This window comes from Megachile rotundata, chromosome 7 (genome assembly GCF_050947335.1).
Source record: "Megachile rotundata isolate GNS110a chromosome 7, iyMegRotu1, whole genome shotgun sequence".
In the NCBI taxonomy this organism is placed as follows: domain Eukaryota; kingdom Metazoa; phylum Arthropoda; class Insecta; order Hymenoptera; family Megachilidae; genus Megachile; species Megachile rotundata.
The window spans coordinates 9,293,229-9,352,648 of NC_134989.1; the positions used below are offsets into that span (position 1 = coordinate 9,293,229).

Genomic DNA, 59,420 nt, shown 5'->3' on the forward strand with positions numbered 1-59,420 from the left:
AAATAATTATGATGTAAAGACATTCAATTGAAACTAAATTCACTTTGTATTCAATCAAATCTGATATTATCTTCAATTCTTATTGCATTTCTTACTTTTGTCTATTAAATGAAGCTTCCATGTATTCACTGTTAAATTACAAGGAGTTAACATCCCTTAGTTATAAATACAAAGTGTAATAAAATTGATTTCCATTGAAAATAGAACGAATTAACATCCTGTGGACCAGCAGTTGATTTACCAGGTACTCAAGAAACCGGGCCAAACTCTTAACGAATATTTAAGGAGGCAACCTCAAAATCCACCAAATGAAATTTTCATACATTTCCAATTTACTTGTAAAGTATTAACGTCTCCTTGTTACAAACACAAGAGACTTCTGTTGAAAATTGAGCGAGTCAACATCATGCGGTCCAGCGGCTGATTTGCCAGATTCTCGACAAACCAGGCCAGACTGGTAAAAAATTCTTAAGAAGACAAGCTTAAAAACCATCGAAGAAAGCTTTCATGTATTCACTATTAAATGATAAGAAGTAATATCCTTTTGTTAAAAATACAAAAAGAAATGAAATGTATTTCTTTTGAAAATTGAGCGAGTCAACACCATGCGGTCCAGCGGTTGATTTGCCAGATTCTCGAGAAACCGGGCCAGACTGGTGGGGAACATTTAAGGGATATAAGGTGCTGTAACGAGACAAGGCAGCCGTATATACAGGAGTCGAATAGATAGTGAAAGTCCCCCAGTGCTAACAGACAGGAGTGTAGAGGGCAAGAGGGGGGCAGGATCGGAGGACCCCAGTAAGGTATATGAGGGCCTCAGTTCGAGCAAACGCTGGTACTCTAGCCTCGCTGCCTACTTACATTCACACACACTAACACAACCACCACCTGGAACACAATGTACACCGTCGCGACGGTACGTATTCAGTGCGTCATCATCGTCATCGTTTTAATTATCTAGCCCTTCCGCTTTAATTTTCTCATCGCTGCATTTCGATCCGTCAGCCGTCAGGCTCCCCTCACTGGCGTCATAGTGATCGTCGTTCTCGTCGATCGATAAAGGATCGCTTTTATTTTCAACCTGGACAACGCGAGTGATGTGATCGTTTCTTATCGTGACGGGAATGTGTTTGTGATATGTGCGTTGCTGGTGCACGCGAATGGACCTCGTAAAACCTTGACATGATCTAACCGAGTACAATTCGGCCATTCAGGAATTCGCGTTGCGAGTAATTAACCCTCGAAGTCGGATTAGTTGTGACACCTGCGATGTGGTGCTTCGTTTTGAAATTTGGGGACAGAATGTTTCGTACACTGGAAAATAAAATTTCGATAGTTTAGATAATATTGCAGAAGATAACTTTCGTAATACTGAAAAGTATAGTTTAGATAATATTTAAGGAGGTAGAACATTATATTTGAAAGGGTAGTTCAGATAATATGTGAAGAATTCAATCTACATATAAATTACCCTTGCTTCAGCTTCTAGGTTAATGAACATTAAAATTGAAACAGAAGAAAAATTTTTAATATTAATAAACCTGTAATTGGAACATCGTTCAAAGATAAATTACATGTAGCTAAAAATTAAGTATTTATAACAAGTCAGGTAATTCAGAAAGATATCTTTCAAACGATAGAAATGAATGATTTTTATCCAGAAAGCGAATTAGACAAAATGTAGTGAACAATGATTTAATATTTTTTGTTTCTTATTTTTCAAGTGTGTTATGTACGTATAATTTGATAATTAGGGAAGGTAGAAATAGCAAGAACTTTCTCGGGTAGCTAATATTATCGTATGCCTATTAGACACGGCTGTTTCTACTCGAGACTTGAGGACACGTTCACTGCCACAGTAGAAAAGGTCATATGTGATACGGCACCTTTTAACGGGAATTAACGGTACTATATCACTCAATGATATCAATCAACGATTTCTCCTGCCTTCATTATGCAGTTAATTATTGATGAATTTTAATGGAGTTTTAATTCTTGAAATTTTAATATTTGATTTCTTTTTCTGTATTTGAGTTTTATGTTAAATATCAAGTTTGATATATGAGACTTTAGTTAAAAAGTTATAATTCCGGATTCGAGGGTTAATGATACTTGAAATAATTTGTTTATATTGTAGATAATTAATTTTAATGAAAATATAGTAGGAAGTGGAATTGCAATTATTTAATATATGATCATTTCAATTGCTATTTAAACTCACTGCTATTTTACGAAATATATTATCACGGTAAATATTGTGAGGTCAACAGTGCAATTTTAATAAGAATGGACATTAAAGAAAATTTAAAGTATATTCAATATAATGTTAACATTGTATTAATTTCGTAAAATAGTAATTATAGAGTTGAAAGTAAGAAATGTAGCTGTCATATCATATTTCAAATAATTACAATTACAGCGTGCTATATTGCATACTAAATGAAATTTTATTCGAACCATTGCTAGTGACTTCACAATATTCAACGTGTTAATTAAATTAAATTCGGTAGGAAAAGCATGTTGAAATAATTAAAGACAAGAAATAAAATTCTTGTATTTCAAATAGCATTACTACCTTTCTTCAACAAATGCTGAAGAAAGAAATGATTTCATAAAGAAATGGCAATATAGGAAAAGTGTATCAATATGGTGCACCACATACGTACAAATATTTACGCGGGAAAATTTTACAGCCTGCCAAACGAGAAAATATGTTGAACAAATTAGAAATCATGCAAGATCACAAATATTAACTTTCCCTACTTAACTTTCTATACTAATAATATTAAAAATAATATACTAATAATACAGATAAAATATACTAACAATATAACCAAATTGAAACCCCGTAACCTATAATTCAGAAGATAATTAATTACACTCTCAGTAATTAGAACTTCAATATGTCTTACAATAGAAGCCTATTTCCACCGCGGTATTTAACCTTTTCGCTACAACGGGCGGCCATAATTGTTCACCGCCAAGCGTTCACATTTCAAAATGGGAGCCATGCAATGGAAATGTTCATATAACAATTGAGAACAAATATATTGCGGTAAAAAATTTCTCATTGCAAACAACTTCTTTTTTATTTGCATTCGGAATTGGATAATTTAATATCGAGGCGTTTAAGAACAGGTTTCTACTAAAATAACCGTAGCGAAAGGGTTACAAAACGACGGGCAATTGTTCGCCTTCGGATTCTAATTTATAGTCAATTTTCCAATTTGAATATTTATTTTTATATTTCTAAATTTTTAACCATCAAGTTTCTTTTCATTCTAAATTTTTAACCATCAAGTTTCTTTTCGTTCTAAATTTTTAAATTATTAAATTTCTGTATTAATATTTTTGATATTTTCATATTTTTAATTGTTAAAATTTTTGGTTATCAAGTTTTTGCATTTTTGGGTTCTTAAATTACTAAATTTCTAAGTTTAATAATTTAATATTTTCATATCTCTACATTTTTTAATTTTAATTATCAAGTTTCTACATTTTTAAATTTCTAAATTCAATAATTTAATATTTTCATTTTTCTAAATTTTTTAATTTTTGGTTATCAAGTTTCTACATTTTTAAATTTCTAAATTCAATAATTTAATATTTTCATATTTCTAAATTCTTAAATTTTTAGTTATCAAATTTTATATTTGCAAAATTTCAAATTTTTAATTATATAATAAATTTCCACATTTCTAACTTCATAAATTCTTAAATTTCTTAACTAAAAGATACAATATTTCCATACAATCAAGCATTAAAATTTTTCATTATCAATCTACATTTCTAGATTTTTAAATAACCAACTCTCTAAATTCAACAACTTAACATTTCCATTTTTCCAAATACTTAAATTCCCATTTCCTAAATTCCTACATTACAAAATTCCAAATTTCTGATCTCAAAAATGAAAAACTTCCTTTAACTTGCACATAAACTTATTTAGCACATCAGTAATCGAGAGCATCTCGTTTTCGTTGAAACAGCCTTATCCGAAAACTTACGAAAGCAGTCGAGTCATTTCCTCTGCCGCCTACTCGAAGAAAGAGAATTATATAATGAGTTATGCGAAGTAGGAACACGTTCGAGAATTATGTCGGCCAGAATGCGGCTCGATAGAAACCGTTTCTCGCTCGCGCTCGTTCGGGCGGAACTGCAGAAAGTGTCTTACACAGATGCATAACCGGCCAATTTTCGAGCGCAATTCGACCGGATGGATTTAGCGAACGAATAAATACGCAACGAGGAAGAAACTTATTCATCGAGTTTAAAGCTCGTTTATCATCGGACTTTTACCGTGTATCTCTCGAGAAGAATCCGGTATCCTTCGAGTGCGGTTGTCTTGTTCAATGTGTTGTAATAAAGTCACGTCTGGCGGTTAAGGTTCTGGTAAATCGAGGGGTCATGCGTCACTGCTCTCGGTCCTTTCTACAGGGCAATTACGTTTTATGAAGTCTCGGATTAACAGCTTTATATCGTTTAGCGCGATTATTAAATTTACGACGTTCCACCGAATAGATAATTTACGGTGTTTTCAACGGACGTGATTTTGCGCTCGTAAATCAGCCGATACGCGGATCGAAATAAAATGTGCCGATATAAAGTCCCGCCGTCGGGACTTTCTAAAACAATGACGTTTATTAATTGCACGCTGCGTTGAGAAACGATCGCATCGTAAACGATTTTCGTCCAACTCTTTCCGCGAAGCTCGAGCCACTTCCTGAAGAAACGACGGAAGTCGAGGTCGCGGGTAATTACGGTTATGATCCTTATGGATAATCGATTGGAAATTGCTTTCGAGGAATCTGAATGCGCTCATTGTGCCTGCTGAGCGATTAGGTCATTTTCACCTAATGTTACTGAAGTGGAAATGTTACGGAAGTAACATACGTTAACTACTTATTCTTGCTATAAGAGTAAGCTATTTTAATAGATGTTAACGCTTAACATGTAATTATCAAATTCAAAAAAAATTCAAAATTTGATGTAATTACAAAATTATTATTAGACTGTAAATAATTAAAATCAAATTTTTATAATGAATTTTCATCTCTGATGCATTTAGAACTTTTCAGCATTAAAAATATTGACCTATCAAAATTATTTAACTGTTCAAAATTATTTAGTCTTTCAAAATTATTTAACTATCGAACCATATTAAGTAATCGTGTATTACCATATTTAACCATATAAAGTAACTGTATTTTACATAAAAACCAGACAGTAATTGCATAATAATCATGAATGCATGTCTTCATGACAAACACAAGAAAACATTCTACATATTTAAGAATGTACACAAAAACCTCAAAGAGATATCAGAGTAAATGAATCAATGAATAGTTACATAAACCTGAACATAATAAGAAACATTTCACAAATAAATAATTTTGCGACTTCTATGATGTAATCATGAAATGTACATGCGCTGTTACACTTACGAAAAAGATATGATCCTAGGAATGTGGAGAAAACATGGTCAATTTTCTTGTATGTGCATTTAGGAAAAACAGGTCTTCCAGTTGGACCAACTTGCATAAAATCGTTTTCAGTGATGTATGAAATATCACACAATCGTGTACCATAATCGTAATTATTTAAAATACCATTCTTCAATATAAACTTCCTACTTCTTATTTTACAGAGAAACTTTACAAAATTTTATTTAAAAGTTTACTTAAAATTTTCGTCAACTTTTCCTGTCAGTTATTTAAGGGAATAACTTGTGTTATAAAGGGTATAGCTTATTAAGGTTAAGGTTAAGGAAATGCTCGGTCAGTCACAATCGAGAAAGGATTGATACATAAAAAAATAAATATACGTATTTACAAAATGAAATATATGTATTTTAAAACAATCACAAGTCCGATATTCTCAAAAGCAAACGTTCAATCTTTGTATTTTTCTTCGATGTACCTAGTATTAAATTTATGAGTTAATGAATCACATATTGAACACCACTGTATTTCACAGGTAATATCTTTGGTAGCTGCAATACTCGCAGTATCGGGCCAGCAATACCAGCAACCAGGTGGCAACTATGTGGACGAATACTCGGCATACGAGTCCCCGCGACCGGCTCATCCGACCCCTCGCAGTTACGCGTCCGACGCGGCACCGAACCGGCAATCAGCAGGTCCCACGACTCCGAAGCCAACTCCAGTGGCCATTTTGAAGCAAATAAACAGGCACAACGAGGACGGTTCGTACACGTACGGTTTCGAAGGCGCGGACGGTTCGTTCAAGATCGAAACAAAGCTGCCTACCGGAGAGGTGAAGGGTAAATACGGCTTCGTGGACGACACGGGCAAAGTTCGAGTGGTCGAATACGGAGCGAATCAGTACGGATTCCAACCGGCTGGAGAAGGTATCACGGTGGCACCGCCGACCTTGGTGGACGAAACAACCAGCAAAGAAGCTCTGCAAGCGCAGAACTACCAAGACGAGTACCAGCAACCGGCTGCTAGGCCCGCTCCTCTTCGCTCTGTGGCGCCTGCGCCTCGACCCGCGCCTCTTCCGCAAGTTCAATACGAGCAGCCATCTTTCCAGCAGCCGCAATCCCACACCCAAGCGGTCTACGCTTCCCAAGCGGCACCCAGACAACCCATCCCTAAACCAGCCATCTTCACCCCGGCCGCTCAAGCCATTCCTAAACAGACCACGATTCTTCAACAGAGCGAGGAACCATCGCCTCCTTCGCAATTGTTTAATCAAGGACCTGCTCAATTTGCACCCGCTCCCGTTCAGGAACGCCGCTCCCAGCCACAACCTCGAAGCCAGAGTGGCGGTATCTTGGATCAGCTGGCTAGGGATTACGCTCTTCCTCAGGGCGTTGCACCGCCGCTACACGATATCAGTTTCGGTTATTACTAGGCCCTCTAGTCCCTCCCGTGTTCGTCAGGGTGGTACCCGTGCGTTTTGGTATTTACGTTTATTGTCTGGAGACGCGATTTTGCGAGATGGACGCTGTAATCGCGTGTCATTTACCGGGACAAATATCGAGAAACTGATTGGAAAAACGATTTAATGATTTTTTTTAATTTATTTTGATTGTTCTTGATCTTTGTCTCGGTAACGAGTCATGGTTGCCTACCGAATTTAGTCTCTGCGATAAGAGTTCTTGCCATTGGAACCGAATGTGAGGGTATGGAATGTAAAGTGAAATTGAAGCGTAGCTAAACGATTTACGTATTCGATATCAAGTTGAATGGAGATAATTTGAGATTAAAATGAAGTGTATAAATTAGGAACTCGAATTTTGGAAACGGTTATATTGATACAGAAAACAACCAGCAGATATTGAAGAAAATAATGAGAGATTTATTTGATAATTTCATGTTGGATCATCAACGACTTAGCTCCATCAAATGATGGTTTTATCTCCTTCATATGAGAAGGTTCATTTACGTAAATAATATCAGACTGAAAAAAAAATATGAATAAAATTGCTCAATTTGAGACAGTGAATTAAGACATTATAATAAAATTAATACAAAATACATTATTCTGATGATAATAGTCTTCATAATATGCAAAAATAAAATTTTTATGATTACCATAAATATTTTGCTAGTAATATAAAGTGATGGATTGATTTATTAATTTGAAAAATTAAGCAATATTATCTTTGACAATTTTTTTATATAACATGGTCTTATGAGCATATTGTATCTTTTGTCGAAAATTTTCTATGTATTGCTATACTATAATTTTGCATACTCTTCGATTTTCACTGGATTGAATACGTCAAGATCGTACCATGCTGGGGAAGGCTAAAAAAATAATTGTAAATAAAATTTCACCGCGGTAGGCGTCCGTGCTGATTTTATAATTTCAGAAAATGCAGCTTGCACGTGTCACAAGCATTTTGAATAAGAAATTTCGTTTCAATGGAGAACCTCGCTTCGTCAAGCTGCGTTTTCGAGTTCGCGTCTTGCGAGACTGCACGATCAATTCAGCACGCTTACTATTGTAATTAGATTATTGTAAGATAATAACTATATAGATTGGAATATGAGATCACGACACTTCTCGTAACACGGAATATATTTCTCTCTAAAGATAGTTAACGACGTTCCACTCACGACTCTCATTTATGAATCACGCATATTCTCTCGATGTTTGAATTTGTTAAATTTCAGAACACAAAAGGAGAATCAGAAACTCGTTCTTTATTTTATATCATTCTGCTGTACCACTTAATGTATTGATCCGTTTGTTAATAAAGATTAAATAAACATTATTTCATAGTCCCAATGTATTCCCAATAATTTACAATTTTTTAAATTCTCTAATATGTTCTTTAATGTATTCATATTTCCAAACATCCGAATTTTTATATATATTTTTTTTTTAATATAAAAATGTCCAATCTTTTATATTTCTGCATTTAAAAAATTGTGTAACATTATCTTTTAACATTAAAAATTTACATGTCTACATGTCTACATTTCTATATATTTAAATATCTAAATTTTCATATATTCAAGTACACATATATATTAATATTTGAATATGTAAATATCTAAATTTGTAAGTCACTAAGCAAACAATTTCTTAAATGAATAAATTTTAAAATAAAATAAAATAAATTTTGCATGCATTATCTGTTCAACATCATTCATCACTATACTTCATCATTCATGTCAAAAGTAGCAAATATAAAATAAAATGTGTCATCCTTCACAAAATATTTAAAAAAAAGTACAACTTCAAAACGAATGAAAACTCACAAATATATAATAAAATTAATAGTAATAAATTGTCTACTGAAATCTTACTCCTAATATTTTTTTCTCCACAAAATTAATGAAATATATAACAATCTTCAATGTTCAACCAAGCACCATTCAAGTCGATATTTTTCTCATTTCCACTTAATTTTCCATCTCTCTCCAATAAAATTGCAGCCACTTTTCAAGTCAAATACGTGGATAAATGAGTTCGGTTGTCAACTAAATAGCTCCTTAACTTTCTAACTGTTAACGTTTTTGAACCAGTTTGGGAAACGACCTTTCAAATTATTCCTTGTATGATAAAAGTAAAAAGACATGGCTGACGTGTGTCGAGTTGTTCCGGAACTCTAGTCGTCGGAATTTTAGTTGCGAAATTCCTTTACCGACCTTCACGTTCGTTTAACGTAAAGGACGCAGAATTCACCTGGATAAACAACGATACCGTATGGTTACCTTACTATTTAATATAAAAGCTGATTTAGCGATTGTTGTTCTGTAATTACGTGAGAACTGTGGGAGCGGCTCAAGACAATTTTATTTCGTTTCCGAAGATTAATTGTTAAATTACGGTATAATGGGATAATGGATATCAGGAGTGTTGAGTACTGAAAAATTTGGATAGGCGGAAAAATTTGTGAGCATTTTGAAAATTTAGGAATTTTGGGGGTTGGAGGAGGTTGAAATTTAGGAATTCAAGGAGATGGTAATTTTAGAAATTTAGAGATTTGAGAATTGAAAGAATTAGAAATATGAGAACTTAGAATTTTGGAAATGTGGAGATTTGATTTAGGAAAAATTTTGATGTAGCAGAATTCAGGAATTTTGGGGGTTGGAGGAGGTTGAAATTTAGGAATTCAAAGAGGTGGAAATTTTAGAAATTTAGGGATTTGAAAATTTGGGATTTTAGAAGTATGGGAATCTGAAAATTTCGAAGTGTAGAGATTTTAAATTTTAGAAATTCTGGAGATTTATAAATTTTGGGGGGTTGGAGGAGGTTAAAATTTAGGAATTTAAAGATGTGGAAATTTTAGAAATTTAGTAATTTGAAAACTTGAAACTTCAGAAATATGAGAACCTGGAAATTTGAAAATTTGAAGAATTTCTAAATTAAAAAATTTGAAAATTTAAAAATGTAAAGACTTGAAATTATAAATTTGAAATTAAAAAATTTTTAAATATTTAACTACCCCAAAATAAAAATAGTTCAAAATATTTCCCAAATATTTTCTTATCCAATAAAAATATCCTAACATTGAATAATTCACTATGCACAGAGCCTGCACTGACGGCAACCAGAACTACGTTTCTGCAAAGCAAGTCAACGTCCAAGCAAGACTCCATTTTCTCTATCGTAAAATGATGAAATTATCTCAAACAAAAGAATAGAACTTGCAACCACTTTTTCTCACAGAATAAAGAAGCTCAAAAGTGATGTAGAAATTCTATTGTATACCTTGGATCTTTACTACCGAAATTCTTATATTCTCACACGCATCCTTTTGTTGTTATTTACTACTTTAGTACACTACGACATTTCCTCTGATGTCACAACGGTTATTCTTTGACTTCAAAATGGTGTCCTTTATACTCACTAATTATATTAACTTTTTACGTTAAATACTTACCGTTGTAATAAAAATTATTTGTAAAGGGTATGTTAGGTTAGAAACAATGTGCTGTTTCATTTAAGTTTTCTTAACCTGGCTAGTGATGTGTGTACATGTCATTTCAAAAATATTTTATTAAAATTTCTGCAGTTGACGAACAGTTGAATTAATTTTTTATCAAATAAAAGTGTAATTATTCCTTTGTTCTAGCTTTGTTTTACTTTTTGTATAAAATTTGTTATATAAGCATTTATCCTGTGTTTGACACAAGTAGTTGGTTCATCTTCATTAAGCATCTAGCAAAGAACTTCAAAATTAAAATTATAATAATTCTAACAATTTCTATAGTAATTATTAAACTATAATATATAAATTCTTATAATAGTCATTACAATAATAAATTTTTATAATAGCCATCACAATAATAAATTTTCATAATTGTCATTAAAATAATAAATTTTCATAATAATTACACAATAACAAATTATAATTCCACAGTTAGTCTAATTCAAAGCTAATTTTAGACCAAATAAATTCCACGTAGAACATTTCCAATCATTCGCGTGAAATTCAGTGAACAACAAGTCACGAAAACTTGCGTCAATCAATCGATTTCAACGATGACGATAAATTCCGGCAGAATAGGTTCTGTAACTATGGTCCGCAATGTTGAAACCAGCGCAGCGCGTCGGCCATATTTTGCGTGACTCGCTTAGAAGATAACAAACAAACTATTTCCTGTATCAGCAGTTGATACAATTTCCTTCGAGTTGCAATTCCTTCACGCACACTCCTTTCGCTTGAGATATCGATCTTTGCTGTCAAAATTTCGGCCTCAATGTCGAAGTTAAAGGTCATAAATAGGAATGCGGAACTGGTGAATTTACAGATATGAACAATACAGCACTGAAAGGTAGAGAATGGTTTTTTATAAGGAGTTTATAGAATGATCGTGGAAGTTTGTTGTGGAAGTATTATTTTCTTGTTGGGGAATTTTGTTTGTTCATATTGTAGCAATTTGTGAAGTCTGTTCTAGAAAGTGAGACAAAAAGATCGAAACTGTGAAACTGTTTTCTGATAGAGAAGACTTGATAGATGGATTTGGTGAAAGCTTGTGACAAAATTATTTTTGAGATATTGCATTGAAATTTAAAATTTTGTAAGGCTGCTTGATTATATTTTTTATCCACAAATAATTTAGTAATTTCAAGGTGAATTAAATTAAAAAGTAAATTAAATTTTAAGGTAATTAAGCAGATAGTTTCCTATGTTTCCTATGTTTCCCACGTTTTGAAATAATAATAATTTTGCCAACATTTTGCTATGATTTCAAGTACATATTAACTACATTCTATTACACAAAAATTCTTGTTTCACTTAAAGATGTTTCCCATATTTTTAAAATGGGAATAGGTATAATGGCTAATATTTAGAATGGATTTAATTTACAAGTAAATTAAACAGTCCCGAATAAAAACATGAATCGAAAAACAAGATAGCTTTCAACGAAGTCACTGACTTAGTGCATGCGATTATGCAAGCAGCGAATGAATCTTCATAATGTTACACCTGCACCACGAACAGGCAACCTCGTTGCACATAAGAAGGTCAACGAACATGAAGTAATACTCACCTCGAAGGTGAGGTGCATCATGACACGATCACTTGGCACGCTGCCAACATATTGCTTGTGATTTGTCTTGTAATCCCTAACATCGCATCGTGTTACATACTAATTCGACGCTTTATCGAGCGATGGTAGACGTAGTTCTAGACGTAGGTACGCAAGGTGGAATTATCGGGGGAGAAATCATGAATAAAGAATGTATATTCTTCAGATGAGTATGTTGTACCGTTGTAAGAAGAATGGATGTTATGGTAGTATTAATAAATAATATGGATGCATTCATATATTTGCATGTATGAATAATAATAGAGATGTATCTGCTTTGTGTGGATGAATAATAATAAATAGAGATGCACTTTGTATGTATAAATAGTAGTAAATATTGTGGAGATGTATATGGTTTATAAATATAAATAATGATAAAGTAGAGATGTATCTGCTTTGTAAATATAAATAATGATAAAGTAGAGATGTATCTGCTTTGTCAATATAAATAATGATAAAGTATAGATGTGTTTACTTCATACATAACCTAAATGTAATCTAAATCATTCATCATAAATAACAATAAATAGAGATGAATTTGAACTAAACTATTTATTATTAATAATAATAAATAGAGATGTACATCATACATAACCTAAATGCAACCCAAAATTATTCATCATAAATGATAATAAATAGAGAGGTATTTACTTCAAACATAACCTAAATGTAACCTAAATCATTCATTTCTTATATTAGTCTATACTAAATTATTCATCATAGACAATAATAAATAATGTACAGATGTACCTGCTTTGTAAATATGAATAATAATAAAGTATAATTGTATCTACTTTATGCAACCTATATCTAACCTAACCTAAAGTAAACATAACCTAAATCATTCACCTCCTATATTACTCTACTGACTTATTGCTTCAGCATAAATAATAAATAAAGTAGAGAGAGTGTCTTCAGATGAATTAATAATTCACCCATTAAACCATTAAGATGAATTTACATGAAATTACAATGAAAGTAACAATTGAATCTTGCAAATGGTCAGGTGTTGTATAAAAAAGAAAATTAAAACTATTTTGTAGAAGTATTTAAAAAAGTACACTTATTTTTTGTGGATATAAAATTAACTTGTTTGAAAGCATATTTTGAAATGGTAAAAGTGATTCTTAACTTATGAGTCATGTGAAGACCTGAGGTCAGATTTGGCCTACAGGCCATAATTTACTGGCTCCTAAATTAAACCATTAATTACATGAATATTCCATATCAGACTTTAATAACACTATTTAGCTTAACAATGTGCTAAATCTTTTAGTGGTAATAAGAAGCATAATTATTTTGTAAGAACACGAGGATGAAGAGAGATAAAGGCTTTCAAATATTAATTACTGTTATTGTTTCAAATTTAATAAACATTACGTATCATTTAAAAATTATTAAAATTATTGTCAATTATTTTTCTTTGAATCTTCAATAACACTTCTGTGTTTTATATAAAAAAAAGTCTTACAACAATTCCCTGGAACTAGGGAATTCGGGGACTAGATAATTTGGGAACTAGGGAATTTGGGGACTAGGAATTTGGGGTTTAGAGAATTTGGGGTCTAGGGAATTTGGGAATTAGAGAATTTGGGATCTAGGGAATTTGGGAACTAGAGAATTTGGGATCTAGGTAATTTGGGAACTAGAGAATTTGGGGTCTAGGTAATTTGGGAAGTAGAGAATTTGAGGTCTAGGGAATTTGGGATCTAAGTAATTTGGGAACTAGAGAATTTGGGGTCTAGGTAATTTGGGAACTAGAGAATTTGGGGTCTAGGGAATTTGGGAACTAGAGAGTTTGGGATCTAGGTAATTTGGGAACTAGAGAATTTGGGGTCTAGGGAATTTGGGAACTAGAGAATTTGGGATCTAGGTAATTTGGGAACTAGGGAATTTGGGAATTTAAAAATGTGGAAATTAGGGAATTTGGAAAATCTTACACGCATCAATTTTTTGTTCATGTTCACAAATCATTTTACTAATTTATGAACAAATATTTGTATTATTTCACATTATTTAGTAAATCAATTCTTCAAATCATAATTTAACAAATCAATGAAAATAATGATTATTTATCTCCTTCTCAAACCATAAAATATTTAAAATACGATACCCTCGATACATGAATCAAAAAAGTTCACAACGAAGAACCAGCAAACGAGTCTTACGTGAATTTCGTAACGCAGAGTAAAAATGAATGAAAAAACAAATTATACCTTTTAGCTGGTGCATTTTTAACGTCAATCATTTCAACATTATCGCACATTATCTCTACAGAATGGTATTTTCTATCATGACGTTCAACCGATTCTACGTTCCTTATAGCTGACCGTCTTAGAACTTTCCAAGGGGAAAGTTCTTTTCACAAGACTGTTTTCGCGTTCACAGTTACAACAGTTGATTTATAATTTCATTCGATATCTTTGTTTCTCCGCATCGATATATTCGGTTCCCTTCGTCGTTCGAAAATAATTTTAAACGCCTTTTATACCGTATGCAGAAAAATTCTTCATTCACGACTCGCTTACAAACTGTAATAAAGAATTTCTACTTTCGCTTGCAAGTAAATTTCACACGTGTTTACAACTTCCTTTAATTTTAATCCTGCTAATTAGCAATTATCACACAAATTGATTTAAGCTTTAATAAATAATGTTTGAGCAGAAGTACTGCTTAGAAAGTAAGACAGAAATTAACCTTTAACAGATGATGTCCCTTTTTGTATTTCACAAGTGATATCGTAAATTGTGAAATGGAAAACGTAAATATTGTACCAAGGGTAATTTCTATGTTACTTTCTATATTACTCATCGAATAGTTATTAGTATTCGAGACAGATTGTACTGAGTATTTCTTTACCTTATGATTGATAGATGGAGGTGTTTTCAAATAAAACATCTGTTATGTACCTGTTTAGTATAGTTGTAATGAGGAAATGTCGATGATCTACAAGGATTTGAAATGTACAAAATTTGGTAAATTGTGCAATTAGAAGTTTGAGAAATTGGCAAATTGAAAATTTGGATACTAGAGGAATTGGAGCTTTCAATATTTGGGAATTTGGGGATTTGGAGATTCGGAAATCAGGAATTTTGAGAATGTATGCATTTGGGAAATAAGGAATTTTGAGACTAGAAAATTTGGGAATGTGGGGATTAGGGAATTCGGTAATTTGGGAACTAGGAAGTTTGAGCATTTGGAAATTTGGAAACTAAGGAATTTGGGAACTAGAGAACTTGAGAAATAGGGAATTAGGGATCTAGGGAGGTTGGGAACTAAGGAATTTGGCAAGTAGAGAATTTGGGAACTTGGCAATTTAGAAACTAGCGAATTTGGGAACTAGGAAATTTTGGAACTAGGGAATATGGAAACTAAGGAATTTGGGATCTAGGGAATTTGAGAACTAGGGAATTAGGGGACTAGGGAATTTGGGGTTTAGGGAATTTGGGGTCTAGGGAATTTGGGAACTAGAGAATTCGGGATCTAAGTAATTTGGGAACTAAAGAATTTGGGGTCTAGGGAATTTGGGAACTACGGAATTAGGGGACTAGGGAATTTGGGAACTAGGGAATTTGGAAACTAGAGAGTTTGGAAACTAGGGATTTCGGGAACTAGAGAATTTTGGAACTAGGGAATTTGGGGTGTAGGAAATTTGGGAACTAGGGAGTTTGGAAACTAGGGAATTTGGGAACTAGGGAATTTGGAATCTAGAGAATTTGGGGGCTAGGGAATTTGAGCTCTGGGGAATTGTAAAATTATGGAATTGGGGTATTGGAAAATTTGGAAATTTGGAAACTAGAAAATTTTTAAACTAGGGAATTTGAGAGTTTGGGAACTTGTTAATTTAGAAGTCCAAAAATTGAAAACCTGAAATTTCCAAATTTCCAAATTTGAAAACATACAAAACTAGAAGTATAAAAATTCAGCAAAAATAAGGAAATGCCATACTTAAAAATTCTCAAGTCTCCAAATTAAAATATTCTGCACCTCTCAAATGTTCCCACAGTCTGTCCACTCACGGACGCACTCATTCACCAATAATTAGCAACACCATACAAAAGAATAAAATTACTCTAAGAAGGAGAAATAAGTCATTGTAAAACAATCGCATTTATCCTTCTCGTTAAACACGACTACATACGCTATAATAATTGCTAAACTACAGATGGAAGCATTGAAGCAATGATAATGAACTGTGACCAAGTAAGGAGGATGTTCAGAACGGTAACAGCAGTCACACTACGAAGGACAGTGCAAATGAAGTTCACCCGGTGCATCCATTCCCTCGTTTTTCCATTGATGATACTGAAAGTGAGCTCGATCGTCGTCTGGTCGTGGTAATGAAAGTAGGTAAGCGAATTTTCTTCCGAGAAACCAGCTGTGGGATCGAGCACAACTCATAACCGATAAAACACTTTAATGTTCGTTCCATTCTACGTGCACTGCTATTCAAAAGTCATAGAGTGGTCGGGAAGTAATATTTTGATTCGAGATTTGATCATTTTTCAAGAGAATGAATGAGGTCTTTAAAATGTTATTAGGAAAATTTTATTTTATTTTGCATTTTAGTTATCTCGTAGTATTATAGCATACTTCAAGTATTGAATTATTGTATAATAGATTTGAGTAATTACAAATTTTATATTATATTTTGTTTTTCTATGTGAACCTACTTTTAATATCTCAGGTATTGAGTTATATATATAATCTATTAAAGGAACTGAATATTTTACAATAATAATCATTGAGAATATTAAATGAACTAAAATCGTGGACCAAATGCTATATTAATAAAAATCACCTCTTCTGTTTGAAACTTCTTGAAAATGTTAAATTTTGTCAAACCTTGATGTGAAGTAATAAGGTGTCATTAATGTCAGCGAAAGTTTCAATCAGTCGTCTGATGTTTGAAATAGCATATACCTAAATTTGTTAACCAAATATTACAATAATACATACTACCTCCTCTGTTTGAAACTTCTTGAAAATGTTAAATTTTGTCAAACCTTGATGTGAAGTAATAAGGTGTCATTAATTTCAGCGAAAGTTTCAATCAGTTGTCTGATGTTTGAAGTAGCATATACCTAAATTTGTTAACCAAATATTATAATAATACATACTACCTCCTCTGTTTGAAACTTCTTGAAAATGTTAAATTTTGTCAAACCGTAATGTGAAGTAATAAGGTGTCATTAATTTCAGCGAAAGTTTCAATCAGTTGTCTGATGTTTGAAGTAGCATATACCTAAATTTGTTAACCAAATATTATAATAATACATACTATTTCCTCTGTTTGAAACTTCTTGAAAATATCAAATTTTGTCAAACCGTAATGTGAAGTAACGTCATTAATATCAGCGAAAGTTTCAATCAGTCGTCTGAAGTTTGAAGTAGCGTCTGTTCCTTACGCAGCGTGTGAAGTAGGAACATCAATTACAGCGACTCTCCCAAATTAAGATGCAGCGTTTTCAAGGCAATTTAGATATCGTCGATGATCGTTCCACGCGATATCATTGCTACTTTCTTCTAATATCCGCGAGGATTTATACTCAGAGCATTCATCGCGGTTAAAGCACAATTAATTAATAATTTGAAATCACGTTGAACGCTCCGTTGAGCTTCCTAGTTTCTAATAAATTTATCGATGCTGATTTCAGGGATAACAGATGTTATCTTTGTAACTATAGGTAAACAGTCTATGGACGACGTTGGTGTTTCGTTTAAAGGCAGATTAAATCAGACAAAAGTGTTAATTTTTATTGGTTTCTCGTCCATTATTGTCGACGTTTACAGTATACGTTGCTCATTGTTTACAGTATACAGTCTCAGTGCAACAAGAATGGCAAGAAAACAAATATTGTTAGATTAAAATACCAGTTAAGTTACCTTTCATTAATTGGGGTGTGTGTAATTTATTTAAAAAGTTAAAATATGTCAAAAATAATTGGTAATTTCTGAATTTGGAAAAATACAAGTAGAACTAAATTTCTTTATTTAATTTACAGCCTGTATTTATCGAACAGATTAAATCTGAATACTTTTTAAATTTTGCTAAAAAAATATGTTCTTTTAAAACAATTTTTTACTAGTTGTTATTTTGAAGATGTATCGTGTTAAAAAATTTCTGTTCAATTGAACAGTGGTCGAATTAGTGTCCTACAATTTATAGATACGTTCATATTAAGTAATCTTAATCACATAATTCAGAAGATGAATGATTTATTATGTGTCGACAGATGTAGGTTAAATACGGGTTCCTAAATTTATAGATCAGATGGAATATGATTTATTGTTTCTTTTGGTACGTACAGTCATTGTAACTAGTGGAAAATTTGGAGATTTGGTAATTTGGGGATTTGGAAATTTAAGGGTTTGGAAATTTAGGGGTTTGGTAATTAAGGGATTTGGGACTTTGGGGATTTGGTAATTTAGTGATTTGGAAATTAGGGAATTTGGAAATTTAGGGGTTTGGAAATTTGGAGATTTGGTCATTTAGTGGTTTGGAAATATAGGGATTTGTAAAATTTGGAGATTTGGTAATTTAGGGGTTTGGAAATTTGGAGATTTGGTAATTTAGGAGTTCGGAAATTTGAAGATTTGGCAATTTAGGGGTTTGCAAACTTAGGGGTTCAGAAATATAGAAGTTTGAAAATCTAGGGATGTGGAAATTTGGGGGGTTAAAAATCTAGGAATTTGGAAATTTGGGGATTTCGACAATGAAGCTTGACAATTTGAAAATTTGATATTTTGGTAATTTAAAGATTTAGAAACATGAAACTTAAATAACTAGAATTAATAAATTATTAATATGAAAATTAATAGTTATATAAAATATAGAATTTCAGACCTAGCAAATTTGGTGAATCATAAATGTAAGAATTTGCAAATATCCCCAAAATTCCTCATCCTCCACAGAAAATTATTCGACACCCACATAAACGTCTCCACAAATGAAATCAAACGTGAAATCTATTCCCTACGCCATTTAATCTTAAAGACCACCCTCAACAACCAAAATTGCCCGAACATAAATCACATTTCCCATTCTTCTGTCAGCACGTTAAAAAAGGCTCTGTCCCGAAAGCATAGGCTGAATTGCATCACAATCAAAGATCACTTCCCGTCAAAGCAGATCATTATCGATTCGCGCTTATAAAACGCTTCTCTCATTGCCCGTGCGAGCTCGACCTATATCCATCAAGCCGGACGCGTTTCGTGTGTGTGTGTCCACACGTTCTCATAATGCAACTTACGTTCACGCACTCCCATACAATTTGGCAATGTCAGGCCCGTGGCGTTCTGGTTTGGCAATGGCCATGCCCCATGCTTCGGCCTCCGAGAATCTAATTTGTGATTGTTACACGCCGTACAAGAGGACGGAGCAGCCCCCACTATAAAGCAAAAGCATTCGTATAGGTTATAAAGGACCGAGCTCAGCACTATACGACTGCACTCTCTCAGTGAAACTCTCGAAGGATCGTTCTTCGGCTACTTGTACCCTCCTCGTCTGCAACGCGTGCAACATGAGGATTATATCTCTGGTATGTACTGTATCTTTTGCAACCCTCTAGCGATTTGGATTTAAGTTACAGTGGCGTTGACAGGTTCAGTGGACATTTTGGGTGATTTGTGTTATTGTTTTATGGGGAGGTATATGAAGATTTTGGCTAGTTTGATGGATTTGGTTAATCTGATAGGAAGTTTTTGTATCGTTTAACCCTTTATATTCGAAAGGTGACCATCAACATTTAATACAATTTTACCTATGCATTTTTTAACTAAATTACATACATATGTGATGTGTACATGCAGTGAAACAACAATACAGAAAATTAATAATAGAAGAATAATGACCAAAAAATTTATGAAACTGTTCAAGTAGAAAGTTGCTATTGAGTTGCTATTTACAAATAGAAATACCTTAGAGATCAGAGGGTTTGATCACGCTCGTTTAAATCTTGCAACTTTGTGCTGTCTCTGTAGGAACACCCTTTAATTTAGAAATTAGAACATCTGTTGAAAAGACAATTTAAAAATGATTAAATTAGTCAAATTCAACAGTGAATTTCTTTATTCTCACACGATTATATGGTCCTTCGACTCAGATAACTCAAATGCACAATATTTTGAAGAACTCGATTCAAAACTCGAGTTCTAAACAAATGTACCAATATAAATTTGAAATTTTCCTCTACGATGAAAAATGAGGGTTTACGGAAGTACAGAAAAAGTATGTTTCAGGAAAAGTTTATATTTGACGATTGACAGGAGATTTTTATAATTTATCCTATATCGTTGATTTTATTTTTACTGCAAATTTTTTTGATGCAAAACGCAGATTATTTAGTGTACGGTTTCGAAAAGCTTCAGAAAGACAAGTATGCTCCATGTCAATATTTAACAGAAGATTTTATAATTTATTTGAAATCATTGATGGTTCAAATTGTGTTTGTAATACAACCTTATATCTATGAAGTTAATTTCCATCGAATTTTTGAAATACTGCATTGATCTTGAACTTCCCTTATGATATGATCTTAATATGATCTTAAATATATTTTTCAAAGTTCTGAATCTATATCTTCATAATTTTAATCCATCTTCTATCTTCATTATATGATTCTTTGTAATTTTTTTTTTTTTTTTTTTCAAATAAAATTCATTCGATGAAATTATGGTTGAACATAACGAGACTTGAAACGAAAGCTATTTAATTTTATTTAGCAGGGATAGAAATAATAAATTACCGTAAGTGAAAATGTTAGATAAAACTTATAACACTGGTGATTTTTAAGTGGTTTGCGATGCTTCAGGAGATCATTAATTAATTTTAAACATTGATAGCTTAATACTATTGTAGAAAGTAACCTTCATACACTATTAGGAGTCATGAATAATACAAAAAGAGTTTTATACCTATATTTTGTTCCGCCATTGTGACTGCAGGATTCAGTAATAAAGGTTTTAGAGGGAGAGCGACTTAATCGTAAGAAATTCTATAAATAATAATAGTGAAAAATAGCACTTCATTTATCGACAAATTAAACCTGAAATGACTGAAAGATATTTGGCTTCTAACATTTTTGTATTGTAATTTTATTTTTTTGAATGAGTCTATTATTTCCTTGACTCATTTTAAATGAGTCTATTATTTCTTAATGAGTCTATCATTGAAATATTTCCAGGTCAAATATTTTCATTTTATTCACAACGAAATTTCACTATTTATCAAAAGAGTTCTTATAGAACTGGTGACCCACTTGTAAACGTGACAGTCATAGAATGAAATTTTTCAATTACCTGTTCGGAATATTAAAATTATACCGTGTTGACACGAAGAAGACCAAATAATGGATATTATACCTAATTATTCTAATTGTATGTATTTAGAATGAGATATATCTTGCGATAAACGCGTGATGTTTTAATTATTCAGATGAGCGACACAATTCCTCAGATAAATACTGTGATTATTTTAAACAGTGCATCTATCTCGTGACAATCATATTAATCTACCTTTCTCATAATTATAGAGCTTTAATGTAATAGCAAGATTATATTACTTTCAATTAAGATCTATATTTAATTTCTTCTACCGCCATATTAAAAATGGTGAATTTATGATATATTCAAATAATATTTATTTAAATATATTGTTCAGACGAAACGTGACACTTCGTAATAGTATACTAAAGAATTTTAAACTCTCAGACTATGAATTACTATTTTGCCACACCATTTTCGTTGAACTCTTACTTTCATCGTTGAAAGTGATTTCAATGCCGCGATAGACAGTGTTAGAACCCTACAAATAGGAGTGTTCGCTTCTGTCAAAAATGATGCAATAAAACACGTACTGAATACTTTCGATTTACTTTCGAATCCATATTAGGAGCAATATGGAGTGATCGATGTATTGGGTAGACAAGAAGTTTCGATATCAACATCGTTGCTGAAACAAGATTCATTGTAACCTTCTTGGGAATTTAGCTGCTACTCACTTTTTTGTGTTAATAATTCATCGTGTGCAGTAATGCTGCTTTTTGTGTTTATAGTGCATCACATACTGCAATATATCTTTTTTTTATATTAATTGTACATCGTATGCGATGATACTTTTTCTACATTATTAATTTATCACATACTACAATATTTTTTTTTATATTCATAGCATGTCATATACAATTATACTTTTTCTATATTATTAATTTATCACATACTACAATATTTTTTTTATATTCATAGTATGTCATATACAATTATACTTTTTCTATATTATTAATTTATCACATACTACAATATTTTTTTTATATTCATAGTATGTCATATACAATTATACCTTTTCTATATTAATAATTTTTCACAGACCATAATATTTTTTTTTTATATTCATAGTATGACATATGCAACTACACTTTTTTTTTATATTAATAATTTGTCACATACCACAATGTTTTTTTTTTACATGAATTGTATGTTATATACAATTATATATTCTCTTACATTAATAGTACATCACATATAACAATATATATTTTGTATATTTATAGTACGTCATATACAACTATATTTTTTTTTATATTAATAATACATCACATACCATAATATTTTTTTTTTAAATTAATAATATGTCATATACAATAGTGCTTTATTCAATATTCATAATACCTTCCACACATATAATTCAAATATAATTATTTTTTTATACATTCTTCGTTGAATGACATACTCGTTATTCAACCCTGAAAGTTACTGACAATCTTCATTTTTTTTTTTAAATAAAAATAAGCTGCATTTTCACATAACACTAATTGTGGACAAGTACAATTTCAGCAAAAATATATAAATTTTTATATATTCATTTTGCCTTCACTCACTGCGTTACAGCACCAAATATTAAATTTATTAAAAAGAATTAAATAGGTACATTTTTAATACCTCTTCAGAAACAAGGATTACCTTTCTGGTCTAAAAATTTCATTAGTTTCCCATCGAAACTCACCGGTTCATTTGACTAACGAATTGTTATTTATTAGCAAAAATAATGTTGATCAATATCCGTTTTGACGCATTCCTTCCAGCTCACGTGGATACACTTCATTAAAGATTTAACGAGTATGCAAGAAGTACGTTGCAACATTGTATCGTTTCTTGTGTTGCAGTTCAAAGAAAATTAATTATAACTAACGAAAGTATTTTCCTTCTACGATTAAAATTCTACGTTCCTTACTTTACTTTGTGTGGGAACTTTCATCCGTCATAGGTTTCACTCTTCTCCCGTGAGATCGAACAGTCAATTGCGTGAAAATCCTTGTAAAAACGTGTGAGTAATGGTTTGGATTTCTCTGGTTTTTCTTTGGGACGTTTGTGAGGAGGACTAATATTTATAGCATTCGATTCTTCTATTCTTTTGGTACAATAAGGTTGCATCTTTTTGTGAAACATTCTTCTATTGTTTGCAGCTATACTCATTGTGTCAATGTGGCATGGAGTGGATTTAGTGACAGGTGTAGGAGAAATATTTGAGAAAATATATTAGACATTCATCGTATATGGCTAGCAGAAAAATGTCAATACTTATTGTCAGTAATTATATAATATTCTCAATACTTGTTTCAAATAAATATAATAATTTAATAAATAAATACAATCAAATAAATACAATAATTTTAATATACATATATTGACAATAAATATATGTAATTATTACTACATTTCATATCACATAATCATATTACATTTTGATTCTGAATACATACACTATTCTGATTATAAAAATAGTGTTAAATTCTTTTTAACGTTTGATTACTCTTCACATCACACACATATAGTATTATTAAGTGTCTTTAAATAATATATGAGTTCAACAGATTGCTTTGAATTCAACTAAAGCTCAATCATCAAAAATATCATCGAAGAAAATGTGTGACCAGCTAGTAAAGTCTATTACACCTACTTTCACCAGTTTAACGAACCCGTTATCTCCCAGAGTTTTTGCAACCATTACTTCTTCGTTTCATTGTCGCCAATTTCAGTAGCCTTGTTAAAAATGTTCAATAACGACATAAACGATACAAGATACTAAATTAAAAACAATTTCAACGTGACTAGCTAATTCCTTAAATAGTACTTTCACTAAACTATCTCAGGAAACCGCAATCTTTTTGCTTCCTGTAATAACAAGCTTGCCATTAACACATTAATAAACGTAGTTACAAATCAGGAATAATTAAGCAACTGCGGTATTTTAGTACCGCTTTGAACGGTAATTAAAATAGCAGTACGTGTATTACATGGGAGGTTGAATGCAATTAGGAAACGGTTACTGATGTCAACTAATGAGTTGGCGCGTGAGGCTGATGTGTTTAGAAAAGGTACAAGCGGTTAGAATAGAAAAATCCCTTCATTACAAATTTCTTTCATTACATAAATTTCAATCCCTTCATTACATAAATTGCTACAGTTGCAAATCACTGTATTCTCAAGTTTCTAAATTACCAAATTGGTATATCTCCAAATTATTGGGTTCCCAAGTCGGTGTTTTCCTAAATCGGTAAATTCCAAAATTGATATATCCCCAAATTCCTACTTCCCCAAATTTCTACATATCCAAATTCCTATATCCCGAAAATCCCTACATCACCCTATTCCCACATCCCCATATTCCCACATCACCATATTCCCACATCCCCAAATCCCTACATCCCCAAATTCCTACATTTCCAAATTCACACATCCCTAAATCTCTACGTCCTCAAATTTCCACATCCCCAAATCCCCACATCCCCAAATCCCCACGTCCCCAAATTCCCACATCCCTAAATTCTCACATCCCCAAATCCCCACATCCCCAAATCCTCACGTCCCCAAATCCCCACGTCCCCAAATCCCCATATCCCCAAATTCCCACATCCCCAAATCCCCACGTCCCCAAATCCCCACATCCCCAAATCCCCACATCCCCACATCCCCAAATCCCCACATCCCCAAATCCCCAAATCCCCACGTCCCCAAATTCCCACGTCCCCAAATTCCCACATCCCCAAATTCCCATATCCCCAAATCCCAGCATCCCTAAATCCCCACATCCCAAAATCGCTACGACTCCAATTGCTCAGAATAGAAAAAAGGACTCACACGTATTCTCGGCAGTACATTGACTCTCGCGGTCGCACACCAATCAGGCCAAAAACAATGACAGGCAAACGTCCCGAGAGTGAGATAGAATTGCGTTCAGTAGTTATTGTCATTATTATTCTTACTTACTGAAATGTAACCAAGTGTTCACGGTGGATAGAGCTTCTTTTACTTTGGGTCACGCGCCAACTCGTGGGTTGACATCTGTACACGTGAACGTAAGAGGGTAGGAAACGTGTAATGATAGTGTAAACAATGAAAAGTGTAAGTGTAACTAGATCGTGGAAGTCTTAAGAGGTAGAAGAGCAAACAGAACTGGTAAGAGAAGTAGAAGGATGAAGAGGTAGAATTTCGCAGAGGGATCATAGTAGCAATGTGTTCAAAATGGAAGATTGCGTCGGTCACGCGCCAACTCGTCGGTTGACATCTGTACATTTTAATTAAGTTAACAGCAATGAAACAACATTCCTAAGATTACTACAATTGCATGTGCTACAAAATATTCTGCTGATATGTACAGATCAATTTCACGGTAAAAATCAATCGATACGCTTTTCACTTTCGATTTATGCACAGTCTGCTTAATCCATTCTGAATAACGGTAGACACACGTAATCGATACTACGCTGCTATTACGATTCATGAATATTTCATGCATTTTTTCCAGCCCGTTCTTGATAAATATCGTCATCGATTCGATCATTGTTCTATTCGCTTTAAGAAATTATATAATGCTTGTTATAGAGATTAAAATCGTCTGTGAACTGAATTTCGTGATTAATCAACGATAGCTGTTTTAACGAGCTGAATTACGAATCTCAATCGCGATATCTTTCAAGAATTTGGTGAAATTTCAAGTTTTATAACTCATTATTATCATAACAGTTCATTAAATAATACTTGGAAATTATTCTTGCACTTTCAGAGTGTTATAAAAATTTCTAGAAAGCTTTCACGATTTATTTAATTAGCCTGTCGTACGTAACACTTCTTTAACGAAATTTATGCTTCATTAACAAAACTAATATGTGACTGTAATTAGTGAAACTTGTAGAGAAAATTCGGAGGATATGTGACAGTACTGTGATTTAAATATTTACTGCCTCATAATTGTTTAACGACTAAAGCTTTAACGACTGAACTTTCTAAGCTTCATACTGCAAAATTACTTGCAATATTCTTAATTACTCTGAAATATTGTTCTTGGAGTTCCTATAAATCCTTTCGACATTTTACACTTTAGTAATTATTGCTGTTATTGTGAATTTTGTAGCGAATTTCTTCCAAAATTTGTTTCTAAAAATTCAAAAAATTTGTTTAAAAAATTGTGTGTTCCAGCCAGTGTGAAAAGTGTTGATATTAATTTATTAATAGGTTAGTAAAAAATAAAAAATCCATGTTTTAGAGAAAAGTATTTATTCATCACAGATGCGCACTGTTCCCCAAATGTAAACAATACAAGTCTTATTTATTCATTTCATGCAGAATGCACCGCTGAATACAAAATCACCATTACTCACCACAAAAGCAATTTCCAAAAGTGTCACGTTACATTCAATAACGAAATCGATCGTCCCTGAAGAGCTCAGAATTTCGAATCATCTTAGATAACAATGACCACATTCAATCACCCGACGCAAAACATACGTGCTCATTTTACCAACCACGTTTTTTAAACATAAGACCTAGTTTTGACTGCTAGAAACCAATGGCGGAGAAACTGGTCGTCGATAAAGTTGCGAAAGCGAGGCTAATACGTTGAAATACGTGTGGAGGCAGCAGCGGGTAAATCTCTGTTGCTTTCTTCGGATATAAACGGTCATCAGCGGCGCCGTTTACTCTCTATCGAGACACGAAATCCTTCGAGGGGCAAAAATGCCACCGAGCCGTCTGACGCAAATTGCTGATTGTTCAAACACGGTTTACGATCGTTTTTCTGGTTGCACAACAGGAAGAAAATAACCGAGAACTAATGAAATTCAACAATTAAATTAGCTGCCTGGCGATTCAGGATAATTTGTTGGTCTGTAATTAAATCGGAGTTGATGCGCACCCTAAACGAAACTGGTCAAGAATGTCGAAAGCGTCTTTTGTAAAGTAAAACTTCGAGATTTTGTTGTTTTTACTGTTCTGGAAAGTTGGATGACTGACGAAATGGAAGGAGAGTTGAAATGATTTAGTACGAAAATTGGTCAATATGAAAATTTCAAATATAATCTTTAGGTCATTCTTATGAAGCTAGATTAATTTTTTTAGTATCAGCTATTTGTTATACTATTGTCTGTTTTTAATATTACTATATTAAAAGAGATAGCTAATAGGTAAAGTTAAACACAAGTCGTATTTTATATATTTTAGAATTGTTAAGAATTTTATACTCTTGCGAAATTATTATACAAAATTATTACACATCAAATATTAGTGCATTCAGCATGAATCATCAGAACAAACCATCAATTATACTTCTATTATATTTCTCATATTACACTACATGGTGCGGCGTCAAAATCCGAACAAAATTTAATTTAAATTTCCCGCCGTCATGTACCTAACCTAACCATTACACTTCTACATCTTCTCCATCAATTATGTTGCTGTTTTTTAATAATTTTTACAATATACTTCATTACTTATACTTCATGAAACTTTTGATTGAAATAATTGATTTAACTTATTGCAATATAGTTTTGCAAAATATAGTTCTGAATATAGCTTGCAAAGTTTTGTGAAACTAAACGAGTCTGTCAGTATGAAAGAGTTATTCAGAATCATAACAATATATTTTACTCTAGTTTTAATAATATATTTCGAGATCATCAAAATGAAAGACGTGAAGAATATATTCTAAGATCGTCAAAATAAAAAATGGCTTCCTTATAATTGTCCATCTATCTGTGAACAATATATGTTAACATCATCAAAATGAAAGACTGCTTTCTTATAATTAACAATACATCTGTAAACGTACGAAATTTCAAGATTGTCAAAATCAAAGATGGCTTCCTTATAATTGTCCATCCATCTGTGATCAATATATTTTAACATCGTCAAAATGAAAGACTGCTTTCTTATAATTAACAATACATCTGTAGACGTACGAAATTTCAAGATCGTCAAAGATGGCTTCCTCATCAATGCATCTCTAAAATAAAATTTGAACTTAAAGCGCCATTTACTATATTGTTTTAATCTTATAGGATGATAGAAAAGCCTTTCTTCAGACAATTGATGATTTAACTCCGAACAATAGATACGAGTCAATCATTCGATAACTATAAATTATATAGCTGTATCGATAGACCTGTAATCAGTATATATTCCAACTGTTTGCATAATAATTGGACACCTGGAACCTTTATTGAATGATATATGGGTATACGCTTCTCACAGTCGCTGCAGACTATGTAACGGAGAATAATTTATCTTACAATGTTCCGTGTTAAAACAATAATCCATTAAAACTCCTATGGAAAGCTGTACATATTCATCCGCTCGTTGAGATTACTTACTATACAAATATCAGTCATTTTCTTTGGGAATATTTTTTACTTTCGAACCCTTTCTTTTTTCAATTTTTGTAGTTTTATATTGGGTAATTTTTTTAATTTGGAAATTTTAGTTATAATACTGAATTTTAGGAATGTACTGAATTCAGGAAAATAGAATCGTACTTTCATATTTGTTAATCTAAAAATTTAGTAACTTTGAAATTTTAATATTTAGAAATATAGAAATTTGGTGGTTCAAGAATTTTAGAACTAATTTGGAAATTTAGGACTGTAAAACTGAATTCAGAGATTTATTAAATCTAGAAAAATAGGAACTCCATACTTTCATATTTGTTAATTTTTAAATTGTATAACTTTGAAATTTTAATATTTAGAAATATAGAAATTTGGTGGTTCAAGAATTTTAGAACTAATTTGGAAATTTAGGACTGCAAAACTGAATTCAGAGATTTATTAAATCTAGAAAAATAGGAACTCCATACTTTCATATTTGTTAATTTTTAAATTGTCTAACTTTGAAATTTTAATATTTAGAAATATAGAAATTTGGTGGTTCAAGAATTTTAGAACTAATTTGGAAATTTAGGACTGTAAAGCTGAATTCAGAAATTTACTGAATCTAGAAAAATAGGAACTCCATACTTTCATATTTGTTAATTTTTAAATTGTCTAACTTTGAAATTTTAATATTTAAAAATATAAAAATTTGGTACTTTGAGAATTTTAGAACTCAAACTCATGAATTCAAAATGTTGAAAATTCGAAAATTCAGAAATACGAAAGTTCCCAACTTCTAAATCAAAAAATTGACAAACCCAACCTAATTGACAAATCTAATCTAACCTATCTCATCACCTTTAAATTTCACCAACACCCAACAAATTCTACACTTCCACTGAATTTCATTACATCCAAATCACTCCTACAACAAACCTAAATTAACTTCCCAGAACTAAACCGCCGTTCTAAGAATCCGATAAAACATTTTCCCGACAAACAGTTAAAATCGCAAGTTTCCCTCCCAAGACACGAATAACCGTTTGCTTTCAAGAACCAGCAAAGTTTGCCGAGCGAAGATAAACGACAGGTACGACGCAGGAGTAGCACCTAGTCACGAGAAATTTTTGACACGGTTCAGCCGGTGAAATGTGAGAAACGAAATGCAAAATGAAGTGTGGGAAACGTTGAACAAAACAGTGAGAGCGAAAATACATCCAAGGCAAGGGTTAAACGTGGTCATGCTTCGTTGGTTCTTAACGCACCAATAGAACAGACTCACGATGTGGTATCTAAAGTTCCCAATGCTTCCTTAATCGATGTTAGATAGAAACTTCTCTCTTTTTCTCTAATTATTCCACCGACAAATAATAAAATCGCTATCGGTTCGCTTTATCAGATCTCGTTTCCTACATAGATTTATTGATAAGTCAATCTTCTTGTTTCCTCTGTAGTCAATTACTTCGTAATATTAATTGACACAAATCCGATAATTTCAGACGGATGTGTAACTTCGTGAGGTTATGTACCAAAGACACTTTCTACTTGCAATTAAGTACCAAATTGGATATTTTGTACTCGTACAAATCTGCAATATGACTTGTTTGAAATAACTGATCAGTTGTGAAATTACTGATGTGAAGATACTTTCTAACCTTTCATAATATGTACAGTAATTGCCACCAGAAATATTTTAGCAAATAAATTTTTATGCCATTTGTAACGTTGCAACTTTCGAACTGTTAAGATAAGATGTTTTAAAATCTCTTACATTTTGCATGTTCTTTGATGAACATTTCACTCTGAAATCGTGTTTTTATTGTTCTTGCTAACTCATGCGAGGAGATCTCTCTTTGAAAGCAGAAAGCTATTTTTCAATTTTTATAACGTGGACCTCGAGATATTTATACTACATATTCACGTTCTTAACAAATATTTACAGAGAGAATAAAATACTTTTGTAACATAGACTTATTGGATTCATTTTTAATAAACAAGTACGTTTTCATATTTGCATAAAAAACTTCATCTTTCAACCTTGAAAGTTTGAGTTACTTCTCAACAAATTTTAAGTTCAATGTTAACAAAGTACCTGACCTCAGAAGTACTATATTACACAAATTCTTACTGAAAATTAAATCCAAAAGTTATTTCGATTAGCTCAAAAGTTATGCACTAACATATCAGAGTAACATCTGCTCTAAAATTAAAAATGAAAGTGAAACTGTATAAGGATAAAGTATAAATTAATATTCACATCAACACTAAAACTAGTCAACCTCCCTACAAGATTTATATTATGCTACATTATATAATTTGTTAAAATACTTCACTTGGAATCTGCTTCTTCAAACTTCATTTTTAATTTCAAATTAAGTCCACATATGTGTTTGGTGCACATAGATCTACATATGTTTTTGGTGCACACAGGTTCACATATGTTTTTGGTGCACACAGGTGTACATATGTTTTTGTTACACAAAGGACCACATAGGTTTGGATAAAAATCAGAATAAAATTTCAAGAAAACCCCAACAAAAGACCAGAAACCTAACCGGCTTGTTTCAGTGTTAAGCCTCCATTGTATAACAGAGCGACGTTAGTGAAAGGTCCGTCGAAGCGAAGAAGCATAATGAGAACCGCGACGATTAACAGTACACCATCAGTACCGGGTTTTCAGTACGTTGCTCGCTTTCCAACCGTTAAACAAAAGAAAAAGCGAACGTTAGAGTAACGTCCTGGACGACACAGTTCATAAGACAAGGGCACACAGGTCCTGCATACCAATGGCCGCATTCACAGCGTCCATATTAAACGAGTCACGTTCACTCTCGCTGTTCTACGTGCGGCCATATTTAGACTCTAAACGGCTTTTTCCTCGTCGCGCAATTTTACTTGGCCCCAGCTTTTGTGGTCGTCGGAATCTTTACACTTTCAAATGTTTGCTTCGACGTTCCATGACGAACAATTCACTCGCGAGCGGAACGCGAACCTTTCACGTCTTCTACGCTTCCGGCGGATACATTTTGCCGGGAAAGAGACTCGCGTGTCATCTTGCATCCTCTTAGATCTTGAGAAATCCATCTGACTGACTGTCTGTCGCCTCTTTTGAATGCGTTGGAAATTATTCGTTAGGGTTATTTTAATGATAATAGCTTCGATGTTTAGGGAGATCTTTGAGAAACAATGGGCTTGATTGTTCTGAGAGATAATGGAATTGTACTTGGAATGAAAGTAAGGCAAATCTTTCGGTTGTGGCATTTGACATTCTGTTAAAGGTGTTTGAAATATTTCTATTGAATCTACTATTGATCTGTAATCTCATAATGGATATAATTATGGGATAATATAAGATAAAATAATGTCAAATTGTTCAAATTTCTATTCCAGCAATTTTAATGTTCCTTTGACTGTCTTCTTGAAATTTACTTATTTATTATATGTGTTAAATGGAATCTTTGAATCTGTGTATGTAGAGTTGACATTAGAGTTGATTATTTTATTTCTGCAAGATTTCTTTCTCCTTTCAAAAAAATTGTTTAACAAGGTTTTAATATTAACTGACCTGCTGAGGATATTCAATCTTTCAGTATGTTTGTTTCAGTATTAAATTAGAGGACCATGATGCACTCCTGTTGTTAACAAATCTCATCTATTATTTTTAAAATACCTTGTTACATCTTATATCTATAAAGTATATCTATAATATACTTGTCTCTATAATATACTTATATCTAACTATAGAACATGAAATTCTACACTCTTCGTCATATATGAATATTTCTGCAGTATTTATACACCAACCTGCATACTGCATTTCTATGGAAATTCGAGCGTCACTTACACACGACTGACGTGGTAAATAACATGTTAAAGTATGAACCAGTCTATGATTATAGCAACATGATCAAGACTTGAAAATGTGAATAAGAGAAAGTTGGTTTCAGGCATTCGCAAAAATTTAATTTAAACCTGGAATAAGGGTCCTCAACAGTTTAACACCATCTGATTTTCTGAATTCTACAACTTTCCTGCTTAATATTTTTTCTGAAACTTGTTTCTCGAATTGCTTGCTACCAGACATTTGACACACTTTATAGAATATGATATGTTTTTTAATATGTACGAGAGAAAATAAGCGAAGACTAGCATCAATTAGTTGCAAATTTAATTTAATATTTTGAATGTGGTATATTTTCGTCTTTCAAATTTTATGAGAAATATTAGATAGGTGTAAAAATTGTCACTGACTAAATCTGTGATGGCTAAAATATTTCTTTTGTTGCATCAAAATTATGAAAACATACAAAGTTCAAATTTTGGTACAAAATAAAAAATGTAATAAAAACATATTGATTGATAAGTTACAAATTCAATACTGTTTAACAAAGAGCTATGACACAATACTGTAGCACAAATCACTAATTCATTATTGTCACACAAATTACTTAAAAATTTGAAATTAATTACAAATTAATTTTATACTACATTTTGCTACCAAAAAAGTGTAACATTTCACATTTCCTTGAACAAACCTTCAAAAAAATTTACAATCCAATCCAATCGTCATCGTACATACTGAATTTTTAGGTTAACTGCCTTACGATATCAATTTCCCCGGAAGATTAAATAACCTCATCTGATAAATCACGTTTCAAAGTATTGCTGAAAGATCTCGATAATGCAAAAGCCTTGAGAAAAGTTAATACTGTGTGAAAGAAGAATTTATATTAGTCAGCTTATCGAGATATATTAAGACTGATTTACAATCTTTACGCAGAGCCTTGAAACACAACCCTTGATTCATCTAATTCTCTAACATCATGGTCACCGCAATTGCAACACACTGCTATTAATTTACATCAACCGATGATTTCCATTGTGCGTTTAATTGCACAAAATAGTTACAAGGATTTGCAACATTCTTTATGTCTTAAATTAAAATTATTTTATTAAGATTTTATTTGATTTAACTGAACGACTGTTGAGCAATTCGATGTTGTGAACGCATGAGAAGAAACTCGATACGCAAGGTCGAATTCTGCACTCAACCATTCATTTCCTTCTAACACGTTTGTCGATTAATAAATATTCGGACTGAGGAAAGTGTTTAAGCGATAATAATCCGTTCAAACCGTAATTGCCTCGAATTTGCAACTTCCTTCGTTTTTCCTCGCTTTCATGGCGGATTTTTTTATTGTGATCAATAACCGTGACGTGGTCACTCTGCATTTATTTTACGAACGATACAAATTGTAGGAAAGTTGAACCATTTTTATTCAAAGTGATGGTAAAATCTGGCGTTTGCTGTTATTTTTCTCGATGGTATACGATATTTATTCGAGAAAGTATTTTTGCGAAGACTTTTACTTTCAGTTTGGAATCAACAGTAATTTTGTGAGTGTGAAAATTGCGAACAAGTTTATCAGAATTCCGTCAGGTTACAGTTCTCAAGGGTGAATGTCCTACAAAATTCTTATCAAAATCTTCATTTTCTACATTTTACATTTTGGTGAAATTAATTTTACTATATTTTACACGTAAGTAAAATTAACTTTGGAAGAAAGTAAAATTTTATCAAAAGTCGTTTAACAAATCTACACATGTTTCACATACATATTCATTTAATTCTTAAATTCTTTAATTCTTTAATTAAAAAATACTCGAATCTCCAAAAGGAAGGAGGAAAGCAACCCTCAGAAGAAACTACCCTAATAGAAAAGAACAAAAAACAATCTGCCAATGTTAATTAAACTTTTCAGTAAAAATTATTTATGTACACACTCACATGAGTACAAAATAGAGTGTCTGCATCAAAGTTAAAAATTTCTCGCAATTTATGCAAGTATTTGTTACGAAATCGCGTGAGCGTTGCCTTTCCACATTTTTCATCGAATTACCAGATTCTCGTTCTCGATAAAGTCCTTCAATTTGATACAAGACACATAACAACTTTCTTCGCAAATTTACAGCGCATTTAACATGTTGACGACAGTATAATCATTTACCAACGTCAACTAATTAAACCACGCTGTCAGATGAACTAATCGGAACGAATCATCGATGCTGCACAGCTTCCGGCACGGAAATACGAACAAGGAAAGCGTACCTTTAACTACTTCCTCTCTTGAAATGCGATATAATCGTGGGCAAGCCTCCTGCCGTATCTAGATCAGATTCGCGTTACGCACACGTCTCGTTTCTACACCGTGTGTTGTGGTAAAGACCGTCTATAATAACCGAGAACGCGATTCAGAAAATGCAACCAGTTACTGGTGCAGTTTTTTTCCAAAAGCAACGTGACCGGTTACCTTCACCGTGAAAGCGTTAGTATCGTGGACTGCGTACAGATGTCAACCCACGAGTTGGCGCGTGTCCGACACAATCTTCCATTTTGAACACGTTGCTACTATGATTCCCCTGTGAAATTCTACCTCTTCATCTTTCTACTTCTCTTACCAGTTCTGTTTGCTCTTCTACCTCTTAAGACTTCCACGATCTAGTTACACTTACACTTTTCATTGTTTACACTATCATTACACGTTTCCAACCCTCTTACGTTCACGTGTACAGATGTCAACCCACGAGTTGGCGCGTGACCCAAAGTAAAAGAAGCTCTATCCACCGTGAACACTTGGTTACATTTCGGCAAGTAAGAATAATAATGACAACAACTGCTGAACGCAATTCTATCTCACTCTCGGGACGTTTGCTTGTCATTGTTTTTGGCCTGATTGGTGTGCGACCGCGAGAGTCAATGTACTGCCGCGAATACGTGTGAGTCCTTTTTTCTATTCTGAGCAATTGGAGTCGTAGCGATTTGGGGATGTGGGGATTTAGGGATGCTGGGATTTGGGGATATGGGGATTTGGGGATGTGGGAATTTGGGGACGTGGGAATTTGGGGACGTGGAGATTTGGGGACGTGGGGATTTGGGGTCGTGGGGATTTGGGAATGTGGGGATTTGGGGATGTGGGAATTTGGGGACGTGGGGATTTGGGGATGTGGGGATTTGGGGATGTGGAGATTTGAGGACGTAGAGATTTAGGGATGCTGGGATTTGGGGATATGGAAATTTGGGGATGTGGGAATTTCGGGATGTGGGGATTTGTGGACGTAGGGATTTGGAAATATAGGGATTTGGGAATGTGGAGATTTGAGGATGTAGGGATTTGGGGATGTAGGGATTTGGGGATGTAGGATTTTGGGGATGTAGGGATTTGGGGATGTAGGGATTTGGGGATGTAGGGATTTGGGGATGTGGGAATTTGGGGATGTGGGGATTTGGGGATGTGGGAATTTGGGGATGTGGGGATTTGGGGATGTAGGGATTTGGAAATATAGGAATTTGGGAATGTGGAGATTTGAGGATGTAGGAATTTGGGGATGTACAAATTTGGGGATGTAGGGATTTGGGAATGTAAGAATTTGGTGATGAAAGAATTCGGGGATATAGGAATTTGGAAATATAGGAATTTGGGGATGTGTAGATTTGGGGATGTAGGAATTTAAAAGTGTAAGAATTTGGAAATCGGGGTACCATCCAGGAAATCTTCATCTCCAGGGTAACATCATCCTAAGATTGCAGTCACACAACGATGCGTTATGCAACGATTATTTCTTTGTGCGTACCTATGACGAAACGTTGTTTTTCTGTGATCAGTTTTGATGAACATTCTCTTCTCGATCGCGTGCCTGCACAGTGTAATTATTGAAGCTTATTAATCTTATTGGAAGAAGGTTGCTACATCTTCGAGCAGCAATTACAAGGCATTCTAAGCTTTTTTCAATGTAATTTAGGATGCGTAATTGTTTGCAGGATGATGAATGGTAATTTAATTGACCTGGTGAAACTTGGTCAAATATTTTAGGTAGATTCTAAGGAAAATTGTATGGGGAAAAGTTTATATACAAAATGTTGTACAAGTTGATGATTCTGCAAAATAAGATTAGACATATAATAATGATTCTACAGATTTGAATATTTGGAGATTTGATAATTTAGTGCCCTGTCAAATTGGTAACTGATTAATTTGCAAATACGAAAATTTATAAATTTATCTATAAATAAATTTATAAATAAATTTACTTATAAATTTATCTATAAATTTATAAATTTAGGGATTTGATCATTTGATGACTTGTCAAGTTGGTAATTGATTACTTTGCAAATATGAAGATTTATAAATTTAAAGGTTTTTGTGTAAGTGTGAAAGAGTGTTGTGGAGTTATTTTCACCTATGCATCAAGATTCCACGTAAACCTGGAAACCTGAACCCACCTAACGTTTACTTTCGTAAAAGTATTTTAAAACGAGACAGGTTTATACGTAGGTACCTTCTGTTCTTCCTTTCTCTGGAAAGTTAGAGCTGGAGGGCTAGACAAGGCGTGGTAGACCGGGGCCGATTGCTTCCAACTAGATCGACCGAATGTGTCCGTGCCTCTCACTGTATGTGACTGGCATGTTCCAACGCTGATTACAGAGCCCTGCCTTCTTGTCACGATTTTCCGAGACCAGATGGAGAGTCATTAGGCTGTATACGCTTTCAATGGGCCTACCTCGATAATAATGACGACGTTACGAGCTCTCCGGATTTCGCCTTTAATCGTACCCGATGATTAGCCGATTAATCACGGAGAAAAAATAATTAGGCTACTTGATCTCCATCCTTACTTATTTCACAACGTACCAGACATTTAATCTTTGTTTCTATAAATATTTTTTGAAAAGTTGGAAAGTTAACTTATCAGTGTTTTATGTTCGTTTAGATCTCTTTTTGAATGTAAGAAATGCTTCGAACGCAGTCGACCATTAAATTAAGCATGAACTTGCAGTTTTAGACTGATTTTAAGAACGTGTTCTTTGGTGATACTCCTTAATGAATTGGAGAAATACGATTTTGATCGCACGATTACTGGCCGTGAAGAGAGAGTGAAATACTACTTTGTAGTTGGGTATATATCATTTTTATTGGATGCTAAGAGAAGCGTTAAACGAAGTGAGTGGAATACAAATTTCGTTGGAATATTTTTTGTTCTGATATTAGGTGTAGTGTTTTTAGATGAAATATTAGCTGTAACATTAGGTGTAATATTTTTTAGCTGCAAGATTTTTGTCGGCCAATGATCATAGTAGTCAAGGCCCATATAAAATCAATCAATCAATCAATTTTTGTCTTTCAATATCTCACACGAGTTATCTGACATGATTCTGAATAAGATTTCCCTTTGCAAAAATGGGGTTTGAAGCTTCATCTTGCGGCTCGAATCTAAAAATTTAATTTTCGAATAAATCAAAAATAAGGAACCCAAGTTGCGTCATGACGCACATAAACCTACTACTAAAAAAAATAACCCAAGTTATAAAATAAATAAACAAACTAGTTCCATCAAAACTATCGCCATAAGTAACTTCTGAAGTAGCATTAAATTCCACCATGCTTCCACCATTCCACCATGAAAAAATTCCACCATGCTTCCTGAACAGAATCTGTTACCCAAGTTTTTGACCTACCTAACCTCAAATCACCATCTACATTTCAAAATACCGTCAAAGGAAAAACGTTCTCGTTCCAACGCGAACGTTCGAACGACGATAAAATCAGTATCGATGGCTCGAAGGAATATTCGAGACGTTGTTGGCACACGATTCGTCCTTGAGACAGGGAGGTACGTTGTTACGGGACTTTCGAATGATACGTATGCATCATGGTCTGTTGGGCGTGCGCCGATTAATTTTCAGTCGACCCGTGATAAAATGCGGCTATACATTTCTTCAGTTGATAAATCTGGCGAAATAAAGAATTGTGTGTATTAAATGAACGTATCGTATGAACGTGTCGGGGAGGAAATCGAAGGTTATTGTCGAAGGATCTGGACCTCTGGGTCAGGGTGTTTCTGTTGATTAATGGAACTTTCGTTGTACTCTTTCTTGAAACTGCTTCTCTTGTGATTTAAAAAACACTTGTAAAAACACTTGGGTTTGGAAATTGAAAACTTATGTCGGTCAAAGTGTTAGCAGGGAAATTTATTGTTACTCTTGTCAAATTAATGATTTAATGGTATACTACATCCTTGTCGAATTAGTGATTCATTTGTATACTACATCCTTGACAAATTAGTGACTCATTGATATACAGGATGTCTCAAAACTAGCGTACATCCTTAAAATAAGGGATAGTTGACGTTTCTCAAAAGGTTTTAGTTATTAACTATGACTTCAAGTGCCTAAGTGACTTCAAATATCTAAAACACAATTCTCAACAATTAAACAGAAAGAAAAAAGTAAAGACAGTTATTTTTATCAAACGTCTCGGTTGATCGCTGTTAAACGACTGAAACTAATCCCCGGTTTAAACCATGAAACTTTTTACCGCTTTTCGTCCGACTGATCAAGGCTCAAAGAGAATTTTACGCTGCGATGATTTTGTGGTAAAATGTTCTAAACCTTGACTTTGGAGGAGGAAAGTTCGATGTCATCGATTTGCTTTCGGATCACAGCTGAATTTTGTTGGGCGTTTCTTGTTTGCCTTAAAGTGAAAGAAAAGCGAAAGGGAAGGATATTAATGGATGTGACCTTAAACGCGAAAGTCTGGTTGAAAGGACTCACGTATTTGCAGATGTTTACAAATTTAAAGATTTTTATTAAACAGGATAAAAAGAGTTATTCTTTTTTCAGATGATTATGTAGTGACATTAAGTGTTGCTAAAAGTATTTTATAATTTCCAATGTAATAATAGAATTCATATGAAAAATATTAATCAATCTTCCAATTAAATAATGTCTCATTTTATTTGACATCTAAAGAGACTAAGGAAAGCATTGCTAAAAATCAAATATTTTAAATTCTCTTGCTAAAGTAGCATTCATGTATGCTATTGTTAAAATAGCACTCAAACATGAATTTAGCTGAGCGAGTAGATTTATCAAAGCAAGAATCAGCAACCATGATAACAATGATCAATGCTATTTCATGTAGCAGTTCTCAAAAAGTCATTTTTTTTCAGATGATTTAATATGTAATGATACTAAATGTTGCTAAGGGTATTTTATAATTTCCAATATAGTAAAAGAATTCATATAAAAATTATTAATCAGTCTTCCAGTTAAATAGTGTCTCATTTTATTTGTCATCTAAAAAGACCAAGTAAAGTATTGCTAAAAATCAAATATTTTAAATTCTCTTGTTAAAATAGCACTCATGAATGCTATAATTAAAATAGCACTCAAACATGAATTTAGCAGAGTAATTTATCAAAGCGAGAATCAACTCGATAACAATGATCAGTGCTATTTCATGTAGCAGTTTCCAAAAAGTTATACAACAATTAGCAAGCTTTCTACCGAAATGCTTATCCGGTCGCTTTCACGTGCATTAATAATTCAAAACGGAAAGAGGCAAAGTAGAATAACAAAGTCAAGTAACTGCTATTATTTGAGTAACCTTCCATGCATAAATATTAAAGTCGGTAATTAAATCGGCGTCGCTTTCTATAAGCACCGAAGGCGTGTTTTCTTTATGCAAGAATTTTCTCCGCATCGGTTCTGCACCGGTTCTACATACCAAAACAAGACATCACGTAATTGTATATCCGCGCAACGGAAACTCGATAGAACCCGTATGTAGATCCTTGGAATTTGTGTTACACGTTCGATCGTACGCTTTCATATATCGCAAAATAATCATCTGCTTGTGCGATCTTTTTGTATCGCGTCGCGCAATTCGAAAGTTGCGGAACGAATACAGAATAGAAATTCTGTCGGGATTCAGAAAAAGAACGTGGAAACGTGAGGTATGAATGAAAGAAAACGGAAAAAAGCGAATCGGGATTGTTACGGTTTCGAGGCGATGGAAATCTCGGTTATTGGTAGATCCTACGTAACCATTGAAAGTGATAGTTGAAATGACAACGTTTCTTGTAACATGCAACGGCCGAGGAATTGAGTTCATAACGTGGTCTGCTGCAGTCGTGGTAATTGAAATTCTACACATAATACAAAATAACGGTTTATACAATCTTTACCAATTAACAATTTTACAATTGAGGATAAATTAACTGGTCCAGGAGATATGACCACATGTGGTGAGACATCAAAATGTAACATTCAAAATTTGACCAGTTAACAATTTTATAGTTGAGGATAAATTAACTGGTCCAGGAGAAATGATCACATGTGGTGAGACATCAAAATGTAACATTCAAAATTTGACCAATTAACAATTTTACAATTGGATTTAAATTAACTGGCCCAAGAGAAATGATCACATGTGGTGAGACGTCAAAATGTAACATCCATAATTTGACCAATTATCAATTTTACAAATGAGGATAAATTAACTGGTCCAGGAGAAATGATCACATGTGGTGAGACATCAAAATGTAACATCCATAATTTAACCAATTATCAATTTTACAATTGAGGATAAATTAACTGGTCCAGGAGATATGACTACATGTAGTCAGACATGAAAATATAACATCCAGAATTTGACATAAAAATGTAACAAAGTCTGATCAGAAACTCTTTCAACATCCAGTATCCAATAAAATCCATTAAGGTTAAGTTACTGACATGAAGATATAACATCCAGAATCTGACATAAAAATGTAAAATTCAAAGTCTGACCAGGAGCTCTTGCAACATCCACCATCCAATAAAATCTACTAAAACTGATTAACTAACATGAAAATATAACATCCAGCATCTGACATAAAAATGTAAAATTCAAAGTCTGACCAGCAACTCTTTCCACATCCATCATCCAATAAAATCCATAAAAATTGAGTAACCCACATAAAAATATAACATTCAGAGTCCAATACAGAAACCAAAAAATCTTTCATCTGGCACTAAAAAATGAGTGAAACAAATAAGAAGGTGAACAAGAAACGCAAACGAAGGTATCGATAAGCTGCAGAAGATGTAAAGTGAATCGTGAAGAAACGTTAAAAGCGACAGTCGCAGTGTTTCCTGTAGGTCGTCGCGAGGCGTGGTGTGGTTCTGTCTTTTGTGCGAGCATTTTGCTCTCGGTTCAAGGAGATCCAGAAGCGACGGCGTAGCGAAACAGCAGCGAGTTACAACGCTCTGAATCTGAATCTCTCACGGTAAGCACGCCGCCATAATCCTGCTTCGTATTCGGGTCAGTTGAAATTACGTAACACGTATATACGCCGGGGCGGTTCCCACCGAGTCGATCTACCGGAAGCCGGGACCGCGTCTTGCCATAAGGACATACGGTCAGCATGGGAAATAGTCTTTACAATAGGAAAATATCTCGAGAGGATGATTCAGCGACAAAAAGTATTACAAGGAAAATGTACGTGTAATTGGACGGTAGCAACATCTTTTGTATAGGGTGTCTCATGAGTGGTGGTCCTGGAGAGGGTTGGAGATGGAAGGGTTTATTAAATAAATATACAGGTTTTATTATTTGAACTAATTTATTATTTTATACATTTGGAAGAGATACTTCTATTCGTATGAAGAAGCTAACTAAAAATGTAGAGGAGGAGGACTTGTATATCTATAAACAACAAAGGAACCTCACGATGGAATACAAGCTGAAACATACAGCATCTTCCTCCATAAGAATAAGACACTTGTGAGATTAATTTCTGTACTTGTTTTCTCTCTTTCAGAAAGAAAACCTAACTCTATCTCAAAAAGTAACAGAAAATTATGAAATAAAATAATTCACTCAAGATCACATGTTTGAAAAAATCCTAAAGAACTATTATAATCAATAACCTAACCTAACCTTCAGCCATGATACCTAAAACTATATTAAGTGTTCAAGTACATGGCAATGTCAGTTTACGTTCGCAAGAACTATTCCCTCGTGTTTCTTTAATACACAAAAGTTTCTCAAGCAAAAATTTCAGTGTCCATTAGTCGAACCTGCATAACTCTGATCCATACTTGACCCAGTTCCGCTATTCAACTAACACTTAACCAAAGAAATTAACCTGTCCAATTTAAGAGTGAATTTTTATTTTTCAAAATTGCTCTCACAAAAAATGAATGGGTAGTAACAGGTTTGTCCTCCTTTCAACACATTAAATAAGATAAATTAATTTGTTGATTTAAAGTGCTTAGATCATTGTCGTATACTTATGAATGAGACGGATTAAATTTTACTTGTTTTTTATTGTAGGAATCTTTATTGAGTAAAATGTTAACGAGACAGGTATGGCAGGTGCAAAAGTTTCTTTTCTTTTTAGTTACGTAAAGAAGAACAAGTTTGATTTGGTAATTCAATGGTGTTAATAGAACTAAGTTTGATTACGTGGTGCATTATTAAGAATGTTACGTGTGTATCTTTTATCATTCTTTCCTTGTTAAAATTATGCAATTTCGAATGAAGTCGAATTTGTAAGAAAGTTAAGAATTCTATTATGTTGCTGTATTTATTTTCTAATGGAATTACTGTGTTATTTCCTACACTTTTATCTTTATTTTTGTAACTAAAGAAAACTTGCTTTATTCACGATACCTGACCTGCTTACCAATTATAATCAAATTTTAATTTACACGCTAAGATATAAATTAACCTAAGTCAATCTAATTTTAATTAAATCTAATTCCAATTCCAATCTACATCTTAAGATGTAAACCCTCAGAATTTACTGATTAACTTAAAAATTGTAATTTCATCTAATGTTTGATCTTCAGACTCCAGATGTTCCCATATGCACAAATGATTTCGAACATGCAACTGATTTATGCACCCATTTTATTCCTGCTCTCCAGTTATGTATTGTATATCAAACAGATTTTACAAATCACAGTTCCTTCTATTTCAGTATTGCGATTGCACAATGCCATCGTATAATAAATCAAAACTTTCCATATTTTACGACAACGTGATTTCTCATGACCGGAGACATGGAATTCCTTCAATTCTGATACATTTTCTTCTGATCGACATCGGCAATACTGCAGTTTCTAATAGCATTACAATCACGCTGTTGCGACAGCATATACTTGTCACCAAATGCTCGGGAAAAATTCAACCTACAATCTTTTAAACACTTGCGTCATTCATTCAATTAATTATTACATTAAAATAAAAATTAACAGAAATTAAAGTCTTCTGCATATTTCTCTGTGATTATTCAGATAACAGAATTGGATCCAAAATTCAATTATGGTAAAAATATAAGTTTGAACTATATTGTGTTTGAGCTACATTTTGAACTACATTGTGACAGGATATTATACAGCAGGGAGATAAAACAAAGTAATGCATAACGACTCCCTTTCTCATAAACAAGGAAGAACGGAAAATAGTATTTAACATTGACATCATTCCATGCGTATTCAAGCTCATGGCGTCGCAAACATTTATCATATCCATTTTACATAATAAAACGATATCGCCGGAGATCCGTAATAAAAGTGATCGCGTGGAATAGCGGTAATTCCGCGTCTCGTAACATTGCACCAACTTTGCCATAACACTTTCCTTCCTTGCCATGGCTGATGGCGTACACCTTAACGGTCAGCAACATTAGGCCTGGTTCGAGCGAGCGATAAGGAATTTTACCGCACATGCCATTCGCGCGTACTCGAGTTCACCGATCCGCGAAACTCGCTCTCTCCTCGCCATCTTCTGCTTCCTATTCGCTATAAACCGATGCAGATCCGGTTTCGTGGCTGGAAACTAGAATAACAGGCTGGTCTGCCAACATTCTAATCCAGTAATTTCGATTACCAATCGCGTGATGCGATACTAACGTTTCCGTCTTTGGTACTTCTCGACAATAACAAACAAGCTTTACTTTTTCGTGACTTCAACCCTTTCAATTCACTTTCTGTAATTTGGAGTAGAAGCTGGTTTTCACTATGACGTTCAGTTTATTCAGATGTTTAGATTTGAACTATTAGCCCTTAGATTTTTTCTTAGATTAGATTATTTATTTTCCCTTTTTTTAAATGGACTGACTTTTGGATTTTTTGTACTTATTTGACAAGATTACATTTATGAGGTGTATCATTTTTATGAACAAAATCAAGTAGGACCTAAGAAGTTATTTACTTCAGTAAGTTAACAGTTATTTACCCTTCGACTTACAACCCATGAACTCATTTGAAGTCTTGTGCTATAAACTGATACATCCTGTATATTGATATGAGTCCTTCACTTATTTTGAAACTAGTATATTCCAATTTTAACAAAACAACGTTAAATTTCAGGTAATCCCACTATGCTTACTACTGCTGACAGAGGCGAAACGTGTGGAGCTCCGGCCCCGCATCGCCGAGCCGCAAGTTTACTACGAAGAAGATAGTCAAGCGGACGAAGACGATTACAACCCAGCAGTCTACCAGCCGCGAACCCGTGCCCTTCCTTCGCCACGCTCGAAGGACGCTTTGCACTCATCCAAGCCACCACCAGTCCAGACAATTCGCAATTACAACAAGGTCAACGACGATGGATCTTTCACTTTCGGCTACGAGGCGGCAGATGGTTCATTCAAGGAGGAAACTCGCGGCACCGATTGCGTGGTGCGCGGTAAATACGGTTACATAGACCCTGACGGCAACAAGCGAGAATTCACGTACGTGTCCGGAAATCCGTGCGACCCGAACGCACCGAAAGACGATGAAGAAGATGTCGAGAAACAGGAGGAGGATGATCTGTCTGGACCAGCTAACTACCCTTCTGTGAGACCAGTACCACGACCGGTGCCTGTGAGACCGACTTATCAGCAATCGACGACAAGAGCACCTACCACCATTTTCCAAACGCAGTATCAGTTGGACGATGATGCCAGTCAGGAGTTGAGCGAGGACGACTATGCTAAGCCAGCGCAATTAAGACCAGCACAATACAGAGCGCCTCAACAGCCAACCTACGTTCAAGTGACGCCGTCGACAGCTCTCTACGAACCGTCACCCACAGCCAGTCCTGGCCTCTACAGACTCGCTTCCTCCACGAACCAATATCAAAGCACAGCGTCGCCCGTTCTTCGCACCCAACCAACTGTCGGCTCAACGGCCTATCAGACCCTCGAAACGACGACCCGTCGTCCAGTAACGCGTCACCCGAAGCCTCAATCCGTCGCAATCACCCCCAGACCCCACGTTGCACAAGTGGCTGCCCAGTACGTGTCCCCCAGTAGCACCGAGCGCGCAGCTTTGTCCTATACTCGCCCGGCAGTCACTGCATCGCCCAATCTACGAAGCACAACGGTCTCTAGCGCAGCTCACCTTGACTTTGCCGCTGAACTCGAACGTTACGTGAACACTGTCGGTGTGCCCAGTCCCAAGCCCGCGCAGTCGCCCGAACCATCGAAAGTAAGGTTAGCCGGGCAAGCGCCGATCGCCGCTTCCGCCGCAGACCCCATCTACCAGTCGGAGCTCGTGTACGATCCCTCTACCGGTCAGTACAATACCCAACTTTATCAGTCACTACCCCAAACCGTGGGTGACTTCACCCTAAGTCACAAACTCCAACCGTTCGTAGCCCAGCCACAGTCCTACCTTGGACTGCAGCAGCTGCAGCAGCTCCAGCCCCAGCAGCCCCAGCGTCAGTCCCCGCTTTATAAGCAACCGGCCCAGGCCCAACCCTCCCCGGCCGTCAACCAACCCCAGGAAGTGTTGTACAGGAAACAGCAGTCCCAGCTGTTGCAGCAATCGCAGCAGCTGTACGCTCAGCAGCAGAGACGCCAGCAGCAGCAGCAACAGCAACAGCAGCCCGCACAGTCGCACAGGCTTCAACTGCTAGAGTCGCAGACACAACCCCAGTCGTTCTACTACGTTGCACCAGCAAGGTCCTCGAACGCAGCCAGTGCACCTCTTTCTGTAGGTCAGATCGATCAATATCTTCGAGCCAGTGCCGCTCATTACTGATTCAATTTAGCGAGTGAGTCTTTTCGATTTGTGAAATTTATACAGGGAGTTATCTTTCTTTAATCTGATATTTAGTCGGCGACTTTTTACGGTGCTGCTAATGGGCCTGGCGCGTGGCCGTTAAGAATATTGTTCATTAAGCAGGCACCTTGCGGATATTTAATGTCAAGGAGCAATCGAAATTTTGAGGTTGACTTTTTTTTATGTCGTTAATGTTATATGTTATGCAATTGTTTACGGTTTCATTTGTTTTTGTATTATGTGTATGCGCGATTTTATGCTCCTTGAAATGTTGTGTTCAGTGCACAAAACATCGGCACCAGAATTCCTGTCGCGTTGCGAACATCGGTTTTTTGCAGAAGCGTAAACATAACAACGTTGACAATATCGACCAAAGCACACTATAAGAACGTTGACATAACACTGGTACTGTGATAGTATTAACTTCCAAAATCGCATATTTAACGTTTTTTACTGGATGTCTATCCAAGTTGCGAGTTATGATGAACCAAGAGTTACTTTTTGGAAAATTTTTAGTAAACTAAAGTTTGCAATCACAATTTGAATAAACTAATCGCCTTAACTCTTTTGCTACAAAGGGCTTATAAGAACACTCTCAGAAGACATAGTCATTCACGGGGTGACCCTCTTGAAAACTGCATTAACTGAGGCATATTACTGCTAACCAATATACAGACCTAAAAACACGAAAAAATATTTTCTAAGAATGTGAAAAGCAGTATATAAAAGTTTTTATCACGAGTATTTTATCTTGTCATATTTTTATATATTTCTTACCATCCATAAAATATTAAAATTACAAAACTGATGAAAACTTGCATATACCTCTAAGAACTTTGCTTCCGAAATTTGATAAAATTATGATTACTGTATCGGAACGAAGGGTTAAGTAATTTCTTTTATAAACCTAATTTATGATGCCATTTCATAAATAATCTATAATAAAATGTTCGATATTTAATGATGTGTAAAATATCAGTTTTTAGAGCAAACTTTTGAAACACATTTCATGTTTAGATCAACTGTCGTTAGAGAGTGAAAGTCAATGACCTAACGCAATACCGACGCACACGAGACACATTACCATAGTAATTTCTCGTCGTATACGGTAACATGCTACACCGCACAGATTCCACGCCATGACTAGAATATTCATCGTGTATACACGAAAACATTTCAAGCACGATCCCGACCTACGCACTGACCGATTTACAAAACGCCAGTCCGTAGGATTGAAAGGTTCGCTATCATAATAACGGTTCGACAATCGGAAAACGATTTCCCACAGGAATGATTCATAGGAAATACGTAACAGTTAAGTGCAGAATTGAATTGATCAGGTCCTTATTTATAAAGGAAGCTTTAGTAATACGGATGCGGGTATTTCCTTCTATGAGCATTGCGAAAAATTTGAATAAAGAAAACGTTATTAAGACGTGACAGTCGGAGCTTGCGAAACCTTCAATAACAAGATTGCTTTGGATTTGATGTTTCTTAACGAAGTTTCTCTTGCAATTTTTATACAATTTTCCTTCGGTATTGTGTAACCATTCGGGATCAGATTTGTTGCATGGAGATTTCTCGATATGCATAATAATTTATTAAATGGCTGAATTTCTATTGTGCGATAGATACATATAACAATCTGTGTGCCGATGAAGTGCATCTGTTGCAGAGTGACGATATTTCAGTGTCCAAAAATCAATTTTCGTTTTTTTATGCAACAGCTGAGAGGTGAATTAAGAAAATACTCAATTGACAAGTACTTAATTTACAAGTATTGTATTGAAGCTAAAAACGTTTTTAATACGTTCAACATAGCAGGTGTAGCTCCACTAAAAAACACAGACGTAGAGATCAGTTTTAAATTTACAAAATTAATTTTTATAGCTTTGATCACCCCTTGTCATCCTTATCTTATATTTTCTACCTCCATGCATTTTCCCTTTGAATTCACAAATTTACAAATTTTATGCTTTCTGCGGTATGTGTTTGAAGACACAGTTGGATTAAAAGGATTGACCTTAAACTAATTTTCTTCCACATTTCCTTTTAACATTATTAATAGCTTTTTTGAGATTGTAGATACGCAAATGATCTTCCATTTTTTTTATGAAGTCAAGCTTCAATTAAGACTGTTTTATAATTCTTAATTAACAAACCCCATATTTAATACTTGATAAGTTAAGTAATTGTCAATATACATTTCAGTTATTGCATAAGAACGATAGACTTAGTACCAAATTGTGACAGTAATTTCAACCCAAAAGTAGAGCTTCCAATTTCAACCCTAAAGCAGAAACAAGACCACAGTAACAAAATTAACGCGATTTTGCAACGTTCTCCATAAATTTTGCAAGCCGGTAAGGTTAAATCCGGAACCGTCTAAGGAGAACTGTAGCATACTTTCATTGGCGTGGTCTGACTTGCAGGGACATTCTACCCGGCCCCGAAGAACTTTCTATTTGCATTCCCCTTCGTCGCAAGTGTGAGAATCGATTCGAATCTAATGCGTCCTACGACTCGATTCCGTGGAAAGCTATGCACACTTGTATGCACTGTAAACCCGTGTGGAAACACGTGGGGCAGATCGAAAGGCGTGTACCCTCGCGATCACGTGAAAAGATTTCACACGCAGCCGAAAGGTTCTATGGCGGCACTTTTACGAATGCTTTCTCCGATACGAGACAACAGGTCGGTTATTGTCAAGTTCGTTATATTTATCGTGTCTATTTAATTAGCGGTTAAGCGTTGACGGGCATAAAATACAACTCGCAAGAATTATCTGGGTAAAGGAAGAACAAGCGTTCGCAGAACAAGCGTTCACAGAAATAGGGATTTTAGATTCACTTTCGATTGGTGGAAAGTTCAAACTCTTATTCTTGACTCATCTTGTGGATTTTGGAAAATTGACAAGGTTTTTTTTGTTACGTTTCGAGTGAGAAATGTAGGAAGGACAATTTGGAAGTTAGCTGAACTTGTAAGGTTACAAGTGGATCAAATAGCAATTTTTATCTGAATTGCTGAATAACAGTTTTAGTACCATATTTTCAAGATGTGTTATTCAAGTATTAAATAATAGTTCAAGTACTATTATCTTTTTGGAGAAAATTTGTCTTCAAAGTTAAAATTCATTCAAATTCAAAATACTGATCAATCAAGCTTGCAGCCACAAAATGGTAGTCAGTCTGCTATTAAATATGGCTGCACTGTAGCAGTTAACCTCTCCATATCATAACAATTTAATTTTAATACCGTTCCAGTATATACCTTACATAACATAACATTTTTACTGCACAAAACTCTTTTATACACAAAATGGCAGTAAATGAATTGTAGTGTAAACTGTATCAGTATCACAACAGAAGTGATCGATCAAAACGTACCAAAAAAAAATGAACAAATTTCCTAAACCTCACAAGACGAAATAAGAACAAGAGTCCTAAAAATGAAAATAATTACAGCGTTAAAAGAATTATGTAACGATGTAACTCTGTAGCTTTTCTTCTTGTCGATGGTATCGAAAGAGTGTCGATATGCACTTTATGTCTACTCACGTTGTAAATACTTTCTTTAGCATTAATGTACTTAGCGTCTATCTAGCGATTTGTACGTTCAGTACTTTTACGGTAAGGAATACGAACCCCTTTACGTTTATAGTTATTTTTATATTATTTCTAAACGTGATCGAAAGAGAAAAAAAATATGTATTGTAACGAGAATGTGTCGTTTATTTCACCCGATACCCGAATAACGATATTCGACGAAAGGAAAGTAAAAGCGTGCAAGAGAATCATAAGTATGACAGGTATTCGATGTACAACTGCTTCCGCGGTTTTTTGCAGTTACACGAACGATCGAACGACTTTCCTTGCGTCTCGTAACTCCGTTTCAGGTAAGTTAATTGACGATTTGAATTTTCGAACGTAAGAGCCGTTTGCACTTCCTATTTCTACTAATTACGTCGAGGTGTGCAGGTTACTTGAACTGCTGAGAATCGGTAAAATAATTTAAAATGTAACGCAATATATTAGTTTCATTTTCTGAATTTAGTTTTTTATTGCGAATTTTATTAAAATAGAGGAAGATGGTGTAGTAGTTTTATTTACTGTATTTAATCTTTCTTTTGTAACTTTTTTTAAAATAGACGAAGAAGATGTGGACACTCGTTTTGTTTTTTATTTGTCTAGGTAAAAGGAGGTGTAGCTTCCTAACCTCAAAATTTGTTTTAAATCAAAATATGTGTTACGCAATCATAATATCGAAGACCTAAAATTTTTATTTCTTTATTACTATTAAACAGTGATTATTACTACTAATAAGATAGTGGTTAATTTAGTTTAACAAATCATACATATAAATTTTTCTCTCTAAACTTGCAATGGCTATAATTTCGTCACAAGTTGTTCATCTTCAAATTTTAATCTTCAAAAAATTAAAAAGACCAAAAAATGTATGCTACACTGTTCCAGTCAAAATGTACCATAAACAATTCCTTAACAAATAACAATCCTTTCAATTGAACTATTTAACGATAACTCAGTATCCATTTTTAATTTTCTTTCAATTATAAACATGAAATTAAATAACTTTGAAATAACATTAAATTAAATAACATTGAAATAACGTTAAATTAAATAACACTGATGTTGAAGCTAGATAAACGATATTACAGAAGCAAGACGTAATTCTCTTTTTATTTCCGTACGCCATTTTATGCTTAACGAGGTGATCTCAAAATTGTGCTCTCAGACAGTCGAGTACTGGAACGAAGTTACCGGAGCATTCGTTCTCGGAAACGCGTAATTATCACAAGCGATCATTAACGAGCTTATTTCTGACAGCAGCCTATTTTCTGTTTGTATTTTACAGTGGTTAAGCGCACGCGAAAGGTGCTTCCGTGAAAAGAAGTTAGAAATGGAAAACATGGATGTCCGTGCAAACATTACATCACTGAAGATGTATGTTATCCAATTGATACGTTTTCACTGATTCCATAAATAGAATTCGTAGAATTTAAGTGTTTCGTGGAATATTTTTATACTTCTGTGAAACTTTTGCGTATACAAAATGCCGAAACAATGGTAAGTGATACAAATTGGAAGATTTATTCGCGGAGAAGGGAAACGAAGATAAATGCAGGGTATCGAATAATGAACAGGAAACGGTATTTCAGCGGATATATTTAACTACAAACAAAGTCGTTTTTGTAGTAAAAGTAGAGTACGACTGCATCGGTGAAAGTGATTGAAAACGAAAGGATCTGGTTAAAGTATTAAATCAATCGCAGCGAGCTAAATTGTTACGAGAGATATTGTTTTTTAAGTTTCGTTTTGATACGCAATTATGGAACGGAATTGAGTGGTAAGGGAAAAGAAAATTTTTATTTTATTTTGAAGAACATTAAGTTTAGGATTATTATTATTATTATACATTCAGGATATTTTATCGTTATCATTCAGAATATCATTTTACAAATAAACAATAGTGGTTTTAGTTTATCTTTCAGAATAAAATAACTTTTTAAAAATTGGACGAAATGACTCAAATTTTTTTTGAGAAGCTAGAACGCATAATTTACTATAATATACATCTTGTGTACATTTTCAATAAACTTGAATTCACGAAAAAATTTATTACAATTATTAGATCTAACTTATTAAATTTTTACTTACATTCTGGAAAATTAAAAAAATTATTTTGTAGAGTAATATTTAATATTTAATATTACTTTGTACAACAGAGTAAATTAAATTTTATTGTAATGAAATTCGAAAATTTAAAGTTTCGTAATCATCAAAAAATATTTTATGAATTGTTATTATAATCTTGAATAAAATAGTTGACAAACTGGTAATCTCTTTCTCGTTAACAATTCTGACCAATTGCAATATTTTTCGAAGAAACGGAAGTACGTCGTTTAGTAAACTAGGGGAAAGCGGGGTAATTTCAGCCACTTTTATTTCTCAAAAAAATGCGTGACTAGATTCCATGTGATACTGCTGTTTGTTGACATGCGTGGCAAGCTAATATTTATCTGTGACTATGGAAATCTCTTGTTTCAAATATGGGAGTATTCGTTTCATAAGGTAACTTTATGACAGTGTAACAATGCAACCTTTTAAAGAGAGTAGTTTCATTTAATTTTATTAATTCATTTAATAGGAGCACATATTTGTTCTTTTATTTATTTTTGGAAATATAAAAAATGATTTTTGGAAAGATTAGTACTTTTAGAATAATTATTACTTTCATTCATAATAAGTGTGCTACATTGAAATATTTATGTTATTATATTATTATACTAATATTAATTTAGTGAACTAAAAGATTAAATGTAAAGAAATATTATTCGAACCTTCAACATTAACTATCACAATGAAAATAAACATATTTAGAAAATATTTATAATATACTATTTTAAGTTCCTGGCACAATAATGCTATCAAAAAAGTTTGAATTTTCTTAGTTTCCTTAATTGTAAAATTAAACTTAAAACGTCAGTCACTGACTCCTATAATAATCAATTTGTTAATAATTAGAATCGCATGTATTTTGCTACATGTAACCATCTTTAGTACTGTAGTATGAATTTGTAGAATTTGTAAACGGTTCTGCAGTTGTTTCTGTTAGCGAAAGTTGCTCTCCAGCTTTCTAGTGCGCTATTTTACCGATAGAAGATTAGCAAGTGAGTAAAATGTTTTGTGGTTTCGACAGAAGAAGGAGCAACGAAATCGTAAAAAAAATATTGGTAAAATAAATTTCAATATTCATTTTAACCAACACCAATTATTTTTAATAAATAAAGTATCATGTATATTCTTGCTCGTTGATAAAAACCATTTTTGAATGAATATATCAACAAGGTTTAAAAATATGTTCAAAGATAAGTAATAGTATATCAAATTTGTTAAGAAATTTATTAAAGAAAGGAGCAGGTTTGTAATTCTATAAATTGTGACTTTATAAATAGCTGAAGACAAATAATATTAAGCTTGTAACAAATTATGTGGTATATTATTTCAAAATAATTAACATTAACTTATTATACAAAATTCACAAACTTCACCATGAACTTATTTTAATTAAAGAAATTAGAATATTAATTCGAATGAGTGTCACAGTTTAAATGTAACAAATATAACATTTAAGTATAACAAGCATAACAAAATTATAAATTGAGAAACATTAGTATAAATTACAATTGTTATAAATAATTCTAAGCATCAATATAATCTGCAGTTATTATCAATAATTACAATAAAACCATCGAACATAAAATTAGAAATCTTCAAATATTTCATAATAGGTAATTTAAAACTAATTGTAAGAATGTCTATGTAACTCTTAGATAAATATTTTGTAACAAACATGAAACCAGTTTATAAATTTCGTTCACCAAACATTGTTTCCTCGAATAATAAAATATTTTTATGTAATTACATGGCATACACAAAGAAACATGAATTTACAAATACCTACAGCGGTGCAATATCCTTCACTTAATTTAAGTATGATAAAGAAGTATCCATTTCCTCCTCGTTTTTTAACGCACACGTTGTAAAGCACGTTTTGACATAATCCAACGCCGGTATCACATCATTCCTAACGTTTCCGTCAGTCATATATCTGACGAGCCATTAGTAATGCTTGTGAAAGAGTTAGCATAGATGACAGTGCAACGCTATCGGATCAAGCAATCTGCTGTGATTTACTGTAACAATCGGGATTCTTCACTTTCATTCGCGTGCCAAACCTCGTGTACGTGTTACAACTTATTATCAAATTTTTTACTAATATTGCAAGATCTAATAAGCAATATTTCACTAATATTCTGAGATCTGTTATGCCATATTTTGCGAATATTATTCGAAGATCTATTGAGCAATATTTATGGAACAATTTCTTTAACCCCTTAAAAGACAACGTGATCAATTTTGTCAAATAAAAATGCAAAATATCGTGAACGGTGAAGATTTCGTAATGGTATGTTATTTAACTTATTATGTATGAGGAAATGAGTATCATATAATATTGCAATAATAAAATTGTAAAATAGTAATGAAATAAAATGTTAAAACAAAATTTTAATGAAACAAAATATTAAAATAATAAAATAGTAATAAAATAAGATATTGAAACAATATAGCAATGAAGAAAAATATTAAAATAATAAAATAGTAATAAAATAAAATATTGAAACAACAAAGCAATGAAACAAAATATTAAAATAATAAAATAGTAATAAAATAAAATATTGAAACAACATAGCAATGAAACAAAATATTAAAATAATAAAATAGTAATAAAATAAAATATTGAAACAGCATAGCAATGAAACAAAATATTAAAATAATAAAATACTAATAAAATAAGATATTGAAACAACGTAGCAATGAAACAAAATATTAAAATAATAAAATGGTAATAAAATAAAATATTAAAATAATAAAATAGAAATAAAATAAAATATTAAAACAACATAGCAATGAAACAAAATATTAAAATAATAAAATAGTAGTATAATAAAATATTAAAACAACATGGCAATGAAAAAAAATATTAAAATAATGAAATAGTACAAAAATATTAAAATTATAAAATGTTAGAAGAGTAACGTCCTCATAAAAGTACACTGACATACTAATAAATGTTCACTTAAATAGACTAGTAAGATATTTATATCACACTAAGGTGTCACTAATTGTCCACATCCGTTCAGATGTGCCTACTAGCATCGACAATTGCATCTAATTATAAGTTGCATAATAATATGATAATAAAGAAATTATTCTTCAACAGCTTGCTACATTCATACAACCTCGTGTGATTGATATACTTAAGAGTCATCGATGAGTCATTAACTGCTCGATATTCCATTAAGAATGATAAAATATGCATCTAGGGTGAGACTCACCGTACGAAGAAATAACTGTGTTATTTTTTCTAGGTTATTCACTTTCGCAAGAATTTACAAATCTCATTTCTTCACAATTTTTCTTGTGACACATTTTCTTGCTGGTCAAGTTTAATAATTTCTGAAAATTTAAGAGAAGCGAATCCTAACCTCAAAGTCAAAAATTTCACAAAAATATAAGTTTGGCAAAAAATTATTTTTCTTTGTATAAATTAATGGGCTAATTAACTGATGAGTAAATGAGTAAATTAACTGATTAGAAATGAGAACTGATAAGAAACTGATTAGACTATGAAATTCGTTTTCACGAAAACCTTCATAATTTTTGTCAAAAGCTCAAAACTTCAAAATTATCTTTAACAACGGCCATAAAACTTTACTTGCCATCTATAAAATTTCTGACACATAAAAATGCGTGAAAAGTATGTAATAAATTTTCTAAAGAATTCACTAGATTCCCAACTTAGACATTTCCCAACTTTCTCATCGGTACATTCTTACCACCCTAGTAAGCCGTGAAATTCAAAGTACATTTTCGGTATTGCGAAACGCCGAAAACATAACAGTTCGGTTCTCAGCGAAAGAATGTCAGTTGTTTCACATGTAACGATGTAGGCGTGTTCGAGTGAACATACTCGTTGTAATGTGCGGTCTACGGTTGCGTTACAATTAACACCGTGTACGCTAACTTCTTCCGGAAAGTTAGATTGCACGTCCTTAAGTATACACATCTTGGCTTCCTTCAGCCCCGACATTCAAACTACTCAGTAATTATCCTGATCAATTAGGTTTCGTAATAATCATTACGCTTTTACTTGAACATAGGTTGGAGTCAAGGTATGATGAATAATGTACAAAGTGACTGCCGATAATTGCGCTCGGTAGTTATTTCTATCCGTGATTAATGTATGCCGTTGAATACAAAAACACTCGGATATCCTTCAAAAATGGAACAACTATTTTAAAGTTGAACCCGAGGTTTTTAGTGACAGAAAGTAATTAACTAGATGATATTCTTCCGTTGTTTGGAAAAAATTGAATGGGACAGGAAAGAGTAACCTTCACGGTTGAATACGTGCATGTTTTTAATTAAAATTTATTATAAAACGGAAATTAAAATTGTGATTATGTTATTATGATGTCAGGGTTCTGCTTAATTTAACAGTGTAACGATTTGGTACAAAGTTTTTACTTCAAATTTATGTTAAACAATAATTAAAATTTAAAGTAATGATGTCAGAAGATTCTGCTTAATTTAACACTGTAATTTGGTAAAAAGTTTTTGCATCAAATTTATGTTAAACAATAATTAAACTTTGTGCTGTAGTATAAGGATCTGCTCAATTTAACACTTTAATAATTTGGCATGGAGGCTTCACATCAAATTTACATTAAAACTGAAATTAAAATTCAAGTTACAATAATGATGGCTGAAGGATGTACTTAAAAAACAATCTTGTCATAATCATCAAAGTAATCTGTACTAAATTCACATTAAATTACATTCAAGAAATTTTCCTGTAATTGACACACTGAGCGCCACAGTGAAAACTGACGTGAGTGGTCAGACATACTGTAACAAAAATTATTAAGAATAGGGATACTAAATTTTTCAAAATCATCTCTCAATTCATTAGTATATCTGTGTTTAGATGTTGAGAGACCTTAAAAGTTCCTTTTGTCTGCTTTTTATATAAACAATTAGTTTAATCGAATTTACAGGGGTGGTCACATATGTCACATGTGATATAAGTATAAGAGTATACAATTTTTTAATTTCATTTTTAATATGTTAATTTATATCATTCTTTTAAAAATAGGAGTCCTTAAAAGTACCTTTTGTCTACTTTTTCTGTAAATAATTAATTTAACTGAATTTTCAATGACAATCACATATGTCACATATGACATAAGAACAAAGTTACTTCATCTTTCAATTTCATTTTTAATATGTTAATATATATCATTGTCATAATAATAGGAGTTTGCAAAAGCATCTTTCGTTTGCTTTTCATATAAACAATTAATTTAATTGAATTTACAACGACGATCACATGTGTCACATATGACATAAGAACAAAGTTACTTAATCTTTCAATTTCATTTTTAATATGTTAATATATATTATTGTCATAATAATAGGAGTTTTCAAAAGCATCTTTCGTTTGCTTTTCATATAAACAATTAATTTAATTGAATTTACAACGACGATCACATATGTCACATTTGACATAAGAACAAGTGTACTTAATTTTTCAATTTCATTTTTAATATGTTACTGTATATCATTGTCTTAACAATAGGAGTTCTCAAAAGTATCCTTCATATCCTTTTCATATAAACAATTAATTTAACCGAATTTACAACGACGATCACATATGTCACATATGACACAAAACAAGAGTACTTAATCACTTAATTTCATTGTTAATATGTTAATGTACATCATCATCTCAACAATAACAGTCCTTAAAAGTTTCGTCTGCTTTTTCCGCAAACAATTCCCCAAATTTGCATCGGTCAACAATAGCAGTCAGTTTTATCTCTTCCACCTAAATTGTCCCAGAAAAGATGCCAGATAACCGAATAATTGTCGATTAACACTTGTTCAAAGCAAAAGCGAATTACGCAAATGAAAACGTAATTAAGCAATGCGTTTGTCTCAAAATTACAAGTAACAATGACACGGAACTGGCAGAGGGAAATACAGCGACAATTCGCAACAATACGGGTCCAACTATGAGATATACAACCGATAGGTCTATGACGGGGCATATCAAGGTGGAATCAGAAAAAAATTCTCTGTACGAAACCCCGAGGAAATTGCATGATGTAATAATTGTCCTGTGGGAGTGTCTAGAATAGAACTCGAATGCCACAATACGAGTGTTGCACACTATGGGAACTATTGTTACAGATTTTACAGTCTACTACTACTGTTGTTGGCCGCGAACTCCCACGTGGCTTTCACTTGTGTCCTCGCGAATCCAAAGGTTCTTCAGGTTCTGCGTTTCCTCTTCATCTCCGCGCCAACTTCCGCTCTTTCTCGACTTTCATCTCGATGGACACGAATTTAGTTTCTTTTTTACCTATCGAAAGTCCACAATTTTCCACTAATTATTACTCTTTCAAATTAATAAAATACAATCGACTAACAGATTCTTTGTCTCAACAGAAGATGCAACAGAATTCTGTAACTTTTCTTTCTTTTTTACCATCAATCGAAAGTCCACAATTTTCTCCTGACTATTACACTTTCAAATTAATAAAATACCATCAACTAACAGATTTTTTGTTTTAACAGAAGATGCAACAGAATTTTGTAACAATATATTAACATAAAAAGTCATCAGAAAAAATTTAATGAGAACGTAAATAAATAACGTAAAAACGTTGTAGCTTGTGACCTAGTATGAGTAATTAAGAAAACTGATTCAGTGAGGAAAATAACTTGAATTTTGCTTCAAAATGATTTGTGAATAGGCGGGTTTAAGCGAACTGACATTATGAATGTAGCTATGTAGGAAATGTTTATAACCTATTGTTAGAAGGACATTATCGTGAGGTACATTTGTTCGGTGCTTTAATGAGACATTGTATCTGCATTGGAGAAGAGAAATTTTAATTAGGTGATGATTATTGTGGACGAAAATGTGTGAAAAATTGATGTTAATTTTTGAACCGTGCACTTTACGGTTGATGGTGCACAAGCAATAAATTATGTCATGGTGGACTACTTTAACTGCCTTCTATTTGTGGACGAATTAATTTAGTATGTTGATGAATTAATGAATTAATTTTATAGATCAATTCAGTATATCAGAAGACTAATTTAGTATAAAAACTTTCTGTTTCTTACAAAGAATTATTTTGTAAGTAAGGAAATTCATTATTTATAAATAAACTTCTTATAAATTTGTAAATTCAAAACATACAACAGAAAGTGTATCTTTCATATATTAAAC

The 59,420-nt window shown here is 33.2% G+C and overlaps 2 protein-coding genes across 3 annotated transcripts; both read left to right on the forward strand.

Annotated features, from left to right (window-relative positions):
- Positions 1-708: 708 nt before the first annotated feature.
- Positions 709-8,245, forward strand: Cpr97Ea (cuticular protein 97Ea). Its single transcript, XM_003703840.3, has 2 exons — positions 709-916; positions 5,977-8,245. Exons 1-2 carry the CDS (start codon positions 899-901, stop codon positions 6,874-6,876), a joined length of 918 nt encoding a protein of 305 aa, XP_003703888.1. The 5' UTR covers positions 709-898; the 3' UTR covers positions 6,877-8,245.
- Positions 8,246-19,437: 11,192 nt separating this feature from the next.
- On the forward strand, positions 19,438-50,260 carry LOC100882736 (uncharacterized). Of its 2 annotated transcripts, XM_012286585.2 has the most exons (3): positions 19,438-19,558; positions 44,859-46,047; positions 46,132-50,260. In XM_012286585.2, exons 1-3 carry the CDS (start codon positions 19,541-19,543, stop codon positions 46,515-46,517), a joined length of 1,593 nt encoding a protein of 530 aa, XP_012141975.1. In that variant the 5' UTR covers positions 19,438-19,540; the 3' UTR covers positions 46,518-50,260. The 2 variants fall into 2 exon arrangements, with proteins under 2 accessions (XP_012141975.1, XP_012141974.1); XM_012286584.2 differs by having other exon boundaries at positions 44,859-50,260.
- The last annotated feature ends 9,160 nt before the right edge of the window (positions 50,261-59,420 follow it).